Here is a 71,512-nt window from a genome sequence, read left to right as displayed (position 1 = left end):
GCAGCTCTCTTAACTGGAACAGCAAAGTCAATTGATGCGTTTCTCCTGTTAAATTTACTGGCTTTATTGAAAGGTCTTTGGGGAGTTGCTTGCTCATTAAATACACCAAATACAAAATCTCTCTTAATACATTATTATCTGGGTAATATAGAAGACTTCCCCAGCACGAGCTCAGAGAGATAGAATTGTCAAAGCTTTTCGGAGGCCACCTCGTAAAGGTTACCCTTCTCCTCCTAAGCATCCACTGTACGCTTCTGCGATTCAGGGTGTCTTACTCTGCTTGTTCTGATCCAGCCCATCAACCTCACTGCCTGACTCCCTGCCCATCATGATCCAGGCCAAAGTGTGGCAAGAGCTATGGCAGCTCCCAGAATAGTAGAAAAGGTGATGTCAGATCTCAACGGCTTCTTGAATTGAAGAGTTGGAAATGATTTAGAAACAGCAGCATCTTACTGTGCATTTATGCGCACGCGTACACACACACACACACACACACACACACACACACACGCATGCATGCACACTTTCTCTCTCTCTTCAGCCAGGTCTCTGCCTTATCTTCAGATAGTGGCAAGAGGATTAATTGGTGGTGAAAGTGGAGAAGAGGACAATGGCTGGCTGGTCCCATCTCAGATGTTCTGGAACCCGCAACCCTCATGAGAATGTTGAGTTAGACCCTGGCTGCAGCCAGCCGAATTCTGCTTCCCGTGGGACATCGTTGGGGTGTGCATAGAACCACTCCCCCCGCTGGACCACTGGCCCCGGAGAGTCCTTACTTGATGTGAGATCTTTACTAAGTCAATTCCCAAGTTCTGACTGTCAGTTTCTGAGTAAAATCAGGTTAAAAATGCCTTTCCCTCTTTACAAGTTTTGTTCAAAAAAAAAAAAGATTCTATCACTTTCCTAAAAGGATATGGGTCAGCTAACAGCACAGGAAGTCTCGGATAATTTTAACAGAATAGAAATAGAAGGGAAAGCCCAGAGTGAAGGGGAGGAAGGGGAGCTTGCACATGCTTAGTCAGGGGAGGCGTGGGGCGCCAAGGGCTTCGTGAGCAGAGGACCAGCCAGTGATGCCTGGGGGGATGTTACATTTATAACAGGGTACACACACAACCCGAACATTCTCGCCCGCCTCCCCCTTCCTTTCAGACTCCAGTTTTACATCGGGCACTGTACTCACCGATTGGAGGTGGGGCTCTTAACTTCTATTGTGCTAGGGATCCACTGGCAGTCTCAGAATGATGCTTTTAAATGCATAAAGTCTAAGATATGGCCTTGCAAAGGCAGCCAATTATATAAAAAGCCAGTTATGAAAATATTTTAAAAATTATTATCTAGTGATGGGCATTTGTTGGCCTATTATGTAATATGGCAGATCTAACAATGCTTTTTGAAGCAGTGATAAGCAAAAATGCTTTTCTGATGTATCTGCAACAACTGTGGCATGACTGGAAAACTGTCTATGCTTTCTCTTGGTGACAAAGTCACAAGGACTGGGGACACCATTGCAATTTGTTGCCTGTGTTTGAGAACTCCATGGACAGAGGAGCCTGGCAGGCTATAGTCCATGGGGTTGCAAAGAGTCAGACATGACTGAGCGACTAACACTTGCTTTTTCAGGAATGAACCCAAGTGCACATCCTCTCCTGTGACCAGACCATACTTTCCAGAAAATAGAAGGGATGCCCTTCTCATTTCAAAACCTTTCGGTCATTTCCATCTCATGCAGCAACTCACAGCAGCTGGTAAGACCCTGTCTCCTCACTTATACTTTCCCTGGCTCCACCCATAGTCCTTCCTGCCACTTGCCTGGAATTCCCTGAGCTTACTCCTGCACAGGACCGTTGCACCTGCCATGCCCCTGCCTGGCACGCTGCCCATGCGTGTGTCTCGTGTCTTGTCCCTGCTTTATTTTCCTTCCTGGTCTGTGCTGCTATATGAAGTGGCGGTGTGTATGGATTCTCTAGTGTGTGGTCTGCTTGCCCAGCCGTGCTGTGTATCCCACGAGGGTGAGGACTCTGTTTCTTATTTGCTGCCCACATGCACCTCACATGTAGTTAGTGCTCGAAAATACTTGCTGACTGTGAAAAGACATTTTGGAGAATAACTGAGTAAGAACTAGGTATTAGACAAGAAATTATTGTTAATTTGATTGAGTGTGATTGTGTTATTGAGGTTACGGTGAAATAAAAACAGAAGCCGAAGTATTTATGGGTAACATGGCATCCTGGGATTTGCTTTAAAATATTCCAGTTTAAGGAAAAATAGGAGTTGATGAAGCAAAAATGGCCAAATGTTGATAACTATTCAAATTAGGAAATGAATACAATGTGGGTTAATTACATTACTCTTCTTCTTTGGTGGGGAGGGGGTGTTGAACATCTCCATAATGAAGAGTTAAACACGCTTGTCGACCTCAGGGGTGAGGGAGCGAATAGTGTATAGAATGCACTTAGTCCACATCCTAGCACAGGACACACACTTACTAATATTAGCTTGTAAAATTATGCATAAAAGTAATGAAGAAGCAGGTAAGAAAGAGCTCTGGCGACTGGAGCAGCCTGGACTTTGAGGGGGATGACAGATACCATTGCTGCTGATGCTCTTGAAAAGCAGCCCCTGTCTGCCACACTCATACCAGAGCCTGGGCAGGCGGGGTGAGTGTATCCTGTCCCCATGGCCAGTTCACCCTCCATGGCTCCCAAAGGATGTGCCATGGCTGAGCCGGGTTGAGCAGACTCGGAGGGTGGAAGGCTCAGTGAAGCTTTCAGGACGTTTGTCCAGCAGCCACACCACACCTACTCCATGGCACGGGGGCTCTAAGAGGCATGGGGTGAGCTAAACGGGCCCTGGCCTGGGCAGGATGGGCAGGGGCGCCACGGAGCCACACACTTACGCAATGCTGAGTCATGGAGGTCCTGAACCCATGCGGTCCAGGTTCTCTCTGTCCACTTGGGGAGTCAGGTGCCCTGGGGAGGAAGGCATGTTGTTTGTGTAGTCAGATGGGCAGAGGGAGCCCCAGTGGCTTTCAGTGGGGCCAGGAACACCAGCAAGATAGGACTGAGTCTATTGCCTGGAGTTTCCTGCAGGTGAGAGCTGTAAAGGTAGAATTAGTGCTCCTGAAGGTAGGCGGAGGTGGGGGCGGCTGCACAGCCCACCTGGCTGAGGGCCTGCTCCACTCTGTGGCTCTCCTGTTTGGCCACAGAGCACCAATGGTTGGAGGGCAATAGTGCTGGGTGGGGATGTCAGCTCACCCTGTTACCTCTGCAACTTTGGGCCAGCCACTTCTCTTTCTGAGCCTGTTTTCTAGTCTGGAAAATGATAGTCACCATTGGGGAACCCTTCTACACTGCTAATGGTACAGCCTCTATGGAGAACAGAATGGAGGTTCCTTTGGAGGAGGGCATGGCAAAACACTTCAATATCCTTGCCTGGAGAATCCCATGGATGGAGGAGCCTGACAGGCTGCAGTCCATGGGGTTCCAAAGAGTCGGACATGACTGAGCGACTAAGTACATGAAGGTTCCTTTAAGAACTAAAAATATGACCCTGCAATCCTTCTCTTGAGCATATATCTAGAGGAAAACATGATCCAAAAGGATACATGCACCCCAATGTTCATTGCAGCACTGACTTAGCATAGCCAAGACTTGGAAGCAACCAAAACGTCCATCAACAAAGGAATGGGTAAAGAAGATGTGGTACATACAATGGGATATGACTCAGCCATTAAAAAGAATGGAATAATGTTATTTGCAGCAACATGGATGGATCCAGAGATTGTCATACTGAGTGAAGTAAGTCAGACAGAGAAGGAGAAATATCTTATGACATTCTTTATATGTGGAATAAAAAAAGAAATGATACAGATGAGCTTACCTACAAAACAGAGAGAGACTCACCAACTTAGATAATGAACTTATGGTTACCAGGGGGAAGGTACTGTTAGGGAGTATGGGATGGACATGTACACACTGCTATATTCAAAATGAATAAGCAACACGGTTCTACTGTATCTTGAGCACATGGAAATCTGCTCAAAGTTATGTGGCAGTCTGGACGAAAGAGGAGTTTGGGGGAGAATGAATACCTGTATATGTACGGCTGAGTCCCTTCGCTGTTCTCTTGAAACTATCACAACACTGTTAATTGGTTATACCCCAACAAAAAATAAAAAGTTTAAAAAAAATTGATGGTCTCCACTTAATCAGGCACAGTGCTTAAGGGAGGCGACGTGTGTACCATGCCACACGTAATGCCTGGCCATAGCAAACACCCTCTTCCAACAACACAAGAGAAGACTCTACACATGGACATCACCAGATGGTCAATATAGAAATCATATTGATTATATTCTTTGCAGCCAAAGATGGAGAAGCTCTATACAGTCAGCAAAAACAAGATCAGGAGTTGACTGTGGCTCAGATCAGGAACTCCTTATTGCCAAATTCAGACTTAAATTGAAGAAAGTTGGGAAAACCACTAGGCCATTCAGGTAAGACCTAAATCAAATCCCTTATGATTATACAGTGGAAGTGACAAATAGATTCAAGGGATTAGATGTGATAGACAGAGTTCCTGAAGACCTATGGATGGAGGTTCATGACATTGTACAGGAGGCAGAGATCAAGACCGTCCCCAAGAAAAAGAAATGCAAAAAGGCAAAATGGTTGTCTGAGGAGGCCTTACAAATAGCTGAGAAAAGAAGAGAAGCGAAAGGCAAAGGAGAAAAGGAAAGATATACCCATTTGAATGCAGAGCTCCAAAGAATAGCAAGGAGAGGTAAGAAAGCCTTCCTCAGTGATCAACAGACAGTAGCTATTCATTACTGTTGGCTTGGGGTGGGGGGCAGAACTTCACAAATATTTCTCAAGTGATCCAATTTGTTTCACTTATTGCCCACTATTCCCCTGGAGTGGCAGAGGGTTGGTTTTTACTGATAAAATTGGGAGCAGTTATCAGGAGAAGGGGAACGATGCCGGGGCACTGCTTCCCAGCTGCTCATCTCCCAGCCCCGTGTGGCCAACCCTCCCTTGTCATGATGACCACCATGGTCCTGCTGAGATGCACAGCAGGGACTTCCTTCTGCAGAAGGGCTACTCTTTGAGTGCTTAGTCCACATTGGCACCAGGCTAGGTGCTTCATATGTGTGATCTTATTGAACTCTATGGCAATGCTATAACTTAGATATTCGTATTATCCCCATTTTAGAAATGGGGAAACAGAGGTTGCTGGAGTGAAATACTTTTCCTGGTAGAACCAAGACTTGACTGTAGATAAATCAACTATGAAAGTGAAAGTCGCTCAATCATGTCTATCTCTTTGCAACCCCCTGGACGATACAGTTCACGGAATTCTCCAGGCCAGAATATGGGGCTGGGCAGCCATTTCCTTCTCCAGGGGATCTTCCCAACCCAGGGACTGAACCCAGGTCTCCCACATTGCAGGTGGATTCTTTACTGGCTGAGCCACCAGGGAAGCCCTATACCCCCAATATAAAATAAAAATTTAATTTAAAAAAATTTAAAAAGAGACTTGATCAAAGAATCTGAGGGATCAAACACTTGTTCTCTTTCCTCTGGGCTGGTTACAGGGGAGACTCGATGCCTGCAGGGGTGGGGTTCACCCTGGAGGGGCTTGGAAAGGTGAAAGCATAAAAGTCGCCTTGCCTTGGACCCGAACCACATTCTTGAGGGGAAGGAGGACTGATCATGACAGATAAAAGAACACCTGCCTCACTCTCTGGAAAATAACGTTTTCCTAAAGTACCATGGGGCTTCCCAGGTGGCTCAGGGGTAAAGAATCTGCCTACCAATGCAGGAGACTCGGGTTTGATCCCTGGGTTGGAAAGATCCCCTGGAGAAGGAAATGGCAACCCACGCCAGTATTCTTGCTTGGGAAATCCCATGGACAGAGGAGCCTGGTGGTCTACAGCCTATGGGATCAAAAAAGAGTCTAAACAGCAATAACAGCAAGGTGTGGCAGCCTTGGCTGAAAGCATAAACTGGTCTGTGATTGAACATCCGATGATGCATCCTCCTGGGCTCCAGCAAGAGCAGGTAGGACTGTGAGGACTGGGGGTGTCCCAGGATGAGTGCTAGCCTAGAAGTTCCAAGCTCGGCTTCCAGGTCTAACACTTAGAGCCTCCATTGCCCTGGCTAACCTGATGGGACCCAAGCCAACCCTCAGAGACAATCCAGGGTGTGCTTGAGTGACCAGGGTGCAGCGCTGGGTCTCCCTCCTCCTGGGCTCCAAGCCCAGAGGGGAACATCTGGAGCAGCTATAGCCCCCTTGCCATCTGACAGGAGAACCTGTTAGAGGACAAACCCCGCAAAAGTAGGAGAGCTGAGAGATGGGAAAAGATTGTGTGGATCCTGGGGACACCATTAAGCTCCTGGATCAAGCTGTGTCTGAAGGCAAACTGCTGTGGGCTTGTCCCTTAATAAAAGCTGGCTCCTTGCTCTTTTTGGTTTGCCACTCTGGGTTCTTGTTTTCATCACTTGCAAACCTAATGGCTCCAGCATCACTGGAAGTTTGAACACCCATTTGAGGGGACCATGGGGAGCCACTGCATGTTTTTGAGCTGAGGAAAGGCAAGCAGTGAGCCTCACTCCAGAGAGTGTCTAGGGGGGCTTCTAGGAACGGGGAGAGCGTGCTGGCCGCACCTGTCCTGGCGGTGCTTCGTGCCTGTCTCTGCCTGTTGCCTCCACCTGCTGGGGAGAGCGAGGCTCTGAGCATCCATGTGCCCTGGCGCTGGCTTCACTCACAAGCATCTTCTCTGTGAGAAAATGAGCTTCACATCAAAGTGTTCCCTCAAACACAACAGCCTTCCCCTCCCCACTGCCTTGCAGAGGCAAGAAACCTCATTTAACCACCTGCAAGTTTCCATTCATGGTCCCGTTTCATTACGGGAACGCTTTAATGGGGGCTGGGCGGGCCTGGGAGAGATGCCTGCCACCATTACAATTAACTTGTTAGGAACAATGACGCCCAGCCAGGGCCCTGCCGGCTTGGGGTGTCGGGTGGGTGTGATGAAAGCGTGGGCCCACAGAGGGGGTCTGCAGCATGGCCAGGCCCTGGCGCCGCAGGAGGAGACCGTCTAGTGGGGGCCCAGCTCCCTGCTGGCTCTGGGAACATGCCCATTGGTGTCCTAGTACAAAGGGACCATGTGTGTCACCAGACACCAAGCCATCTTTTGTGACTTAACCAGGAGGCTAAAAGCCTAGCATTTGGCGTCAGACAGCTTCACCACTGGACTGTCATCAACCCATGCCACTTTCCTGAGCCTGGTGCTTACTGGTAAACTGGAATGGAGGGTGAATGCTTGTAACGGGGATAGCAGGGTATGTGGGCTCTGTGTTGGCCACTGTATCCTTATTTAACAAGGAGTGGGCTTCCAGTCCAGGAGTCCCGGGAGAGTAATGGGTCAAATATCACCACCAAAATCACAGTGTAAAATCTCAGGGTCCTAGGACATGGGCTTGGGCTCCCTCCCTTAGCAGGGCAGTCCCCCTGGTTGGGGAGGGGCGGTGATATCCCCCACCCCCTCCCCGACCCTTTGACTCACAGACTCGGGGGCATCCTGGGACTTAAGGACTGGGAGGGTCCTCACATTCCTCAAGGTCAGTCCGCATCATCCCCAGCCAATGCTGACTCCTGGGTCACTCACTCCTGCCTTGAAACACACAGCTTCGAGCCCCATAAGAAGTCCAGTCAGTCTCTGTGGTTCCTGAAAACTCAGGGTCTGTGGGGCGGGAGGTTGGCTATCATCTTTGGGTCACTGCGGAAATGTCTTATCATTACTCTCGTTCACCATCACCTCCTCCAGGCAGGCGCCTGAGAGCTAAAGTTAAGCCTGTCCTCTCCATAGATCTGGCTCTCTGCCGGCCCTCAGGCTTGCGCCCAAGCAAGCGTGGGTTTTAGAGGAACATGGGTCCTCCATCCTTGCTTGTACGGATGGCTCTCTTGGCACCTGACAGAGAGCTGGGGGTGGGGAGAGATTGGCAGGGAAGGAGTTGAGTTGTGTGTCTCCCCTCAGCAGCACCAAAGCAGCCCCGTCACTCTCTCCCTTTCCTGGGCCCTCACCTGGGGCTACTCTCCCAAGAACTTCCTGCCTGACTCCCTGTTCCCAGCCCATCTCTCTCCACGAGCCTGGCTCGCTCTGGTGTCGCCTCCCCGTGCCTGGCATTATTGCCCCTGTAGCCCCATTTCAGGCCTTTGCACATACCGCTCCCTCCACTGGGGCACACAGCCCCTCACTCCGACTCCCGTCTGTTCCCTGAGGCCTCCTGTGGCTTCCCCATCCCCCACTTTGAGGCAGGGGCCTCTCCCACTCACCCTTAGCCCGCCCTGAACTAGTCTTTCCCTGTCGTTAGCTCTGATGGCTTCTCCCCTGCATCTTCCCAGCACCCAAGGTGCCTCACAGAGATGCGGGGCGCTGCTTTGCTCCCCTTGTATCCCCGACCTCTAGGTAAAACCTCCTCACCTGGCTTGACGCCTGGCCTGGGCTGCCAGGTAACCAGGGAGACTCCGAGTAAAGGCCCGACGTCTGGGTGAACCATCCCGGCTTCTCCCCAGCGCACAATAGCACCTAATAATTAACTCTCCAATTAGGCCCGTAATAAAGGCTTAATCTGGGGCTCGCTGGTAATGAGGCTGTTCACAGCCGGCCTTTCATCCTGGGCCCAGGCCGGGGCCCAGGCTGGGGCTCCACGGCCCCCACCCTGGCTGCGCGTCAGAGCCACCCCCTTGTTAAGCAGGGCCTCGGCCCTCTCCCTACCCTGAACCCGGAGCCCGGAGCCCAGGGCTGTGCACCTCACAGGAAAGCCTCTGTCTGTCTGCGGGGCCAGGACCAGCTGCTGGGAACGTGTGCCCGGTGGGCAGAAGGCCCTCCTCGTTATGGAGACGGGGACACACCAATTGGCACAGCCCATGAAAGACTTCAGGTCTGCGAATGTTAAGACTTAATTGCCTTATGGACGCTGAAAGAATGGAGCGGCTTCTCCAGGGAGCGGTCCTCGCCTGGCTTCTTTCCCCCTCCCTGCTGGATCATGACAGGGCCTGGGACAGACTAGAGGAGGGAGACAAGCTCCCCTGTTGCAGGCTAGTGACAGGTTCCACCTCCACTTAGAGCACATCCCATCCCCAGTGACTCGCTTCCTCCCTGACTTCTCAGAGGTGATTCTTCTTCCTTTTTTAAACTGGAGTATAATTGCTTTACAGTGTTGTGTTAGTTTCTGCCATAAGGCAAAGCAAATCATATTTACGTAGATCCCCTCCCTCTTGGACCTCCCATCCCCGACCCCATCCCACCCCTCTAGGTCATGACGGAGCACAGAGCTGAGCTCCCGGTGCTCAGCAGCTCCCTATGAGCTACCTATCTTGCACATGGTGGTGTCTATGTCCATCCCAATCTCCCAGTTCATCCCCTCACCCCCACCCCATCTCCACATACCCATTCTCTATGTCTGCGTCTCTTTTCCTGCCCTGCAAATACATTCATTTGTACCATTTTTTCTTGATTTTGCATATCTGTGTTATTATATGGTATTTGCTGTTCTCTTTCTGGCTTACTTCACTCTGTGAGACAGACTGATTTTTAATTGCATTTTCCCAGGCAGAGACAGGGCGTTGAGATGCGGGGTAGGGTGGGCCAGTCCCGGGCACTTTCCCAGCATACCCCGTTTAGTGGGGCTCACTTACCTTGCAGGGCTTGAGTTCTCAGTAAATTCGTGGATGGGGTCAGTGTGAGGAGGAAACCGTGGCACAAAGCTTCACTGGCTTGGCCTTGACCTCCAGGCCCTGTGGAAGCGCGTCTGCCTCTGCAGACCTCACCCGGGCCCACTCCCTGCGCTGCTCGCTCGCTCCCTTCTCGCTGGCCATGCTGACCTCGCTGCCCTCCCGCTCATCCACTCCAGGCCTTGAGTGCTGCGGTTCCCCTCCATGCAAAACACAACTCCTTGATCTCTGCATGGCTCACCCCTTGCTATCATGTAGATGTTGCTTCCAATGACACAGACAACCCGCTCTGTACACCGTCAAGTCCATCCTTCAGAGGCAACCCCTCACTTTACTCTCACACTCTCAACATGTCATTAACATGTATTCAGCAAGCATCTCTCTCCCTCACTGAGACGTGCCTGGGACCCATCTGTCTGTTCACTGTGGTTTGCCTGGTGCCTAGCTCTGTGTCGGTATCTAAATATTTGTGGAACAACAAGGCAGACCTTCTCCTTACCGACCCGCAAATGCTCTTTCAGCCCTGCGGGTCTGGTGGAAAACCTCTCCATCCTCGTCGGGGACACACCCCTCCGAGGACTTCGCTGTTGACAATGGTGCCTTCTTGAAGTCACCTCCATTTCCACGCTGGCCCAGTGGGGCCAGGATAACGAAGCTGCTTTAGCATAAATAATTTGCTTCCGAGGTGTAAGAAATGGGGAATATTTTTAGAAGGCCTGCCCTCCTAGGGGAAGTAAATGACTTATGAAAACGGGATTTTTCAAAGTGGCCTTCAAGAGAAAAGGGAGCCGTGTGTGATGGCCAAAATGGAATTCTATGAATTAGTGCGACTCATTATTCTGGCCGTGCGCACACAGACACACACACACACACACAGGCACACACACTCACTCGCTCACTCACTTTTCCTCCCTGCCTTCCATTTCATGGTCTTAGCTCGAATCTGAAATAAAACCACCGCAGCCCTCCTCCCCTGGCCCTCAGCGGCGGCCTGTCTGATTGGATCCCTCCCACAGCCCTGAAGACCGGAGCTTCAAGGAGGAAGCTGTCGGGGACACGCTGAGCCCTCGCCTCTTAAAGTGCGCGCCGTAAGTTACCTTGAAATGTTATTTTATTTTATTTTTTTTAAAGTATTTTAGGTTCAACAGACACTTGGGTTCCTGTTAACAACTCATTTAAGGAGAAAGTGGGGGGAAGGCATTCAGATCAAGGCTCCTTTGACAACACGAACCTCCTTACTTTGAATCCTTACACTGGGGATCGGATGAAAGATATCGCAGAAGCGCAGATGGGCAGGCGCGGGTGAGAGAGGACAGATGTTAGCCGCAACGGGGACGCGGGCATCTTGGGACGGTCTTTGTCTGGCCAATAATGGAGAATAGATTTTGGAGGGAGGGGGCGAGTTGGAGGCCCAGAAAACCAAGACACAAAAAACCCTACTTTTGTGGCCATTGTATTTCCACTGGAGTCTTGATCTACGGAAGACGTACTGTTTGGGGAACTAACAAGGCAACCAGCTCCTTTGAAGAGGCACGTCTGCAAACCAAGGTCTGGAGGAGTCATCCATTGCTGACTCCTTGGGTTCTTTCTCCCATTGTCTACAAAATCTGGCCTCCAAGCGGGCATGGATCTGTCTGCCCATCACTCCTGAAGCCCCAGACGACTGGCTCTGGACTCCTTGTCTGGAAGGTCATGGTAGCTTTCCATTGTTCACAGGCTCAACTTCCAAGTCCCAGGCTGGTCCTCCGTGAAGTGAGTTGGGTGCACTCTGCCTTACTCCCCAGTCCCCACACCTACCATGACCTCTACTCCCATTACACCCACATCCTCGCCCATCCCACTTCATTCTTCCCTCTTCCATGGAAGGCCCCCTTCTCTGAGCAGTCTCTTCTCCCCCTGGCTGTCCAAAGTCTACACATCCTGGCAGACCTGACTCCCAAGAGCCTCCTGAGACTAGCCCATCCTCATTGAACTCCTTGGTGAGTTCTCACACACTGATTCCAAATGCATTCGACCCACCTCACTGATTGTCATTCTAGTTTACTCTCCCCAGAGGACTGTCAGCTTCCTTGGGTTAAGGATTCGGCCTTGTAGGTGGCAGCACAAGGCACAGGACATACAGGGTGGGCCCAAGAAGTGCTGGCCTCTTATAAACTGGGAGAAGTGGCCAGGCTGTGGGCAGGAGAATGCAGCCTCAGCACCTTCTCCTGGGGATTTTCCATTCCTGAGGCTGGGGAACAGGACTCAAAAGGGGCTGCCACCCTCTGCCAACTGCTCTAGAGGACTGATGATCCCTGGGGCCAGACTAAAACTCTCAGCTTCTCAACGTTGTTTCAACTCTTTCTGTTCTGTGACAGTTCACTCCATCGATAAAGAATTGTTAAGTGGCCCACAATGTGCCAGGCACTGGTGGATATGCCAAACACTGTTCCCCATTCTCTTAGGACTTACCATGAGTTGAGAGCCAAAGACAAGCTTGATTACAGTTGTGATAAATGCAGGGAAGGGTAGGTGAAGGCTGCTCCAGGAGTATTCTGATGGCCCTAAAATTGCTTCTCAAGGACATTGTTTTCCACGTGGTGGGTGTGAGCCAGCTGTGCAGCTGTGGAGGATGTTGAAAGCCCTGAGTTGTCTTGATGGACCTCTTGATAGGGTGCTCAGTGTAGCGAACTGATGGAAGGTCAGTTCTCACTGAGAGTCTCTAGTGAGGCCGGTATTCTGAGAACGTATTGCCAGAAGCAGGGCTTCAATCAGACTGAGGCCAGAGAGGCTCCAGTGTTCTCTGATGCCAAGTGCTGTCTCCTGTAAAATGAGGCCCTTCTCCCAGGTGCCATGTCCTTCAAAGCCTCACTAACGTCACCCTAGTGGTAATCGATCACTCCCTCTCTGTATCTATCTCACGTCCTTGATTTTTCTGTTAATGAAACTAGTGAGCTACCTTGTATCATGGCTTCTTCTGCAAATGTTCATCCACTCTACCTCACGGAGAACTTTAGGAGAATTAGAATTACATCTAGTTCTCTGGGTAATAAGGATTCTAGGTGAGGGCATAAACCAGGTACAACAAGTGTCTGGCAAGCATGCTATCACCTCCTAATTCAGTGGCCGTGACAGACATTATTAATCAATCTTGATTAATTTCATTTAATCTCATTTATGGGCTTCTCTGGTAGCTCAGCTGGTAAAGAATCTACCTGCAATGCAGGAGATCCCAGTTAGATTCCTGGGTCGGGAAGATCCGCTGGAGAAGGGATAGGGTACCCACTCCAGTATTCTTGCCTGTATAATTCCATGGACAGAGGAGCCTGGCAGATTACAGTCCATGGGGTCACAAAGAGTCAGTCAAACCCAATTGAGCGACTTTCAGTTTCACTTTCAATCTCATTTCTGCTATACTTAAGCAGGATTTAAAAGTACCTTCTCAGAAACATCTTCTCTGATCACCCTCCAAAGGAGGTAATCCCTTCCCCAATTGTTTTCTATGAATAAACCCATTCTTTACAATGCTTGTCACACTTAGCCATTATGTATTTTTAACTTACTTAATGCCTGTTTCCCCAACTACCCTAAACTCCATGCAGTGGGATTATGTCTGGTTTTGCTCATCACAGAATCTCACAGCTAAGCAATCTTTGTAACATAGGAACAGCCGAGTAAATGTTTGCTGCAAGTTGACTGAATACTTTAGGCCACGAATGATTTATTAAAGAGAGAACCCAGGCTTCCTCATCAAAATGTGTGTGTGTGCACACATGTGCTCAGTCATGCCCAACTCCTTGTGATCCCATGGAGTGTAGCCCACCAGACACCTCTGTCCATGGATTTCCCAGGCAAGAATTCTGAAACGGGTTGTCCTTTCCTTCTTCAGGGGATTTCTTTCCAACCCAGGCATCGAACCTGCATATCTTGCATTGGCAGGTGGATTTTTTACCGACTGCGCCACTTGGGAAGCACCCCCTCCTTGTCAAAAAACTTGGGGTGAATCCCAACTCTGCAACTTCCTAACCAGGTGCACTTAGCCAGTCCTGCCTTTCTCCTGGCCAGGGCTCAGACTGGTTAAGAGTTTAAGCTGTTAAGGCCTAAACCTGCCATCTCAGGGGTTTCCTGCAGATCTGGGACAAATCCTGTCCCTTTGAGCTTGGTAACCATGGAAATCTGATCTTGAACCTGAGAGTTGGTTTACTTTGGACCGAGTGGGCTGGGGGTCAGTGTAGGCTCGGGAGACGTGTCCTGGGGGCAGGGAGCAGAGTTGCAGCTCCTACTCTCCCACTTGGGTCTGTGGTGGGACTCCCTGCAACTCCTGGGACCCTTTGGGGTGGGGTCCTCGGCTCCCAAGGACTGGGCTCTGCTGGCAGGAAGCGTGGACTTGACTCTGGCCCCTGATTATTGAGGATGCAGTAGTGCCATTCTGCCTGGATCCTAACTTCCTCTCTTCCTCTTCCTCCATCTCCCTTCTACCAAGGTGGGGGTGCTGAGAAGGGTGCTGTGAACCCCCGTTTGTGGCTTCTATGGCTGGGGCCAGATGGCCCCCTCTGCTCTGGAGATGTGAGTCCTACCCCCTCAGAGCCTATTTCTCTGCAGACTCACCGTGCTCTGACCATTGAAGCCTGCCTAATGCGTCCTGGGGGAGGCAGATGCCTTAGGCAAAGCATGTCCCCTGGCCCTGCAGCCTGTGGGAAATTGCATGTGTTTCTGGGGAGCGGAGTGGGGGATTGGGGATGGCCCTGTGGGGTGGTAGGGCCCCGACTGGCTGCTGCAACCCCACCCGCCTCAGCTGGGGTGGAGGGCAGTGGCCATCAGGAGTCCAGTCTTTCTTCTGGAATGGCAGGCCCGTGATCTCTCCCCTTGGGGGACCAGTTAGCTGGGGGAAAGTGTGTCCTTCCAGCAGAGAAACCAAGCAGAAAGCCCAGGCAGGCTGGGAGCAGGCAGCCCTTGGGTCATTTCAAAGGCTTTCTCTTCAGCAGAACTGACTCCACCCTCCTGCTTTTGCCTGGCCTGCCCTTCCTCCCATCTGCCCGGTGAGCTTCTACTTATGCTCGAGATCCAATTCACACGTCACCTCCTCAGAGAGCCTCCTGTGACTCCTCCAGCCGAGGTTACTTGCTGCCTCTTTGGGTTCCTACCCTCTTCATTCCTCTTCCATTAGGGGTGGGGGGTGCCCTCAGCTGAGTAGTTACTAATCAGCTCTGACGTCTTACCTTCTGCCTCTAGACAGCGAGCTCCAAGGGCATCATCCTTGTGTGAGCATCTGTTCTTTCTGCTTATCTTACCTCCTAGTGCGGCACTTGCAGCAACCAGTCCCGTGATGGCCTCTGTGACTCTCGACTCCCGACCACGGGTGGTCCACTCCCACAGTAAATAAGGCAGAGCTGTGTGACCAGCAGATGTTGCGTTAGTGATGGTCTGTGTGGCTTCAGAGGTGGAAGCATCAGGGGCAGGATGCTCCTGCCTTGCTCAGAGGTAGTTGGCACCATGTCATCAGGATAGGCGAGCGGCCCTAGGGAGAGAGACCAGCGTGGAGAGGAACTGGACCTCCTCCCCGCCACCAGCACTCACCAGCCACCCATGTGAGTGAGCCACCTGGGCAGCGGGTCCTCAGCCCGGGCCACACCTTCAGATGACCTCAGCTGACTGACTGCTTGATTACAACCTCAGGAGCCATGCCAGCCAAGCTGCTCCCTGATTGCTGACCCACAGAAATGGTGAGACAATCTCTGTTAATTATTGTTGGAGGAAAACCCTTCCCCAGCAATAGATGACTGATAGCGACTTCACTTTGACTTTTCACTTTCATGCATTGGAGGAGGAAATGGCAACCCACTCCAGTGTTCTTGCCTGGAGAATCCCATGGACAGAGGAGCCTGGTGGGCTGCTGTCTATGGGGTTGCACAGAGTCGGACATGACTGAATCGACTTAGCAGCAGTAGCAGCAGCAGCAAGGCCCCCAGATCCCCTGGGGGAACTACCTTCTCCCTTGTCCGCTGCATGTGGACTTGTTGGAACCGTCTGTGAGGGTGTTGCGTCTTCCCTGGACCAAGGGATGCAGACCTGATCTTGGAGAAGACAATCAGACCCTGAAATCTGTCTGTCAGGCAGAAATACCAGATCAGGAAGTGGTTAGGGTGATCCTAGTAACCACTTGTGGAGAAGGCAATGGCACCCCACTCCAGTACTCTTGCCTGGAAAATCCCATGGACAGAGGAGCCTGGTAGGCTGCATGGGGTCGCTAAGAGTCGGGAACGACTGAGCGACTTCACTTTTACTTTTCACTTTCATGCATTGGAGAAGGACATGGCAACCCACTCCAGTGTTCTTGCCTGGAGAATCCCAGGGACAGAGGAGCCTAGAGGGCTGCCGTCTATGGGGTTGCACAGAGTCGGACACGACTGAAGCGACTTAGCAGCAGCAGCAGAAACCACTTGATACCACCCACCCCCACATACACACATGCTTTTTGTGAGTGTGCCAGAGTTGGTTACTGGCAATCAAATAACGTGGACTGGCACAGCTACCTTGCAGTCATCATCCCCCGCCCACCATGCCGAGAGCACACACCATTCCGTAAGTGTTCAACCATTGTGTGTAGGATAAAAAAAACCTGGACGTATGAATGCTGTCAGGGCTATCTATGGTGAGTTTAATTTGTGTTTTGTTTGCACTCTTGGAGAAGTTAAAAGCCTGAGAATTCTGTGTGCTCGGCTCTCTGCATTTCTCCCTCCACACCTTCCTGGAGGAGAGCAGCCCTGGGTTACCTGTGGCCAGGCTGGGAGCAGCAGGTGTCTGCAATCCGCAGGCCCGCCTGCCTTGACCTGGAAGCCTGGGCTCTTTGAGGTGAGTTCTGGGGTGACAAGAAAGCACAGGCAGGAAAAAGAAGGCCAGCCCAGCCTTGACGGCCAGCACGGCCAAGATGCACAGGTACCTTTGTTGCTGTCAGCACCTTGGAGGTGCCAAGCCCCTTCTGGGAGAGCCAGCAGTGTGGCCCATCTCAGGAGGCAAGACTGTGGCTGTGGGGCCTCCCAGCAGAAATCCTGGAGCCCACTCGGTGCAGAGCCAGTGGAGCTGCCCACCTGCAGGGCACCTGTAGGCTTTGTGGGCTGTGACCCCTATAACTCAGCAATGAATAGTGTAGATTGGCACCAGTCTGCACCTGTACTGCTCTAGGTAACATCTGGGCTCCTGGGGGAAGCCCCACCCATGACTGAAATGGAATTTCCCACCAGACCAGCAAGGCAGAGGCACAAAACTTAATCCACAAAATGAATTCATAGTAATTGAGGAAAACATTCCATTTCTTTTGCACCTATGTTTGCGGAATAAGACTTAAAGCTACTAGAATGTCAGCTCCATGGTGGAGGGAACTTTTCTTTTTCTTTTATTTATTTTTGTATTACAGGGTTTTGTACGCTGCCCGACACACAGTAGGTGCTCAATAAGTATTAATGTATAAAGGCACAGGTAGAAAATAAAGTAGTGGGCCGCCCAATAAGTGCTCTGCTTCCTAGGTGGCATTAGTGATAAAGAACCTACCTGCCAGTGCAGGAGATGTAAGAGATATGGGTTTGATCCCTGGCTTGGCAAGATCCTTTGGAGGAGGGTGTGGCAACCCACTTCAGCATTCTTGCCTGGAGAATCCCATGGACAGAGAAGCCTGGAGGGTTACAGAGGAGCCTAGCAGGTCACACAGAGTTGGACATGGCTAAAGTGACTTACGAAGAAGGCAATGGCAATCCACTCCAGTACTCTTGCCTGGAAAATCCCATTGGCGGAGGAGCCTGGTGGGCTGCAGTCCATGGGGTCGCTAAGAGTCGGACACGACTGAGCAACTTCACTTTCACTTTTCACTTGCATGCATTGGAGAAGGAAATGGCAACCCACTCCAGTGTTCTTGCCTGGAGAATCCCAGGGACGGGGGAGCCTGGTGGGCTGCCGTCTATGGGGTCGCACAGAGTCGGACACGACTGAAGCGACTTAGCAGCAAAGCGACTTAGCACACAGCATGCACCACTACGTGCTAGAGACTTACGGAAACTCCCTCGAGTTTCTTTCTACGACGAGCCTAGAAACCTGGTATTCTCAGCCACATTTTCTCTTCCTTCCTTTCCTTCCCTCCCTCCTTGCTTTCTGCCTCCTCTCCCCGCTCCCTCTTTCCTTCCTAATCCCATTCCGGCTGTCCCAATGCATTTATACATGTTCTTACAGTGCACTGTTTAGACATATCTTTAGTTTATATGATGCTTAGTGTGTCGCATCTCATCCCACTTCCCATCTTTCCCCCCACCACATTTTGCCATCCACCATCCCTCGTGTGGAGGGCCTCTAGCGCCCAGCTACCCCTATCAACACTGAGTGAATATCCTCGAACGTGTCTCCAGTGACAGACCCTGGGAACGTACACGCAGGCGCAGAATTGCTGGTCACTGCAGCGTCTGTGTGTGACTTCACCAGGACGGGCGGCGATGATCTACAGTACCTACATCAAGGTTTGAGGCTTCTTTCATTTCCATATCTGGACCAATCTTGGCGTTCCGTGGCTAAGTAGTATTTTCTTGTCTCATTAGGTATAGAGTAATTCAGGGAGTTGGTGATGGACAGGGAGGCCTGGCGTGCTGCGATTCATGGGGTCGCAAAGAGTCAGACACGACTGAGCGACTGAACTGAACTGAACTAATCTCTCATTGCTGCTTTAAATTGCATTTCCTTGCCTTCACCTGGGGGGCAGGGAAGAATGGCAGCTTCAGAGAAGTGACATGCCCAGGGGCTCTCAGCTGGTGTTAGAGCAGCTGGGCTTCACCCGCCAATTCTGGGTTCAAGCTGCAGACGCGGTGCAGCGGCCCTCGTCTGGTCTGAGGGCTCTATCCGCAGCCGGTCACACTTGAGCAGATGCGCGTCTTCCGCTGTGATCGAGCCCCACCTGGTGGGGCTGAGAGGGAACTGCCTCTGTAGCGGGGACGAGAGCGGACGGGAGGGGAGGGCACCTGAACTGATCACTTTTCAGGCTCTCCTTGATTTCTGTTTTTAAATTTTTTAAATTGAGATATAATTGACACACAACATTATATTAGTTTCAGATGTACAACATAAGCTTTTCTTGTGATGAGAACTTTCAAGATCAACTCCCAAATACACAGCACCCCATCATCAACCATAGTCACCATGCTATACGCTAATCCCCGAGACTTATTTATCTCATGACTGGGAGTTTGGACCCCTGCCACTTCCACCTTGCAGGTGAAGAGAAGCTGAACTGTGTCTATTTTGAGGCTTCTATTGTTTTTAGCAAATAAAACTAAAACTCTCACCAAAACATTTAGTATACCTTTTCTTAAAGGGACTTTCAATAAAATACAATATACCAGCATAAGTTATGACCAACCTAGACAGCATAGTAAAAAGCAGAAACATTACTTTGCCAACAAAGGTCCATCTAATCAAGGCTATGGTTTTTCCAGTAGTCATCTATGGATGTGAGAGTTGGACTATAAAGCTGAGTGCTGAAGAATTGATGCTTTTGAACTGGTGTTGGAGAAGATTCTTGAGAGTCCCTTGGACTGTAAGGAGATCCAACCAGTCCATTCTGAAGGAGATCAGTCCTGGGTGTTCATTGAAAGGACTGATGTTGAAGCTGAAACTCCAATACTTTGCCACCTGATGAGAAGAGCTGACTCATTGGAAAAGACCCTGATGCTGGGAAAGATTGAGGGCCGGAGGAGAAGGGGACGACAGAGGATGAGATGGTTGGATGGCATCACTGACTCAATGGACATGAGTTTGGGAGTTGGTGATGGACAGGGAGGCCTGGCGTGTTGCAGTCACAAAGAGTCGGACACAACTGAGCGACTGAACTGAACTGAACTGAGCATAAGACACAGATACCAAAGGTACAGCTCAGTGAATTTTCACCAGTGAACACTTGTGTAACAAAGGCTCAAGGCACCCCTTCCAGCCCCTCCTGCCACCATCCTGACTCCTAATGCTGGAGATTCTAGATTCCTTTGCTGGATTGACTGCTGTATACTTGGAATTAGACATCTGTTCCTTTTTCTGTCTTGCTGTTTTTGTACAATATTGTGTGTGGATCATGCATCCATCTTCTGTACAGTATTCCATTATGTGAATATACCACAAGTTAGCTTTCTCACTGTTGATGGATATTTGGGCTGATCTGAGAATTTTGGCTCTTTTGAATAAAGCTGCTATGGACATTCTACCACAGATTTTTGTTGCAGCTAGGTATACAGTTCTATTATGTTTGTGTCTAGGAATGGAAACTAGAGAAGGAAATGGCAACCCACTCCAGTGTTCTTGCCTGGAAAAGCCCATGGACGGAGGAGCCAGGCAGTCTACAGTCCACGGGGTCCCAAAGAGTTGGACACGACTGAGCTAATTCACTATATATAGGAATGAAAACAATGGAGCGTGGGGAAGGTGTACATTCGACTTTCGTAGACACTGCCAGTTTTCCAAAGTGGTTGTGCCAAGTTACCATCCCAGTGGCTGTGTGGTGTAGGTTGCTCTGCATTCTCCCCTACGCTTGTCCTGTTTTTAGCCATTCTGGTTGGTGTTAGTGGTACTGCTTAGCATTTTTATTTTTTAAAATTATTATCATTATTATTTTTGGGCTGCCCTGGGTCTTTATTGTGGCATGCGGGCTCTTTGTTGCAACCCTTGAACTTTTTCTCGTTGTGGGGCCCGGGCTTCTCTCGTCGCAGAGCAGGGGCTCTAGAGCATGCAGGCTCAGCAGCTGTGGCACACAGACTCTAGAATGCGTGATGCCTAGTCTTTAATTTGCAGTCCTGATGACTAATGACATTTCTTATGTTTACTGGTCACTTGACTAATCTCTTCTGTAAATTGTCTTTTGGCCACTTTTCTGTTGAGTTGTGTCCTGTTTCCTTACTGAAATATAGGACTTAACACATGTCATCTGGATATGAGCACATTTTTAGAAATATTTTCTCCCACTTGGGCCACTTGCCTTTTCACTGTCAGTGATGTCTTCTAATGAGCAGAAATCCTGGCTTTTACTATAATATAATTTATTAATATCTTCTCTTACTATTAGGGCGTATTGTGTTGTATTAACATTTTTTCTTTGCCTATGCCAAGGTCATGCAGATTGTCTTCTGTTTCTTCTAAAAGCTTTCACAGTCTGCACCCATCTGGAACTGATTTTTGCATCTGGTGGGAGGCAGAGGGTCAATACTTTTTCCATATGGATATTTAACTGGCCTGATTTATGGAAAAGATCCCCACTGACGGCAGTGTCACCTTTGTCATAAACCAGGGGATGGCACCTGTGTGAGTCTGTTCCTGGTGTATGTGCCTGTTTCTTTCAGAAAATGCAGTGTCATGGTCCCATACATGAGGTCATTTCTGAGTTTAAACTATTAGAATACAGCATGCAGCAGGTGGGATTGTCTGGCTTGAGCTTGCTGACAAGCATTACTTTTTCTTTGTTATCTTGGGGTTCACTGGGGCTCATTTGACCAGAAAGTCAGGAACCTGACTCAGTGCTCCCTGTAAGGTTCCTGGACCCCCAGAGGAACACTCATGGGTCCCTAGAAGCTGGGGTGAGGCGAAGTCTCTTCCCATTTCCCCATCCATGCTGGACCCCAGGGAAGCCTACACCCAACCATGCAGGGGCACCTGGGGTCTGAGAGGTGGGGTTCCCATAAGGACTCCCCACCTGAGGGTCTAGGAGCACCAATCAGCCCCTTGAGGATGTGGCATTCCTCTCAGCAGGGGCTGGAGCTGCCCTCCTGCTAAGATTACTTTACTTTGTGCAAAGGGGTTGCATGTTGATAAGAAAATCCAGCAACCAGGGCCTGGGGGCATGGTGGTGGGGGACCATCTCCTGGAGGCCCTGGCTCTCTATCTCAGAGAGTAGCAGCTCTGGTCCTGAGGCCACCAACCTGGGGCCCAAGCTCTGGGATGTCCCCTGGCAGTAATGGGCAGTGTGGGCAGCAGGGTATGGTGGGAGGGCTGGGTCAGGGGTGCGGGTATCACAGCTCTCATGAGCTCAGGGAGCTCTAGATGAACTCCCCGCCCCTCTCTAGGCCTCTAACTCCTCATTCTGGTCTCTCTGTGTCGTGGGTTGCATTGTGTCCCTAAAAGGATATGTTGACGTCCCAACCTACTGGAACCTAGGAATGTTACCCATTCGGAAACAAGGTCCTCGCAGATATAATCAGGAAAGATGAGGTCATGGCTGGGCCCTAATTTAATCTGGTTGGTGTCCTTCCAGGAAGAACAGAGACATACAGAGAAGACAGGCATGTGAAGATGAGGACAGAGATTGGAGTGATGCTTCCATGTGCCTGGGAGCACCTGGGATCACCAGAGGCTGGAGGAGGAGGGGAAAGACCCTTCTCCAGAGGCTGCAGAAGGAAACTGGTCCTGCTGACACCTTGATCTGGGACTTTCATCCTCCAAAACTCTGAGAAAACAAAGGTCAGTTGTTCTCAGCCAGCCACTCTATGGTGTTCTTACAGCAGCCCTAGGAAACAAACACAGCCTGTGTCTGGGCTGGCTCTGCCCACCTGTCCATCATCACATCGCTCTCCTGGTGAACACCTGTCAGTTCAGTTCAGTCACTCAGTTGTGTCCCACTCTGCGACCCCATGGACTGCAGTACTCAAGGCTTCCCTGTGCATCACCACCTCCCAGAAATTGCTCAGACTTGTGCCCATCGAGTTGGTTATGCCATCCAACCATCTTATCCTCTGTCATCCCCTTCTCCTCCTGCCTTCAAATTTCAGCCTCAGGGTCTTTTCCAATGGGTCAGTTTTTCACATCAGGTGGTCAAAGTATTAGAGCTTCAGCTTCAGCATTAGTCCTTCCAATGAATATTAAGAACTGATTTCCTTTAGGATGGATTGGTTTGATCTCCTTGCAGTCCAAGGGACTCTCAAGAGTCTTCTCCAACACCACAATTCAAAAGCATCAATTCTTTGGTGCTCAGCTTTCTTTATAGTCCAACTCTCACGTCCATACATGACTACTGGAAAAAACCATAACTCTGATTAGACAGACCTTTGTCAGCAAAGTAATGTCTCTGCTTTTTAATATGCTGTCTAGATTTGTCATAGCTTATCATCCAAAGAGCAAGCATCTTTTAATTTCATGGCTGCAGTCACCATCTCCAGTGATTTTAAAGCCCAAGAAAATAAAGTCTATCACTGTTTCCATTGTTCCCCCATCTATTTGTCATGAAATGATGAGACCAGATGCCATGATCTTAGTGTTTTGAATATAGAGCTTTAAACCAGCTTTTTCACTCTCCTCTTTCACTTTCATCAAAAGGCTCTTCAGTTCCTCTTCACTTTCTGCCATAACGGTGGTGTTATCTGCATATCTGAGGTTATACATATTTCTCCTGGCAATCTTGATTCCAGCTTGTGCTTCATCCAGCCCAGCATTTCACATGATGAACTCTACATATAAGTTAAATAAGCAGGGTAACAATATACAGCCTTGACATACTCCTTACCCAATTTGGAACCAGTCCGTTGTTCATGTCCATTACTAACTGTTGCTTCTTGACCTGCATATAGATTTCTCAGGAGGCAGGTCAGATGGTCTGGTATTCCCATCTCCTGAAGAATTTTCCACAGTTTGTTGTGATCCACATGGTCAAAGGCTTCGACACAGTCAATAAAGCAGAAATAGATGTTTTTCTGGGACTCTCTTGCTTTGTTTTCTGAGCCACAGTAAGCTCCCAGTCTTGTTTTTGCTGACTGTATAGAGATTCTCCATCTTTGGCTGCAAAGAATATCATCAATCTGATTTTGGTATTGACTATTTGGTGATGTCCATGTGTAGAGTCTTCTCTCGTGTTGTTGGAAGAGGGTATTTGCTATGATGAGTGTGTTCTCTTGGCAAAACTCTGTTAGCCTTTGCCCTGCTTCATGTTGTACTCCAAGGCCAAATTTGCCTGTTACTCCAGGTATCTCTTGACTTCCTACTTTTGCATTCCAGCCCCCTTTGATGAAAAGGACATCTTTTTTTTTTTTTTTTGGTATTAGTTCTAGAAGGTCTTGTAGGTCATCATAGAACAATTGAACTTCAGCTTCTTCGGCATTAGTGGTTGGGGCATAGACTTGGATTACTGTGATATTGAAAGGTTTGCCTTGGAAACGAACAGAGATCATTCTGTCATTTTTGAGATTGCATCCAAATACTACATTTTGGATTCTTTTGTTGACTATGAGGGCTACTCCATTTCTTCTAAGGGATTCTTGCCCACAGTAGTAGATATAATGGTCATCTGTGTTAAATTCACCCATTCCAGGCCATTTGAGTTCACTGATTCCTCAAATGTCGGTGTCACTCCTGTCATCGCCTGTTTGACCACTTCCAATTTGCCCTGATTCATGGACCTGACATTCCAGGTTCCTATGCACTATTGTTCTTTACAGCATCAGACTTTACTTCCATCACCAGTCACATCCACAGCTGAGCATTGTTTTCGCTTTGGCTCTGTGTCTTCATTCTTTCTGGTTATTTCTCCACTCTTCTCCAGTAGCATATTGGGCACCTACTGACCTGGGAAGTTCATCTTTCAGAGTCATATCTTTCTGCCTTTTCCTACTGTTCATGGAGTTCTCAAGGCAAGAATGCTGAAGTGGTTTACTATTCTCTTCTCCAGTGGACCACGTTTTGTCAGAACTCTCCACCATGACCCGTCCTTCTTGGGTGGCCCTACATGGCATGACTCATAGTTTCATTGAGTTAGACAAGGCTGTGGTCCATGTGATCAGTTTGGTTAGTTTTCTGTGACCAACCACAGAACACCTGCCAGTGGTGGCCCATTGAGACCACTAGAGCCACTGAGACCACCGAGAATGCTGATGGAGACTCCCACCTGACCAGCCCAGCTGAATCCCTGGCCCCTGCCCAGCTCATTTTAGGCACACTCAACAGTTACTCCAGCCAAAGGATGGCTCAGGGGCCATCCTTGACTCCTCTCCCTCATGCCTGCATCTAACTCAGTGACAAATTCTATCGACTCTGCCTCCAAAGTGTATTCTCAGTTCTCAGTTCTTTGCTTCCACCATGATCACAGTATTTTAAGACTGCAACTGCTCTTTCTTGAACTACATGACAGCTTCCTGTGGTAGGTTGATTGCAAAAAAATGGCTATAATCCTTCATTCCCCTCTATGTGCAGACCCTTGGCAATGTGGCTTTGCAGTGCCTTCCTTGTACAGGCAGTCTCCTTCTCCACCCCGAACTCTGAGCTGACTTTGGAACTTGCTTTGGCCCCTGAGAACATGTGGTGACAGCATGGTGAGTGTGCCAGTTTTGAACCTAGATCTCAGGAGACTCTGTGCACTTTCTGGAACACTGCCACCACCATGCACACAAGCCCGGGCTAGCCTGTTAGAGGGTGACGTGCACAGAGCGGGGACTAGACATCCCAGCCAAGGCCACTGTAGACCAGCCAACCCTCAGGAAATCACTAGCTAACCCACAAACACATGAGCCCAGCCTAGACAGGCCAAGCCTGGCCCGTATAAGAATGGTTCAATGGCCAGTCAACTCACCAAGAATGAGGTTCTTTAAGTCAGCAGCCCTCAACCTTTTTGGCTCCAGGGACCAGTTTCATGGAAGACATTTTTTTGTTTTTTCCCACAGATTGAGGGAGGGTGGGAGATGGTCTGGGGATGATTCGAGCACCTCACATTTGTTGTGTGCTTTATTTCTACCACTATTATTACATCAGTTCTACCTCAAAGCATCAGGCATTAGATACTGGAGGTTGGAGACCTCTGCTCTAAACCATGTTTTGAGTAATTTGTTATGCAGCCATAGCTAACTGATACACCTCCTTAACTAGTCACCAGGCTCTCCCTTCCCCTCTCACAATGTTCTCGCCTCTCAGAAACAAGAGTGATCTCTCCTCTATTTATCACCCTCCAGTGATTTCTTGTTGCAATTGAATGAACTCCAAACTCTGGACTTCAGACTCCGCTCTTTAAGGCTTGACTGATTCCCTCCTCTCCTTCCTCATTCTCCTTCAGTCACAGTGACCATCCTCTCAGTCCCATCCATGTGCCTTTGGTCTTGCTGTCCCCTCTGCTGGAGCAGACCCTCCTATGTCTGCACATGGCTGCCTCCTCCACAGCCATGTATTAACTCAAATATTTCCTTGGAGAGGCCAGTCTAGCCAAAGACATCCTTCCTCCCCATCCTTTGCCCAGTTCTCTACTTTCATTGCACCCTTTTTATTTCCTCATCAGTTGCTGAAAGGTGTTGAGGGACATACTAACTCCTTTAACTAGAACATAAGCTTCCCTGGTGGCTCAGATGGTAAAGAATCTGCCTGCAGCACAGGAGACCCAGGTTCAATGCCTGGGTTGGGAAAATCCCTTGGAGGAGGGAATGGCTACCCGGTCCAGTAGTCTTGCCTGGAGAGTTCCTGATGGTCTACAGTCCATGGGGTCGCAAAGAGTTAGACATGACTGAGTGACTAAACGTGAGCACGAGGCAACAGGAAAGCAGGAACGGTGTCTTTTTTTGGTTTAATGCTCTATTCCCAGTAATTATAGTTCCTGGCATATAGTGAGTGCTCAATAAATATTTGCTAAATGAGCAAGCCCAAGAGGAAAAAAACGAACTTTGTGGCATAGCTAACAAATCCTTTGTAAGCATATGATTTCCTGCTGCTCTTCTCGTCAGTTCTCTGCACCACGCAGACAGACTACCTGCAGTTACTCCATCACGCTGCCCCTGACCTCAGAGCTTTCTGTATACGCTGTTCCTTTGGCCTGCCCTTCCTTCCCATACAAAAATATTGGTGACCATTTCATCATCATTGCGTTAGAAGTTTTGTCCTTCAAGGAGCTTTTCTTAAAAATTTTGGTGTTAGCAGATGTAAATTATAATATATAGTCCTACTGTATAACACAGGGAACTATAACTATATTCAACATCCTGTGGTAAAATGTAATGGAAAAATGTATATATGTAAAATAAAATGTATATATGTATATATACATACATAAATGTATGTATGTATATATGTATATATAAAAATGTATATATGGATATATAATTCTTGCTGTGCAGCAGAAATTAACACAACTTTGTAAATCAACTATTTGTTGTTGTTCAGTCCGTTAGTCATGTCTGACTCTTTGCGACCCCATGGACTGCAGCAGACCAAGCTTCCCTGTCCTTCACCATCTCCCAGAGTGATGCCATCCAACCATCTAGTCCTCTGTCATCCCCTTCTCCTTCCACCTTTGATCCTTTCCAGTATTGGGGTCTTTTCTAATGTGTCAGCTCTTTGCATCAGGTGGCCAAAGTATTGGAGCTTTAGCTTCAGCATCAGTCCTTCTAATTTCTGTTCTTCTAAATTCAGGATTGCTTTCCTTTAGGATTGACTGATTTGGTCTCCTTGCTGTCCAAGGGACTCTCAAGAGTCTTCTCCAACACCACAGTTCAAAAGCATCAATTCTTCAGCATTCAGCCTTCTTTATGGTCCAACTCTCACATCCATACCTGACTACTGGAAAAACCATAGCTTTGACTAGCCGGATCTTTGGTGGCAAAGTAATGTTTCTGCTTTTTAATACACTGCCTAGATCTGTCAACTCTACTTCAATTTAAAAAGAAAAGAAGGGGTGGATTTGCCTGGTGATCCAGTGGCTGAGACTCTGCACTCCAACGCAGAGACTCTGAGTTTGATCCCTGGTCAGGGAACTAGATCCCACATGTAACAACTAAGCTCATATATGCTGCAACTAATATCTGATACAGAAAATTGCATTTAAAAAGAAAGAAAGGAAAAGAAGAGAAGCTTTCCTCTGTGTCCCATTCCCAGCCCATAGTGGGGTCCTCTTCCTCCAGGTCTCCCTTGGCTATCCACACGCTCATTGCTCTGCGCTGATTGACTGGCTACTCCTCTGTCTTCAGGACTGTATACTCCAGGCTGGCAGGACCTGCCCTCTTAATGATTGAGTTCCTGATCCACCCATAGGACCTGGTGGGATTCTGTAAATATGTGATACGATCAGAGGCAGATGAAGCAGGTGAACTAAAGTTCTGCTCTTTCCCCGGTGGTATATCCAAACCTTTGAAGCGTCAGGGAGAATGTGGACCCTGGTGGATTTGAGGAGCTGGGTGATGCAGTGGAGATAGTTACTGGAGTGTTGGAATCACAGATGTGCTTCTATGAATCACCTGACCACTCCATCAGGTAAGAGAGCTCCAGATTAGAAGCCCTTTTGTGACACCAGAAAAGCTGGGCTTGCCTCTCCCTGAGCACCTCCCTGCATCTGGGCCTCCTAGTGAGGACAAAAGGCTGATGTACAGCCCCAGCCCTGCAGAAAAGGAGCCAGCAATCTCAGTGGACCACAGGGGGATACAGAAAGCTTGCCATATAACACAATTGGTGAGGGGAGAGAAAATGAATGAATGAACGCAATCCATAGCCATCTTAGAGTCAATCCTTCCTGAGTTCCAGAAAGGAACTCGGTCTTCGGCATCTTGTTAGAAAACAGGGCTAGACCCATCTTCATTAATGCATTTTAAGACGGCTATGGAAAGGAAACTGGAGAAATAATCAAATGGAACTGTATGCCAGAGAGCTGAAAAAAATGGTCATTGTCATATCAGAGGCTGCTCTTATTGATGCATCTGACATTTAACTTCTCCGGGCCTTTCATCTGTTCATTTGTTCCTCAGCACACATCCTCCAGAATATGAATATTTATCAGACAATGAAGACCAGCTTCTCCTGTCTTTCCACTGTGGCCCAAAGGAGAGAAAATAGGCTCACACTGCAGCAAGGGAGAGGCAGATTAGACAGGCAGAAGGACTTCCTGGAGGCCAGGACCCTTGATGCAGGAAAACAGTTGGCAGTGCTTCATGCAGGCCACTGAGTCTGCAGGACAAAGTGGATGTCTCTGAAGATGGTTGTGGGCTCTGATTTTAAATGAAACAACATGGATAAAGTGCCTGTCACTCAGTAATGCTCAGGAAATACCTTTCTTTCCCATTTTTGAAGAGCTGGTTCTCCCCAAGAACAGGTACTTACTGGAGAGAAACTATTACCTAATCATTTACAACTGGTTTCTTGACATTCTGGCTGTGGCTTCTGTCTAGGGATTGCCAGGGTGTGGTGCTCTGCGCATGTGTTTCTGACCTGCCTGCAAGCCTAAGGGTCTCTGCCTTCCCTTAGGAAGTCCCTCAGTGGGGACTTGAGTGGGTGCATGGTGGTGTGCAGGAGAATTGGAAGCCTCCAACTTTAATCTGACTCCCAAGGGCAATGACTCTCAGCGGAGAGAGCCACTCACTTCTGAGGGGTCGCTTTGGAGCTGTGAAGTGGGGCACGGAGATTTAAAAAGCATGTGGCGGAGACTTCCCTGGTGGTCCAGTGGCTAAGGCTCTGCACTCCCCCAGCAGGGGACAGGGGATGTGAGTTCGATCCCTGGTTGGGAACTAGATCCTACATGCTGCAACGGAGAGTGTGGATACTGCAACTGAAAACACCATGTACTGAAACTAAAAAAGGAAAAAAGAAAGAATCCTGCATGCTGCCATTGAAAGATTCTGCATGGTGCAACTAAGACCCAGCACAATCAAATAAATAAATAAACAAGTATTTTTAAAGTAAATCCATATTTTAAATAAATAAATAACATAGTGTAGGGGCGAGGTGGGATCCAAGCCCTTTTCGAATATGGAAGCAGAAAGTAAAGCCTGGCTAGTGAGGCCCGTCTGGAGCATGGCCACATGTCACCCTCTGGGGTGAGCACTAGCCCCTGGGGGCTGAGGGACAGTTTAATTTTTGGACATATCACAAAGGCCAGGGGTTTAGAATCAGCATCCTAGACTCAACACCAATTGGCCCCGTTTTCAGGACACCTTCTGAGGAAGCCAGGGCTGAGAGGGCTGAAGCTGCTCCTCGTCCACCTCAGGAGCTGTGGGAGCAGCACGCGTTTGCTGAGCTCCTGTGTGCCATCGTCTGTGCTTTTACTTCACACATAAACTCCCGTTTCTTCTTCTCAGGATCCTCCCTCAGCAGGTTCTATCATTAGCCCCATTTGACAGATGAGGAAACAAAGGCCCAGAAAGGGAAGGTAATTTGCCAAAGTCACACAGCTAGTCAGTGGGGCCACTGGCATTTGACCTTACTCGAAATGCTTGCAGGGGTGTCAACTGGCATTTGCTCCATGGTGGGAAGGAAGTGGCTCTGAACCGTCCTGCAGGATGTGCCAGAGACTCCATCACAGAACGGGAGACGAGGCGAGGACAGTCTTCCACCCCAGCCTGCTGCTTCTTGCCTGTGTGCCTCTGAGCCAGCTCCTTGCCCTCGGTGACTTCTTGGAGTAACCCATGTTTACCTGAACAGACTCCTCCCTCTTCCATTCTCCCAATCCACTCTCCACCCTGCACACCAGAGGACCAGCTTCCCACAGAGTCATGTTCCCCATGAGAGGTGGTGGGGATGGTTGGACAGACCTGGAGTGTGTGTGTCCCTAACAGCCCCTTACCAGGTTGTTCCCCGTGAAATCCCTCTGGAGACCCTTGCTGTTGTTCAGCCACTAAGTTGTGCCTGATTCTTTTCGACTCCATGGACTGCAGCATGCCAGGCTTCCCCGTCCTTCACTATCTCCCAGAGTTTGCTCAAACTCATGTCCATTGAATCGCTGATGCCTTCCAACAACCTGATTCTCTATCACCCCCTTCTCTTCCTGCCTTCAATATTTCCCAGCATTAGGGTCTTTTCCAATGAGTCAGCCCTTCACATCAGGTGGCCAAAGTATTGGAGCTTTAGCATCAGTCATTACAAAGAATATTCAGGATTGACTGCCTTTAGGATTGGCTCTTTTGGTCTCCTTACAGCCCAAGGGATTCTCAAGAGTCTTCTCCAGCATCACAGTTCAAAAGCATCAATTATTTGGCAGTCATCCTTCTTTATGGTCCAACTCTCACATTCATATATGAGTACTGAAAAAACTATAGCTTTGACTGTATGAACGCTTGTCAGGAAAGTAATATCTCTACTTTTCATGCTGTCTAGATTTGTCATAGCTTTTCTCCCAAGAAGCAAGTGTCTTTTCATTTCATGGCTGCAGTCACTGTCTGTAGTGATTTTGGAGCCCAAGAAAAGAAAATCTGCCACTGTTTCCATTTTTCCTCATCTATTTGCCATAAAGTCACAGGACCAGATGCCACGATCTTAGTTTTGTCAATGTTGAGTTGTAAGCCAACTTTTTCACTCTCCTCTTTTACCTTCATCAAGATGCTCTTTAGTTTCTCTTCACTTCCTGCCATCAGGGTGGTATCATCTGCATATCTGAGGTTATTGATATTTCTCCCGGCAATCTTGATTCCAGCTTGTGCTTCCTCCAGCCCGGCGTTTCTCATGATGTACTCTGCATATAAGTTAAATGGGCAGGGTGAATATATACAACCTTGATGGACTCCTTCCCAATTTGAAACAGTCCATTGTTCCAGTTTTAACTATTGCTTTTCGACCTGCATACGGGTTTCTCAGAAGGCAGGTAAGGTGGTCTGCTATTCCCACGTCTTTAAGAATTTTCCACAGTTTGTGTGATCCACACAGTCAAAGGCTTTAGCATAGTCAATGAAGCAGAAGCAGATGTTTTTCTGGAATTCTCTTGCTTTTTCTGTGATCCAGTGGATGTTGGCAATTTGATCTCTAGTTCCTCTGCCCTTTCTAAATCCAGCTTGAACATCTGGAAGTTCTCAGTTCATGTACTGTTAAAGCCTAACTTGGAGAATTTTGCACATTACTTTGCTCGTATGTAAAATGAGTGCAATTGTATGGTAGTTTGAACATTCTTTGGCATTCCCTTTCTTTGAGATTAGAATGAAAACTGACCTTTTCCAGTCTTGTAGCCACTGATGAGTTTTCCAAATTTGCTTGCGTATAGTGCAGCACTTTAACAGCATCATCTTTTAGGATTTGAAATAGCTCAGCTGGAATTCCATCACCTGCACTAGCTTTGTTCACAGTGATGCTTCCTAAGGCCCACTTGACTTCACACTCCAGGATGTCTGGCTCTAGGTGAGTGCTCACACCATCGTTTTATCTGGGTCATTAAGACTTTTTCTGTACAGAGACTGGAGACTTTGGACTCCCATTTCTCACTTCTAAGATTTCTTTTCTAGGGAGTGCTCTTTGGGAGGTGGGGAGAAAACCCATAGTTTCTCCTGCGTTGGTTCTGACTTGATGACAAAGACAAAATACTACATCAACACAATGATGCAAGCAGTCTAGCTTTGTTTCCTAATTGCTACCGTCTAAAGGGGGTGGCCCAGGTCTGAAGGGCCAGTGTGGTGTACCAGAGGGTGGCATCTGGAGGCTGAGGATCCAACAGCAGAGGGAGCTCGAGGCGGCCAGGGAGAGGGGCTCTTTAGAGGGCTACACTGATGTTTTGGTTGAACACCTTTTTAGCATCTATCTCTCCTTCGATCATGTGGGGGTGGATGTCCACATTCATTCCCGCATCCTTGCACAGCTTGAGCAAGGTTCGAATGTTGTTCTTGGATAACCTCAGGTATCTGTGCAAGACAAGGCCAAACAGGTCAGTTGAGGGTGGAGTCACCGCAGCTCCAAACTTTATTGAAAAGAGCTTAGATTTAAGCAGCGTCAGTGTGGGGACCTCTGTAAGGACTGGCTCTCCAGACATTTCTGGAGCTGACAGAGGTCTCATAAAAGACTTGGTGGGAGTTTTTACCGGCATAACTCTTTAAAATTTGTTTTTAATTGAAGAATAATTGCTTTACAATGTTGTGTTGGTTTCTGCTGTACAACATGGATCAGCCGTAAATATATACATACCCACTCCCTCTTGAGCCTCCCTCCCACCCAGCCACCCCATCCCACCCATCTAGGTCATCACAGAGCGCTGAATTGAGCCCCCTATGTTCTAGAGCAGCTTCCCACTAGCTCTCTAGTTTACATATGGTCGTGTGTATGTGCAAATGCTGCTCTCTCAAACTGTCCCAACCTCTCCTTCCCCACTGTGTCCACAAGTTCATTCTCTACATCTGTGTCTCTATTCCTGCCCTGCAAATAGGTTCATAAGTAACATTTTTTTCTAGAAGAGAAAAACAAATATCGTATATTAACACATATATATGGAATCTAGAAAAATGGCATAACTCTTTTGGAAATAAATTTGGCAACGTTTATGCCAAACAAGTTGCCTCTCCACCCAAAAAAGTTTAGTATTTTTGATTCAGTAATTCCACTCTGGTCCTCAGCTTATCCCAAGAAGAGAAGTCAATGGAAGAAAATCCATATCAATGAAAGTATTTATTTTGGGGTTATTGACAATAAGAAAATAATAAATTCCATCAGTAGAGGAATGTCAAGCAAACAATGGAATATTCATTTCAAGAAATCTTCTTAATGTTAAAATATCATTTTCGAGAAGAAGGTGCAATACGGCTGTGATGTCATGCCAAGTGGGGAGGAAAAACCTGAATGCAAATTGTGAGGTGTTTTCTCTTGTCACTGCCACGTGTGTGTAATCTGAGTGAGGCCAAGGGCTGGGGGAAATACAGGACAGTGGAAATAAAGGCTGAGAAAGTTGTAGAAATAGAGGTGAGTATTTTTTAATAGTATTCAAACAATTAAAATTAAAACATCATTTTAAAATATTAGCTAAGCCCCAGCGTTCTGACTTGTAACTGAAGGATAGGACTGATGCCGTCTCTGCCATGCGGTTTAGAGAGTATCTCTGCCATCATGTCCCTTGTCCCACCATCAACCTTGGCCTTGCTCTCAGCTTTAGCATAAGGAGGGAGGCCCCCGACTCAGGCTGCTTTTAGGCTACCTTCTGGTTGGTTACTTTGCTACACATGGTGGGGAAAGAGTAGTATATTGCAGACACTGGGTTTTCCATCCATTGGAAATGGTCTCCCATCTCTTTCCTTTTTTCTGACCGTACCCACGGCCCACAGGATCTTAGTTCCCTGACTAGGGATCGAGCCCAGGCCCTCAGCAGTGAAAGCCTGGCATCCTAAGCAGTAGGCCACCAATGAACTTCCCTTCTTTTTCAAGATCTGCCCAGAGCTTCCTTGGTCTCACTGTCAGCTCCCACCAGTCCTGCCTTTCCCTGATGGCTCCAGCCACAGTCCACCCCGTCCCTCCTTGACCAGCCCAGCCCCTGGGGGGAGGATCTCACACACAGCTACCTGTGCGCCCTCACTAAGATCACAAAAGACAATCTCATCCTTCTTTTGGATGTTTTTCTAATGGCTTGTTTTTTGCCATCTCCAAATATTCTCTCCCCACTACGCTGTCCAAGTCTCATTTCTCCCCGCAATGGAACCCAGGAAGACTATCTTTGGCCAGAGTCAATTAAAACCACGCTATCAATCTGAAAGCCATGGCCAAGTCATTCAGCCATGGAAGTGGCAGGAGGCAGAAACCCCCTCTAGTCAACAAGGCTTGCTGCCCATCTTTTAGCTGGTTAGCCATTCCACCCATCCACCCACCAGCCAGTCAGCCAGCAGACCAGGACTGTGTGGTGGGGCCTGTGGATGCCAGGTGTCTGAAACCTGCAGGTGAGTTCACTGCTGTGAACTCTACAAAGATGACTACCTTATTCTGTTGTCCTATATCCTCTACTAAAGTTTCTGAACCATGTCAGATACATCTTTACAGTAAAGAGTAACATCAGGCTGGGGAGGGACGCTCGGGTTGGGGGCAGAAGCCTTGCTGTTTGGTGTTGCTGAAAACCAGTGGGTCTTGTAACTAGGACAAAGAACAGCAAGAAGGGAGACCCCTTGGTAACATCATACACGCCAAATGGTTTCCAACTTTGTTTATGGTCACTTTAGAGTCTGAAACCCCAAACATACAGCAGGCAGCCCCTGGGAATGGTGGCTACTGTCCCAGCAATTCGACAGCATAAAGGAACTTAGGGGAGTTTCCTGTTAAAAGGAAAGGCCACAAACAACTCATTCTTTCCTTTGTGAGTAACAGTCATGGTTTCTTCTGTCAAACAGAAATTTGGGGAAAGATGTGTACGTGTCCTAAGGCAGGGCATCAAAACGCCAGCACCTCAATGTCGTGTTCGTTAGTGGACCCACCGGCTTCAGCTCTTTGGGACTCAAAGCGGAGCCCGCACATGCCGCAGCCACCCTCCCTTGCTCTGGGCTCAGCCCAGGTGTCTGAGCCACAGACCGCCGTGAGCAGAGCCTGGTCTTACAGGGAGCACCCAGCCCTACCCATGCAGGGCTGCTTACCGGCAGCTCAGCACCTCTTCCGGCTTCAGCATCTTCATCATCTCCATCTTGGGCTCTGTGCCCTTCTCCATGAGGCTTTTCAGCTTACGCTCATAAGAGGCATCAGGTATCTTGCCCCCCCACTCTCTGAAGACGGTTGACTTCCTCTGGGCAAAGGCAGTGTCCTGTAATACGGGTTCTATGACGCTTTGTCGACGGTACTGCATTGGGCGCTGAGCGGATTCTTGAGCGACTGCATCCTTGATGTCTAAGTCTGAAATTAGATGTCACCAGGGAGTTAGGTCCTGGTTGGAGTGGTGGTAAGGTGGACAGGAAGGGGATGGGGCCTGGAAGGCTGCATGGGTTTCAAACCTTACCGGATCTAACATCTTGCCAAGAACTTGGCTGCTTCTCATTCAGCATTTGTTTAATCCCTATTCATCTTATCCTCCTTACTTTCTCCTTGTCTCTCATTCTTCTCTACTCTCTCCCTTTTCCGCCTTTCATTCATTTCCTTCTCCCAATCTTCTCTCCTTCCCTAGAGAAAATTCACCTAAAGTGAACTTTAGCCTAAAGGGGGTTTAGAAGAAGGTATTAGAGGAGATCAACTTTGAACTGGGATTTTAAAGGACAAACAGTTTATCATATGATAAAAAGGAAGAAAAGTATTGCAGGCAGGAGGAAGAGCATGGCTGGGCGGGAGGAACAGTGTGCAGAAAGGCACACATATATTAAATGAAATAGTGAGGGTCTGCTGCTGCTCAAATATGGAGTTTGTACTGAGGGGAATACTGCTGGGACTAGAGCTTGGCGGCCTTAATTATTTTCTTGTTAAATATACTCTTCTGTATTTTACAGACTTTTGCTTGCACGAGTATTTTCTTCCCATTTCTAACTGGTGGGACTGGTATACAGAAAAGACTACTGGTAAAATTTTTGTTTTTCTAGTACACAAACAACCACACCATATAGTATCATTTTAGGCCTAGAATTTCTGGAGTTTTGCAGAAAGACAGTCATATCAGCAGAAAAATGAAAACATATTCCCTTTAATATTTGTAAAAATTATGTACTCTTCTTGACATGTTGCATTTGACACTCTCCAAAACAGTGTCAATAATGATGAAGGAAGTCATCCTTCATTTTGTTTTTGATTTTAATAAAGTGATTTAACATTCCATCATTTAGAATGATGTATGCCAGAATTTTTAGAATGCTTTGTAATATTCAGCAGTTTTAGTCTACATAAGGTTTTTATTAGCAATAATTGGTTGTCTGTTTATTGCTTTTCTATCATCTACTGATACGATCATATGGCTTTCCTTTAATTTACTGATAAATCGTGTTATTAGATACCTTGATATCCTAACCATTTGCAAGCTGCTATAATAAATCCTACTTGGTCATGGCTTATTATTCATTTCATAGATGGGTATATTTGCCATATTTTCAAACATTAGGTCTATTTGCTAAAATTTTAAAAATAACTTTGCATCCATATTATTGTGAGGTTGGCCTGCTTTTTGCCTAATATATTTTTTTTTAATTTTATTTTTAATTGGAGGATAATTACTCTACAATATTGTGATGGTTTCCACCATACAGCAACATGAAACAGCCATAGGTGTACATATGCTTTCTCCCATCCAAACTTCCCTCCCACCTCCCTCCTCATCCCACCCCTCTAGATTGTCACAGAGCACCAGCTTCAGGTTCCCTGCATCATCCAGCATGGTGGCTTGTCAAATTAATGCAGAAATACCTATATTTTCTTATTTTTAAATTATGAAAGTACAGTAACACATTTACAGGAGACTTGGAAAATACAGAACCAAGTTACATATGGTTCCACTCTATATTACAATTCTTTTTTTAAGTAGATAAATTAAGACTTTTAGTTGAAGTTTCACTATCAAGCTCTCAAAAATTAATAGAGTGAACAGACAGAAAAGTAGATGGATATAGTAGACCTGAAAAGCACTATGAACCAATTCAACACAATTAATATTTATACAATTTTCACACAACAACAGGATACAAATTCTATTCAAGTTCCCATAGACTATAAATCAGGAGACCATAAACTGGAACATATCCAGGAACATAAAGCAAGGTGCAAAAATTTCATGATCTGAATGACTGATGCTGAATCATAGAGTCTGTTCTCTTCTCACTGTGGAATTATGTTAGACATCAATATCAAAAGATATTAAAAAATAACCTACATATTTTCAAGTGCAATGTGACATTTACCTTAGCCATTGGAAGCCTCAATAAAGTTAAAAGACTGAAAAAACACAGAGGGTGATTGCAGAGAAGAAAGAATTTAAATGAGAAATTAATATCAAAATGATACATTATATTAAAAATACTTAAAAAACGATGTATTTGAAAATGAAATGTGTTGACCTGTATGTAGAATGTAATTTCTAATTAAATTGTTTTTAAAATACTAAAAAAAAAAAAATTAATTAACTGAATCTCCAGCAAAAAAAAAGAAAGAAAATGAAATGTGCACTTTTAAATTACAGACCTTTATCTAAAAATCATAACAAGGAAAATGAGAAAATAGAAATGTCTATGTTTATGTAGCCTGAAATAGCTGAAGTAACACTGGGATTATTTGATTTTTAATGTTAGGTAGAACGTGGTGTGAAACCATTTGTCCCTGTGCCTTTTTAGTGGGAAGATGTCTCCCATCTTCCAATTTTTACCTCAGGAATTGCTCTAGTCAACTTTTCCACTCTTTATTATGTCCATTTGATAGTTTATAGTATGAGAAGAAATTATTCATTTATGTTGGGTTTTAGTTCAGTTCAGTTCAGCCACTCAGTCATGTCTGACTCTTTGTGACCCCATGGACTGCAGCATGCCAGGCCTCCCTGTCCATCACCAACTCCCGGAGTTTACTCAAACTCATGTCCATGGCATCGGTTATGCCATCCAACCAGCTCATCCTCTGTCCACCCCTTCTCCAGCCTTCAATCTTTCCCAGCATCAGGGTCTTTTCAAATGAGTCAGTTCTTTGCATCAGGTGGTCAAAGTATTGGAGTTTCAGCTTCAGCATTAGCCCTTCCAATGAATATTCCAGACCGATTTCCTTTAGGATGGACTGGTTGGATCTCCTTGATGTCCAAGGGACTCTCAAGAGTCTTCTCCAACACTCTATTATAATTCACTTAATATATTTCTTACCTTTGCTTATGCACCCTTTCTCGTATAAAATCTTGTATATTTTTGACTCTTCTTTTGACAAGGCTTATGATATACATACTATTTGTCACTTGTTTTTTTAAAAAGCTATCTTTGGATTTATGCTTTTAGCTACTTTTAATTTTGTATTTCATTCATCTTATTTGGTATTAAATGGATGAATTCTCTTTTTCATAGTAATTATTTCTTCTATGTCATTAAATTAATAAAAGTATTACTTTTTTATTTGTTTTAATAAAGACAAGAACCATTGCTTTCAGTTTTCTCTGTATATTTTCTTCTAGGCATAGATTTTGCCTTTATCCCATAGATTTTGGTATGAAACAGTCTTATTTCCATTAGTTTTTATCTTTGAAATCATGGTATTTTGGAAGTGTGTTTCTTAATTTTTGTTGAGATTATCTTTTAATTTAAATTTTATTTCTAATTATTGAGTTGTAACTGGCCCTAAAATCTTTACTATTTTGAATGTTAAAGTTTTCTTTTGGTGAATATGCTTTGGCCATATAAAAATGTGTGTTCTCTATTCAAATATAAAGTTGTGGTTTGTTAATTGCATTGTTAAATTCTTCTAGGCACTTTCTGAAATTATCTATTTGATCTGTCTTGAAAGAGGTATATTGCAGTCTCCTACTGTAACTATTTTTGTCAGACTTACTTTGCATTTCTAAATGTTTATTTAACTACTATTTTTGGTGTATGTAGGTTTACAGTTTACTCTCTCTAGCATTTTAAAATCTCTCTCTTTCACCCTGTTGTTTGTTTTAGCGTTAAATCCACCTCATCTGTTTGCATATCTCTTTGCCTATCCTTTTTCGTTCTTTCTAAAAACACATGATTTTAAGTGCATATCAAGATTTTTATTTTTAAATCAACTATTTCCTAATTTGATGTCTCTGTTCTCTTCTAGAGCATTTTCTTTAGATAAACGAATAAGTGGCTGAGAAACTCCCTATATTTCTGACTTTGCAAATATCTTTCATTCACCCTAACAGTAACTTATATATGGACTAAGAATATGATTGTGAGATTGTAATAATCAGTAGTCTATAAGTGTCATTTCTAGATTGATGCTAATCTGACTTTTTCTTTGTAAGTAAGTTGTTCTTCCTGTAAACTTGCAAGAATTCATGAATAAAATGCAGAAATTTTATCCGAATACGTCTGGGAAAGTCTAGACTTTCTATAACATAAATGGAGGGACAACGGCCTAGAGAGAGGCTCTGACTTGCCCAAGGGCTCACAATGAGTCCGTGGCTGAACTGGGATCTTTGTGTCCAGTACAGCTCTCTAAACTGATAGCAGGCCCCTGAGAGAGTGATGGAGTCAGGAGGGATCAGCAGTCGTTTATGCATGGTGGAAATTGCTACCATGTTCCAAGAGAATCGTGAGGTACACATCTCCATTGACACAGATGGAAATCCCTTGGAGAAAGGGCCATGGACTTTCTTGAGACATTTGATCCTCTTCTGGATCAAAGTAGGTCTCATGCAGGGAAAATGAGTACTAAAATGAATGGTAATGAGAATTATACATATTGGCTAACACTTATTGAGTAACTCACATTTCAGGCAGTTTTCTAAAGGCTTTCTAGGGAGGGGGCACTACAGTCTTACAACCATATCACGCCCATTGATCAAATAATAAAGTGGAAGATCAGAGAGATTAAGTCATGTGACCAAGATGCCAGGAAAATGTGAACCCAGGTTATCAATGCCTTTTTCTGGGAGCCTGTCCTGGCTACCCTTTTGGACAAAATGTCCCATATTTCTGAGACCATGGCTGAACAAATACATTAGGTTTCTGGTGAGCTGTGTTTGGGACTCCAGGCGTTGACTCTATAATCACCCAGAGACAGAGGGGGTAACTGCATCCCAACCCTCTGCATTAGGAATACACACTTGCCTGGCATTGATAGAATGCCCTGAGCATAGGTGGGCAAGAAGAGAAAGCCAAATGAATTCCATTTTCTTAGCCTAGATGCTCAGATTTTGTCAAGATTTACTTTGCAAGTGTGTTCCCAATGCTTTCCCAGCATCTTTTAGTGGCCCTTAGCCACAGTCACCTTTTAAGAATTCAGATCCAACTTCGTAAACTTTTTCCATGTCTTGTGATTGCACTCAATTAGGGCTGTCTTTTGGAAAGGCCAGTCTGAGATTTCTGCTTTCAGCCAAGGTGTGGTAATAGGAACTAGATTTACCTGTCCGTCTCAAGCAATTAAACACTGGGGCCTGATAGGTGAAATGGCATATTTCAGACGTTGGCAATACAGGGCAGTGATCCTTTAGAAAATGAAACAGAAGGGGTGAGTCCCACGAGAGCCCCAGCTGATGGCTGGAAGATGCTTTAGGGTTGCAGCATGGGTAGAGAAAACCTAGACAGGAGTCTAGCCATTTCTCTGAGTTGAGAACAGAGAATAGACAATTCAGCTAGAATCTACAGGGCAGAGTAGCATGGAGAGCTGCAGAAATCTGCACAGGCTTCTCTAAGCTGATAATGGGATGTGCAGAGAGGAAACTACACAGACAGAACTGGTGGACAAGACCCTAAAACAGCTGGTTCTTGAAAATGACGCCAATTGTTTGGGTGCTGAGTGGGGCTGAGGGAGGTTAGTAAGAGATGTTCTGGCTAGAGTATTTCTCCTTGTTTGGGATCGATAGGTACACACTGCTATTTTTTAAATGGAAGACTAACAAGGACCTACTGTACAACACAGGGAACTCTGCTCAATGTTATGTGGTAGCCTGGGTGGGAGGGGAGTTTGGGGAAGAATGGATACATGTATCTGTATGGCTGAATCCCTGTATATGTATTCTGTATCCCCATATATGTATTTGCTGTCCACCTGAAACTATCACAACATTGTTAATCCACTATACTCCAGTATAAAATAAAAAGTTAAAAAAAATTTTTTTTAAAGAAAGCTTTTTCTTGATCCACACTTATCCTTCTTAGACTTTTGCCATAGCCCTTAACTCCCTCTACACCCTTCCTAGAGGCTGCTTTGTCTTGATCTTGACTCCCAAACCAGATCCTGCTCACTCATGTCTGGCCTCCTGACAGCTTTCACAGTATGTTCCCCTTGCTGTGCCCAGACTCAGCCCTGACTCAGTCCTGGTGCCACACGTGGATGCCCGGGTGGTTGCTGGATGCCTATGAACAACGGCCCACTTGTCTGCGTGAGCTCCTGCTGACCCCCAGTGGCTATTGGTTGTATTGCATTTAGAGAGGGATGCCTGCTCTCCTACAGGGTGGCTTTGTGGGGCACAGGGCTGGGCAGATAGATGCAGGAGGCACTGCAGAGGACCAAAGGGCTGGCGAGTCAGCCTGCCCTGCTGGCATCCTTGTGCAGTGAGACGGAAAAAATATCAACTTGTGTCAGAGTTTCTCTTAGGGAAGGAACTACCTTTGTTTAGGAAAATATCTTTTTTGAGACTACATTGAAAAAAATACTTTTTTTCACAGACTGCATTGAGTGTGGAATGAGACAGTGGAACAAAATGATCCCTTGAGGTAAGAAGGCAATGGGAATGTGTGGGGCAGGGAAGGCAGAGGATAGAGGAGAAGGGAGAGGAAAGAGAGAAAAAGAGGGAGAGCTGGGCAGAACCAGGACTAGAGTGAGACGAACAAGGAACTCAGGGGGCGAACTAACGGAGGTGTTTGCTCTCAGGCTCATGCAAGGGCAAGGTGGGCCTGAGAGAGACCACCTTCTTAAATTTTGTGTCCTGCGTGCCTAGCTTGTCTGACCCTAGTCCTAGTCTTGGAGTTGGCAAAGCATCTGGAAGCCAGCCCTGCAGGAAATGGAGCCATCAGGGAAATCTCCTGATGGCAGGGGACAAAGGACTTTGAAGAACGAGAGGGCATCATAATAGACTTCTAATACGTTTGCTGTGTACATCTATGATGTAATTATTTACCTTTGCTGCCCCAAACTTTCAGTAAAGTTTGCTGACACACAATGGCTTCATGTGAGAGGTCTGGGGAGAAGGGATGTGTTCCCTGTCTGGGTTGGCAGAGAGCAGGGAGAAGGAAATAGTCCTGGAAGTGAGATCCACAGATGCTCAGCCTCCCGGCAGGACCAGGACAGGGAGAACAACAGGACACTTGGGGAAGGGGTGGGGCTTCCCATAGGGCATAAGTTGAACTCCTTCCACTTATTTGAAAATAAACTTTTTATTTTGGAAAACTTTTAGATTTATAGAAGAGAAGAATTGCAAAGCCAACTCTTACAGACAGCTCCTATACATCCCCCCCACCCAATGTTAACATCTTACATAAGCCAGGAATGACAGATTAACATGGGCATGTTACAGAGTTTTTTTTCCTGGATTTCACCAATTCTTTCACTGAATAACTAGCCTAGGATTCAGTCCTGGATCTCGCATTGCATTTAGAGCCAATCATATTTAATTCTAACTGGCAAGTCACCACAGTTTGGTTACAATGGCTTTGGTACATTAAATGAAAAAGAAATAGGAACTTTTTGTTGGGCAGAGTGGAGGGAAACACAGGAGAACTGGCAACCCCTACTCCAAGGCTCTTGCCCCTCTTCCTTTGAGCTAATTGGAAATCCCCTCCAGAATTTTTTTTTTTTTTTTTTACCATATACCTCCATCCCAAGAGGCCAGGTACAATAAATGCATTTGTTATTCCAACACAGCCCACCTGAGAATGTTAGCAAAATGTTTACAGGGAAGTTCCATATGCTTCCCAGGTGGCTCAGTGGTAAAGAATTTGCCTGCAATGAAGGAGGTGCAGGAGACATGGGTATGATCCCTGGGTTGAGAAGATTCCTTGGAGTAGGAAATAGCAACCTACTCCAGTATTCTTGACTGGAGAATCCCATGGACAGAGGAGCCTGGAGGGCTATAGTCCACGGAGTCACAAAGAGTTGGACACGACCGAGCAACCAAGGCCGCATGCAGCCCCTTGCTAACATCTACTGAGCAGCTACTCTGCATCTGGCGGAGGGTGGTCTGTGCCTCGACTTGCTAAAATACCACACTATACTGTGAAGCTGGTTGTGTAATTGTCGCATTTTGCGGACGTGAAAACTAGACCCCATGGATGGAGTGGCTTGCTTGGGATTATGCAACTCTGAGTTTGTTACCCATCAGTGGGGCTGGGACTCAAAGATCGTCAGTCTTAGCAATAAGTATCTGGCATAGCCCAAGCCCACTTCTTCTTGGGTACTAGCATCACCTGGCAGGTTTCGGGCCAGCAGCTGTGGTACCTTCTGTAGTGCCTTGTCACAGTATCTAAGCTAGTTAGATCATTTGGACCTGAGGGTGATGTCACCAAAATGACTTCAGGAAGCCTGGGGACAGGATACTAGCTTCCTGAGAAGAAACGCCCCCACCCCCCTGGTGCCAGCTGAGGCTTGACACCCACTTGTCTCCTGTCCAGGTCACCCCCCTGATGCTGTGATCCCTAGTCATGGTGGCTCCTGCATCCACAGAGTGGGGCTGACATAGACGGTGTTGCCTTGAGGATGGTGCCGTCTCTGGGCCCCTCTGATAGGAAGGCAATGGTGAGGACAGTTCTGGCATCCCCCCACCGAGGTACTTCCCTTACCGGATCTCCTGGGTGTGTCCTTGGGGTTGGTGCTCGGGGTCAGGCTGCTGAGGCGTTTTCCCTTTGCTTCCACTCTGTAGAGCCTTCGGTAGAGGGCAGAGGTTTCGTCCTCCTTGGAGTTTTGCCCTGAGGCCTGGGAGGAGATCTGGAGAGATGTTATAGGCTAGGGAATGGGTTCTGGCTCTGCTTCCTTCATCCCCCAGTGAGTGAGTTCAAGGGTTGGCTGAAGGGCAGATGAGGGGGACCCAAGGAGAGGCTGACTCTAGGTGCTGGGTCCCTGGGATAGGAGCGCACACTGGTGTCTGCTCACCAACTTCTTTCTTCTGTCCCTAGAGCTCATGAGGGACCCTGGAGACCACAGCCATCGCTGGTTGTCCCCCCTTTCCAATGGCACTCCTGAGTGGTTTAGGGGAGGGAGGTGGTGCCCAGGAAGAACGAGCCCTACAGCAAGGGTGCAGGTCTTCCCACTGGAATTGCGCAGTGTGTTGGGTGGGAGCTGGCTGGCTGGAGGGGGTGGGTGATCTATGTGGGTGCTACTGTGAGGCAGGGATGAATTTTAGAGCCCCACACTTAGAAGAAAAAGTAGCCAATTCCGTGCAAAAGCAGAGTGGGCGCCCCCTTCTTCGTGTGGAGGGGCTGGGGTAGGCGGGGTGATGTCACCTGCTCAGAGAACGCCACCTGTTGATTCCCTTGGCTCCTGCGGCGGGCTCCCTGATGTTTCAGGGCAGTTTTGGTTTTCTTTTCTTCCTTCGCAGGTTCTGCCGAGGCTATCACCACCTTGGGTTTGCTCTTCTGAAACAACAGGGAGAAAAGCCCTGTGGCTGCCTCAGTGGGCACAGACTGGTCCTGCACGCCACAGAGGGGAAGGAGCACCCAGCCTGAGCACCTACTCTCGTCCTCCTGTTCCCCTGGTGGCCCCTCTGCCTCCAGACACACCTGGCGTCCTCATCCCACTTCCAGCGCCAGGCGTGGCTGTCCCTCTCCACTTCAGAGTCCATCACTGGCTCCCTATCACCCTCCACAGGAGGGCCCCACCCTCCAGCCTGGGAGGAATTCCTTCCAGCCCTCAAATGGCCTTGCTAGCTGCCACTTCCCTACATGACCTCCAGTCTTCGAGCCCAGCCAGGGTGCTCCCTCCTCTCTTCACCCCACCCCCATCCCATCTTGTCCTCCTGGAGCGGTCGTCACAATCCTCCCGCCTTTTTCTTTCCCCAGATGCTCCAGTCTGCCTGGTGGAAGGCCAGGCAAGTGCAACGAGTCCATTCGAGGCATGTATGCTTGGCTCTCACAGCTGCCAGGAGAACCCGGTAAGAGAGTAAGTTTCATTAGTAAGTTTCATCACGGCCCAGGAGGGGAGGGGCCCACAAAGGTGCGTCCAGGCCCATCCTTAATGAGTAGACTTGGGGTGCTGGAGCCTGGCAGGGAAACTGAACTGACTGGATCTCCTCTTGGGGTATGCTGCGGGTTCTGAGGGTTGTGCAGATGACTGACCTGGTCTCCAGGGCTGATGGCCTGGCTTCCAATCCTGCTCTATGGCTGTCTGGCCGAGTGACTTTGAGCAAGGGACGGCTCTCTGTGCAGTTCAGTTCCCTTATCTGAGGATGGGGATGGTAGCAGAAGCTACTTCATAGGGTTATGGTGGGAAATAATGAATTACTGTGGGGAGGTGCTTAGCGCTCCCTGATTGTTAGCAGCACTCTGCGAATGGAAGGAGGGTTTTGATAAGCCAGTCTGGGTGTGGAAGGAAGCGGTCCAAAGACCATCTAAGGAGTAGGTACTAGTTACCTTCAGGGTTTTGTGGGGCTTAGTGGGGGGAGGGTGCAAGCTGGGTCCAGGGCTGATACTCCTAGTTGATTAGAGAGAAACTAAGTCCAGTTACTCCGAGAGTGGCCCACCTCCCTCCTTCCCCTCTCAACCTTCAACCTCTCTTCAACAGCTGCCCGAGTAGCTGCAGTCCCCTCTTTTGAAGGAAGCTGAGTGGAACTGATTTGGTACCACAGACCCATCAGGAAACTGTCACAGAAACTGACTTGGTGGGCCCTGTGCCCGTGACCTTAAATCTCAGGGGTCTTCTTTTATGACAGATGTTCACAAGGGGCACAGCCCTCTGGGTAGACTATAACCCAGAGGTTATAGTGCTGAAGAGGGGAGAAGCCTGGACTGCCAGGAGAAGGGAGACAGGGCCACAGAGAGCCCCCCCCCAGCTGTCTTCAGTAAAGGGTCCCCTGCCACCTGCCATCCGAGACCTGCCACGGAAGCATCACCCTCTCTCTCAGGAGCTTCTTTCAAAATCCAAATGCTTCTGGAAAGGGTAGCGATGCTTGAAGATTCAATTGTATTTTGAAAGTAAATTTGTTCCCTTTCTGGGTCCAAAATTATTTACTAGAAAAGCCACATAGAAGCGACAGCTGTGAAAACATTATTAGAATATAAACTTAGCAGGAAGAGATGGGATCAAGTATATTCATCAAAGGAGTGAGTAAGATTTCTGTAACTGAGTTCTGAGAGGCCCAGCAGTCAAGCCCTAACACCTCCCCCACAAAATGAGGGGTACTTGGTAGGGTAGGTAAATCCTTAGAGTAAAATATGTTTGTCAGATGTGTTTACGTGTATCTGATGAAACTAGCACTCCAGATCGCTCTGATTGTGTGTTAGTCGCTCAGTTGCGTCTGACTCTGTGACCCCATGGACTGTAGCCTGCCAGGCTCCTCTGTCCATGGGATTCCCCAGGCAAGAATATTGGAGTGGATTGCCATTCCCTTCTCCAGGGGATCTTCCCAACCCAGGGATCAAACCTGGGTCTCCTACATTACGGGCAGATTCTTTACTATCTGAGCCACCCTCAGTAAATGACTATAATGATAAATAAACACATAACCAGAACAGAAGCTCCCATGAAAGGCAGGGGCGGATGAGCTGGGAGAAGCAGGAAAGGACAGGTGGTGGCAAAGGTGTGTGGGGGGTGGGCCTGACAGCCCGTGAGCTGGGAACTGAATACGTCTGAGTTTGTGCCCTGGCTTCGACCCTCACTAGCTCTGTGAGCTCCTCTTCATTTCAGCTTCCTTATCCTTCAGCTGGTGGGTAAGATCAGTGTCTACCCTGTAGCCTTGCTGGGAGCAGCTGACCAGACAACTCACTACAATGCCAAGCACAGGGCCTGGCACGCAGCAAATGCTTAGTAAAATATATCACTGTTGTTAGTAATGCCATTTTCATCCATTTTTTTTATCTGGGGGCCAGGGGAGTCAAGATCAGGTGGCCTCCTCTGCTGAAGAGACCATTTTCCAAGGGTGTGGCTTGACCTTCTGTAGATGAGGGGACCAAAGGGGAACTCTTGAGGGAAACTGGGGCAAAACTGGTTGTTCCTGGAGAAAGAGAGAAAACTGGTGTTGCAGACTGTTTCGTGTGCCCCCTCCCCCTAAATTCACATGTTGAAATCCTAATTCCTAATGTGATAATGTTGGGGAGGTGGGGCCTTCGGGAGGTGGTGAGGTCATGAGGGTGGAGCCCTCATAAATGGGATTAGGACCTTAGAAGAGAGGCCCTGGAGAGCACTCCTGTCTCCTCCTCTTTACGAGAACATAGCAAGAAGCAGCCATCTATGAACCACAAAGCAGGCCTTCATCAGATATCAAATCTGCTGGCACCTAGATCTGGGACTTCCCAACCTCTCAGTTGGGAAGAAGGAAATTTCTGTTGTTTCTAAGCCACCTGGTTTATGGCATGTGATTGTAGCAGCCCAAATGGACTAAGACAGGCAGTTAAACTAAGTTCTGATGAAGGATAGAAAGGAAGAGGTTCCCAGGTGGTGCTAGTGGTAAGGAACCTGCCTGCCAATGCAGGAGATGGAAGAGACACAGGTTTGATCCCTGGATAAGGAAAATCCCCTGGAGGAGAGAATGGCAACCCACTCCAGTATTCTTGCCTAGAGAATCCCATGGACAGAGGAGCCTGGCAGGCTTAAGGTCAATGGGGTCCCAAAGAGTCGGACTCAACTGGGCGTCTGAGGTTTTTTGTGTTAACAGGAGTCTCGAGGACAGTGGAGGTGGAAGATGCCCTTTGACCCTGGGGCTACAGCGAGGCTGGAAGTGCCTGGGGACAATGGGAAGGACACATCAGCAAGACCCTAAAAGCAATTGTCCCTCCGCCCTTCTGAAACACTGACAGAGACAGCTTTAATGTCTCTCATTAAGTGAAACCTCAGTGAAAGTAGACAGGATTCTTCCTGACAGTAGACCCTTGACCTCCCCTTTCCTGGAACAATTTCTTTAGAAAATTTACACTTGTAAATTCCTTTTCTGCCCCTTTGAGATATAAATCTTCTCTCAGCCTCTCGCCCAGGTTTACGATCCAGGAATGTTTTTCTCCAGATGCTGGGTCAGGAAGATCCCTTGAAGGAGGGCATGGCAACCCACCCTGGTATTCTTGCCTGGAAATTTCCACGGATAGAGGAGCCTGGTGGGTTACAGTCCAGGTTCACAGAGAGTCAGACACACTGAGCACAAGCAGGCAGAGAGCCATCCTTTGAAATGCGAACATCGGGAAAGACAGCATCCCCACCTCCCTGTCTCTGTGGCAGGGTAGGAGCTTAACTACGTGGGGATCCTTAGCAAACAAGGACGGCCTGATCCCACGGACAATCTCCCCCACGCCCTCCAGCACTCTTCTACTGGCTCACCTCTGTGCTGCAAACCCGCCCCTCACCCCCGTGCTGCAAACCTGCCCCTCACCCCCGTGCTGCAAATCCACCCCTCACCCCCGTGCTGCAAACCTGCCCTTCACCCCATTACGTCAGGCTTCAGTCGCCTTGAATGAAGCCTTGCTTGCAGGTTTTCGGTGACAGTACACACCTGGAGAGCTTGCTTCTTCTTCCCCTGCCTCCGTTCCAGCCACTCCAACACTCGAGTCAGGTCTGACATGCGCCTCTCCTCGGCTGACCTCCACACAAGCTTCCTCTCTGTAGGCAGGGAGTTCTTCAGGTCCTCTGACTGCTCTGTCATCGTGGAGCCCTGGCCCTGCCGTGGGCGGGAAGGTGGCCCACTCCCACTTTGTTGAACCCTCTGCCTCCGGTCGCTGGTCCTGGATGACTCAGATGGTACGGTGTTTTCCTCTAGACATGAACATATATGCGAACATAAAGGGCAGTGCTGGGGCAGAGCCGGGGATACTGGCCTCCAAGGGTAGGAGGTCCAGAGGCTGATTGTGAGGTCATTGTCAGGCTGTCGGTGGGGGTCAGAGTGGAGCAGGCTTCCCCATATGGATCCTGTCCCTCAGTTGCAGTCACGGGTTCTGGGAAACAAACGCACTGAGAAGGACAATGCAGATAGTGGAGTGCAGTTTATTACACCGGCAGGCCCAAGGCAGAGTCTCCTCCTAGCCAAGGACCCCAGGCAGTTTTTGTGAAAACCTTATATACCTTAAGTGTATAAAGTCCCCTGAAACTAGTCTGAACAAAGGAAAAAGAAAGATACAATCAAAGTTCACCCGTGATCATATGCCTTAAGCCTAGGTAGTTAACACTGGACAATTATCAATAGGCCTGTGGTCATACCCCAGTAAGCATAATAGAATGTATGATGCTATCTGGTTACACAGATAATTAGGGTATTCTTTTAGGCGAAGGAGAACCCTGGGGCTCTTCCTTCCGGGGGCCTGGTTTTCCAGTTGGTATGTCGTTTCCATAGATACTGGACATATAGCTCAAAGTCCACAATCCGGCCCGAGATGGAGTCCTGCTTTCAAGACAGAGCCTGTTCTGTTTCCTCCTTCACCTCTTTAGTCACTGTCCATCTCCTGGATTCTGCCACAGCCTCCAGTATGGGCTCTCCACCTCCATTTCCATAGAGATCTTCCTAAAACAATTGTCAACTCACATGTCTCCTCAAAAACCTTCAGTGGCCCCCTGCAGCTTATACAAAAATCTAAATTTTTTAGTTTGGTAGGCTTTCCACAATGTGCTCTAATTAGAATGAAGATTTGTATAGGCTTAATTACTTTTATATTCATTGACTAGATATCGGATGCCTACTATATGCCAGCATGGTACAGGGGATATAAGGCAAGATAAAAACATCATCAGGACTCCTAAAACATATGGGCTAGTGGGAAAGACAGCAGTTCAATAATTACTCTGTGAATCCATAAGGACAAGTGAAGAGGAGCACTCTGAAGGGAAGAAATATAATTCTAAGAACTAAACCAAAGAACTAGACTTGGATGGGTTAGTGGGTGGATCACACTTGGGCAGTGGCTGAAGTTAAAGGGTAAACTGCTCTTAATGGGTCTCTGGACCGGGAGGTCGAGCATGTGCAAAGGCCGTGTGGCAGGATAGAAGCAGGGAACACTCGCACAATAGCAGAAGCCTAGGTAGCTAGTGTTGTAGCCATGCGTTCTGGGAAACAAACCCACTCAGAAGGACAATGCCAATAGTGGAGGGCAGTTTATTACACCGGCAGGCCCAAGGCAGAGTCTCCTCTTAGCCAAGGACCCCGACTGACTTTTGTGAAAACCTTATATACCTTAAGTGTACTGCTCAAGCCCACATCCCCAGATTCTTCAAACCTAGCCTGGAAAGTGTTAAAGGGAGATACAATCAGGTTACAGCCATGATTCATAATCAGAAGGGTCAGCTGGTTATACATTGTAGCCTACACCAATGGGTGCCATGAAGATTACAAAGGTGATTGAATGCACAGGGGATTATCACATTGTTTTTGGCGATGGGAAATCTTGGTATGGAATCTGGTGTTTATCAGTCTGGGAGGTCAGTTCAGCCGTAGGTATGTTATCCCCATGGCTACTAGACACATAGTCCAAAGCTCACTGAAAGTGCGAGATGGAGTTTCCTTCTTTTTCAAGACGGAGGCAGCTCGGCCTGTCCCTTTCCTCCCACACTAGATTACAAGGCAGTGAGAAATGACGCTGGGGGGCGGGCAGAGGCCACACCAGGCAGCGCCTTGGAGGCCACTGTTCTGCTGAGTCTGGAAAGGAAAGGGAAGCAAAGGGAAAAGAAAAGGGATTCAAAAGAGGGGAGGGAGTGACATGGCCAAGCTTCCTTCTTTGTTTTAGTAAATTTTATTGATTTAAACTACATGCAGAAACGTGCCAGAATCATAAATAACTAGTGCTCCAGAATTTCCCCGCTATGGCCCCTGCTAGTCACTACCTCCCTCCAAGGGTAAACACCACCCTGGCTTTTAATTTCATCGATTTGTTCTGTCTGTTGGAATTTTATATAAATAAAATCATATACATGTAATCTTTTGTATCTGGATTCATTTGCTTTATATTTGCAGAATTTTAGCAACAAAATCTTTAGTCTGTGTATGTGGAAATGTCTATATTTTCCTCTTCGTTTCTGAAAAAAAGATTTGCTGGATAATAGACTTCTTGGTTAACAGTTTACTCAGCACTTTGATGCATGATTTCGTTGTCTTCTGCCTTCCGTTGTTTTCTATGGGAAGTCAGCTGTTAGTTGGGTGGTTGCTCTCCTACATATGTCATTTTTCTCTTGCTGATTTTTCTATTTTTGTCTTTCAAATGTTTACTATGATGAGTCTAAGTGTGAATCTCTTTATGTTTATTCTACGTGGGATTTGTTGAGTTTTTTGATATGTATTTAATGTTCTTTCATTAAATTCTGGAAGATGTTGGCCATTTTTTTCCATTATTTTTTTCTGTCCATTTCTCTGCTTCTAGACACCCATGCTTAATGTTGTCCTCTTGGTCTCTAAAGCTTTGCTCATTTTCTTTCAGTCATTCTTTTCTCTGTTCTTCAGAATGGATAATTTCTATCTATCTATCAATCTTTCCTCTGCCATGTATAATCTGTTGGTGAATCTTTCTAGTGTAATTTTCATTTCAGTTGTACTTTTCAAGTCCACAATTTCACTTTAAAAATGATTTCTGTCTTTTTATTTAGAATCTTTGTTGATTCATTATTATCATATTTTAAAATTTAAGACACGTTTTACGTTAATTATTTGACCATATTTTAATAACTATTTAAAGTCTTTCAACATCTGGGAACACTCAGAGACAGCTTATAATGACAGTTGCTTTTCTGAGTACAGTTCACACTTACCTGTTTTTTTGTGTAACTTGTAATTTTTTGTTGAAAATTGGACATTAAGAAATATAGTAGCAACTTTGGATTCTGATTCACCTCTACCCTCACTCCAGGTTTATTGTTGCTACTTTTTCATTTGGTTATTTTTAAAATAACTTCTCCAGGCTCTATGAATCAGGCAATTCTTGTCTGATATCCTGTTTTCTCTATGGTGTGAAGCTGCTGAAGTTCTGATTAAAATTTTTATTTTCTTGTTTTTGTATTTAAGTCTAGCTTCCAAAACATTCTCTCTGTGTCTATATTTGCATATCTGACTGGACAGAGATTGTGCTCAAAATGCCAACTTTCTGTCCTCTGTTGATTAGTCTGTCTGGGTAGGGGAGCTGTATCAGTTACCATGTTGCTACATAACAAATCAACCCAAAGTTTAATGGCTTAAAACAAAAAACATTACTATTGTACGCTTTTGTGCGTCAGCAGTCCATTGTACGCTTTTGAGGGTCAGAAGTCCGGGTACACTTTAGCTGGGTCCTCTGCTACTGCTGCTAAGTCGCTTCAGTCGTGTCCGACTCTGTGCAACCCCATAGATGGCAGCCCACCAGGCTCCCCCGTCCCTGGCATTCTCAAGGCAAGAACACTGGAGTGGGTTGCCATTTCCTTCTCCAATGCATGAAAGTGAAGAGTGAAAGTGAAGTCGCTCAGTCGTGTCCAACTCTTAGCGACCCCACGGACTGCAGCCTTGCAGGCTCCTCTGTCCATGGGATTTTCCAGGCAAAAGTACTGGAGTGGGGTGCCTCTGACTCAAGCTAAATCAAGGTGTTGACCAGGTTCCTTGGCCCAGAAGCCTTGATTAGGAATGGAGCTGCTTCAAAGCTCCTCATTTGGTTGTTGGCAGGACTGGGTTTCTTGCAGTCCACTGAACTGGGTTCTTTCTTTGCTGGCTGTTGGCAGAAGGCCACCCTCAGTTCCCTGTGACATGTGCTTCTCCATAAGGAATTTTATAATATGGCAGCCTGCTTCATCAGAACAGCAAGGGAGAAGAACTAAAGAGAGAATGAGAGCAAGAAAGAAGTCAGTCTTTTATAGCCTGGCCTTGGAAGTGACATCCATCACTTCTCCCATGTTCTATTTACTAGAAGCAAGTCACTATGTTCAGACTATGCCCAAAGAGAGGACACTAATTTTAGAGGCAAGGGTTATTGGGAAACCTTTTTAGAAGCAGCCTATCTCAGGAGCACATTCAACATTCAGGCCATTTTCACATGTTCCCTGTCTTTTACTTTCTGCTGGCCTATTTCCTGTCTCCTTTACACACATGCACAGCCTCAGGGTTGGCCAGGAGCTTGTGGCTTGATCGGTCTCTTCTAGTTTCTGCGGCACATGCATGCAGCTTTAGCCAGAAATATATATGCCCAATCACAATTGGAAACTTAGTCCGGTGGAACTGTTGGTTTTCATGTTTCTCTGACTTGGAGATTTCCCCTTAAACCGATAATGTTGCCAAGAGTGAGTGCTACTTACTGATCAAAATCCACTGAGCCCCCTTTAACCAAACCAGAGAAACTGCCCCACCCTGGTGGAAACTCCATTCTGACCGAGCTGGGGGGAAGGGAACAGGAGAAGACTCAGGCTAAAATGATATCGATCCTCACTGTGACTGCCCAGATTTCCAGTTTCCAAGCACAGATGTTGCTCCAATTGTTATGTGCCTTTGGTTGATGTCCAGAGTGCTACATGGTTGTTTTCATCAATTTTGCCCAACTTTATAATTGCTTTTTGGGGAGAGGATTTACCATCTCTTCACTCAGCCAGAGGCAGAAGTGCTCTGCCAATGCACCCTTATGTAACACATTTTGTAAGGGGTTTGCTATCTTGCAATAAAATTCATATACAACTTAACCTATTTGCAGATACATACTTCTAAAAATTACTAAAATCTTCCAAACCAAAAAAAGAGAGAAAAATTTAAAAGATATAATTTTCCTTTGGATGTATTTCAGTATTTTAATGCATTCTCACAACTAAAAGCTGGTAAAGAATCTGCCCGCAATGCGGGAGACCTGGGTTCAATCCCTGAGTTGGGAAGATCCCCTGTAGAAGGGAAAGGCTACGCACTCCATATCCTGGCCTGGAGAATTCCATGGACTATATAGTCCATGGGGTCACAAAGAGTCGGGTATGACTGAGTGATTTTCACTTTCACAACTAAAATAGAAGACACCCCCCACTCCCCATTTTCCAAATACCTCTTAAGTAATAGTACAACTCCACTGAAAACCAATGAAATAATTAATTGCAATCAATCAAGAATGGTCATGATGGGTGGAGGCAGGCAGGGGTGGGATCAGAGAAGACACCACCAAAGTAGTATTGGAGCTAAGTAGGTCTTGAAGGATGCAGAGGACTTTGACAACAAGGGTTATACACTCCAGCTGGAGGGAACTGCACACTACAGTCACACCGCCTGTCCCCTTGCAGCAGGGGGGCTATGGGCTGAGGAGGCAATGATAAATAGGCATCAATACAGTGAGCAGGTGAGTGAGCAAGTGAATGGACAATACCTGGGGACTGATCTCAAACCTCTTTATGCCAGGTTTCTCTTCCGCAAATCTCCAGTAGAGGTCGGTGGCCACATGTTTCTAGAAGCCCAATTCGGAGGTTGAAATTGGGGTCGCAGAACTCTACTCTTGTGAACATAAGTATTAGCGCTCTCAGTCATCTGACAGCCGTCACTGTCGTTTTCGGAGGCCAGGGGACAGGCCCCAGGCCCCAGCGTATCATCTTATGGGACAGAAGCGTGTTCAAATCAAGGAATATTTAAACTTGTGTCTCTGGCGCCAAGCACCATGCTGGGCTCTGAGAAAGGAGGAACCCCCAGATGAAGTAGAGTCAGCCCCTGCGCTCATGGAGATTATTGTTTCCTTGGGGAGACATTTACAAAGCCCTGTGGGCACTGTTGTATCTCCCCAAGCTTTCTCCACTGCTCCCCCTCGTGGTTTGGGTGAGTAAACATTGCTCCAACTTGAGGGAGGGAACCAGGTTGGTCTAAGCCAATCAACATGCAGTATTCCCCAGCCTACAGTGATTGGCACAAGAGAGGCCCAATCAGCATGGAATAGGGACAGCCCTGTGTGGAAGCCGACTTTCTGTGAATTGTGGGAGATTTCGACCGTGAAGCCTGAAATAGCAGTGGTCATTTTGTGCTGATGAGGGAAGGAAGCTACCATTGAAATGAACCTCATTCAAAGAGCAGGGCAGAGCCACCAGACTCACTGAAAAATTAAACCAGTATCTTAAGCTTTTCATAGTGTAACTCAGCCTGAGTTGTGTCTTTTGTTACTTGTGATCAAAATCTTTTATGTGATACAAATAGCTAAAACAGACAAGATGGGTAATACTGTTGTGGGTGCCCAAGAGAGGGCATGGTAAAGTCTGTTGGGATCAGAGAAGACACCAGCAAAGTAGTACTGGAGCCAAGTAGGCCTTGAAGGATGCAGAGGACTTTGACAACAAGGATTATACACTCCAACTGGAGGCAACTGCACCCACCAAAGCATGGAGATGTACAGGGAGGAAATAATCTGTGTGTCTGAAGAATGAAGGCCTGGGGAAGCAAGTGGAGAATTAGTTTGGAGCAACTGGGAAAGGAATATGTCAAGGCTGTATATTTTCACCCTACTTGTTTAACTTATATGCAGAGTACATCATACGAAATGCAGGGGCTGGATGAGGCTCAAGTTGGAATCAAGATTGGCGGGAGAAATATCAATAACCTCAGATATGCAGATGACGCCACTCTAATGGAAGAAAGCGAAGAGCAACTAAAGAGCCTCTTGAAGGTGAAAGAGGAGAATGAAAAAGCTGGTTTAAAACTCAACGTTCAAAAAACTAAGATCATGGCATCTGGTCCCATCACTTCATGAAAAATAGATGGGGAAAAAATGGAAACAGTGACAGACCTTTATCTTCTTGGGCTCCAAAATCACTGCGGATGGTGACTGCAGCCATGAAATTAAAAGACTCTTGCTCCTTGGAAGAAAAGCTATGACAAATCTAGACAGCATATTAAAAATCAGAGACATCATTTTGCCAACAAAGGTCTATATTGTTGAAGTGATGGTTTTTCCAGTAGTCATATGTGGATGTGAGAGTTGGACCACAAAGAAGGCTGAGTGCTGAAGAATTGATGCTTTTGAAGTGTGGTGCTGGCGAAGACTCTTGAGAGGCCCTTGGACAGAAAGGAGATCAAACTAGTCAATCCTAATCGAAATCAACCCTGAATATTCACTGAAAGGACTAATGCTGAAGCTGAAGTTCCAATACTTTGGCCATCTGATATGAAGAGCTGACTCATTGAAAAAACCCTGATGCTGGGAAAGATTGAGGGCAGGAGGAAAAGGCGCCGATAGAGGATGAGATGGTTGGATGGCATCACTGATTCAGTTGACATGAGTTTGAGCAAACTCCGGGAGATAGTGAAGGACGGGGAAGCCTGGCGTGCTGCAGTCCATGGGGTTGCAAAGAGTCAGACATGACTGAGCAACTGAACAACAAGGGAATGAAGACGCCAGAATGTGCTGCTTTTGTTTCATTCAACCAACCACTCTGGACTGCTTCCGATGGGCCAGGTGATACGAACGGAAATAGGGGCAGGTAGGGAGGAGAGTGGGCAGGCTGAGCTGGAGAAAGCCAGGACGACACCTTGCATATGTGGAGATAGCATCCAGTAGAGCACTGTTGCTGGCAAGCCCAAGTGCCAAGCCTAGACTGGACCTGGGATTGAGTTGAGGGTTGGCAGAAAGAAGTGAAACTTGGGAATTTGGGGGTGAAGTGGAGAATGATGCCCTGCCATTGCACCCCCAGCCCCAACCATTGGCATGATGTTCATCAAGACTTTAATAAAAGATGTTAGGAACAGTGGTGAAAAAAAAAAAAAAAGCAAAAGAAGAGAGAGAAAGTATAGTCAGGGGAGGACAGTGTTTTTATATGCTTTCTGTCATCAGAAGCAACATGCAGTCCTGCTTCTGGGCTGGCCAGCCCCTAAGCTCACTCTTCCTGGCTTCAGAGCCTGGCTCTCTCTTATGAACAGTAAGTGGTGGGTGGGTTAAGAGAGACAGAGACTCAGTGACTGGTACCCAGGGAGACTCGAACAGCTTCTCTCCTCTTTCCCTGTCTCCCTCCCTTTAACAAATATTATGGCAGAACCTAAGTAGTCAAGAGGCTCTTGAACTGCTATTAGAGAAAACTTTGCAAGATCAGCTCCCGGAGGCAGTCTGAGGGTCAAAGCTGGAAATGCTGCTGGAGCCCTCCAGTGCTCGCTCTCATTTCACAGATGTGGAGCCAACCAGAGCCCAGAGAGCCCAAGAGACCTGCCCAAGATCAAAGCCAAACAGTGGGATCCAGAAATTCCATTAATAATAATGAAACCCAGAATCTGTAGACTTCCCCCAAAGACTTCTCATATCTATTGCATTAAATCGGGGGTCTCAAATTCAAGTGTGAAGGAGGTAACATAAAGAAGTGAAGCTGGCTGGGTACTGGAAGTCAGGAGTGGGTGGTGTCGGGGCAACAGGCAAGCTGTCACTCAGCTATGGCCTGTTGTGACCACATGGGAAGGTCAACCCTGTGCAGCCAGATCTTCTTATTTTTCAAGAGAAGCCAGAAATCCAGATGTTTATGTGAAATTAGCTGGAGACAAACTTAAAAAGAAATGCTGATTGGGCAAAACCCATGTGGCCTTGCTCACGCCTGGGGATGGATACCCGTTTGTAGCCTCTGCTTCACTGGAGCTTCACCACAGCTGGGTGTGTGTCAGCGCAGAGGACAGAGGATGAAATTGAGGCGGGTGGGAGGGCAACTTGCTCACATCTGCTGAGCTGGGAATATGTCCATCCAGGACCGGAACCCAGTTCTTCTGACCCCCAGCACCGTGAGAGCACTGTGGAGTTCCAGGAGAAAGGAGTCTGAGAAGCGGGGCTCACGTAGCCGCCCCCCCACCCCCTTCCCTACCGCAAGAGTCAAGGAGGCCTCAAGGGCTGAGATAGGTTGGAACACAACTCCAACCTTCCCGGCTCAGACTAGGGGATGCCTGGGGGTGAAATCCACAGGGAGTTTTTAGCCTGGTGCTGAACGATTCCTGCAGAAATGAGCTGATGGTCTTTTTTTTACTGTGTCTTCCTTTCTGGCATTTTAGGACTCAGTCTCCTTGCAATACACAAGGGCCATTTAAAAAATATATAATCTTATTAGTGAGAACCGGCTTCCCTCTTGCTGGTTCAAGTTCCAGAGAACAGCCATCAGTTCCCCGTCTCGGCGGGGTGTCCGCGGCGGGTGGCTCTGACTCTCAGAGTGCCACATCTGCCCTAGTTTTTGAGGACACTCCAAGCAAATGTCTCAATTAGGCCTCAGGATGGATGTGCTATGATGTACATACTCAGAACCCTGCAGTGTCCTTTGTCCTGGGAGTGTCCTTCCTTTGCTCTGCAGGGCTCCCAGGAGTTCACTGCTTCCCAGGGGCACAGACCTCAGGCTGGATGGCTCAGAGGGTGCTGAAAACCACCACGCAGCATGGAACTGGGGAGAGCGGACTGGTTGGGGAGCCACAGGGTGGGCTGAGGCTCGCCTGGCTCTGCCTGGTTGGCTGTGCGACCTTGGGCTTGCTGTTTGGCCTCTTTGCTCTTCTAGCAACTAGGACTCCATTAGGAGTTACAAACCGGTGCAAGTGACATTTGGTCCACAGAGGTTTGTTATTCAGTCTGCAAAGTGTTTTAGAAATCAGGGCATTTCATTAAAAAAATCAGATTTCTGATTTGTTTAATAAATGGTGATCTGGTACGACTGGGCTGGCATCTTTTCCCCTTGAGATGGAGGTATGTGCCATCTATTGCCAGAGCTCTTACCTGGCCAACTTCACCCACTTACCTGATCTGTTTGTCTCCTGATGACACGTGAGTTTGTGACCCCTGACGCCCTAGGCAGTAATTCTAAATAAACATTTTACAAAGTCACAAAAAAACAAATGTATTTCCTCCTATCGGCTCAGTGGTGAAGAATCTGCCTGTAATGCAGGAGACCCTGGAGATGTGGGTTTGATCCCTGAGTCAGGAAGATCCCCTGGAGGAGGGCATGGCAACCCACTCCAGTATTCTTGCCTGGAGAATCCCGCATGGACAGAGGAGGCTGATGGGCTATGGTCTGTAGGGGTCACAAAGAGTTGGACATGACTGAAGCAACTGAGCATACACGCACACACACATCCTTGATCTGGATAAGTAAGGATTCTTATCTGATTCCATAGGTGTAGAGCCCAAGATTTGAAGACCTGAAGTGGTCTGGGCCCTAGGCTGTCCGATTTCTGTGTAGTAGGGTTGGGGTCACACCTGTCTGATCACACTCTCAAGCCCACCCTCCTTCCAGGTCTGTATTAAGTAACAGATCGATCCCCAAGGGCTTCCTGGGATGACTGAGGCTAAGGGTTCTTCCAGATCTTATTGGTAATGACACCTCCAAACTCCACTGCTCTATCTGGGAGGAGAGAGGGGAAGGGTTGAGGGGCTGGGAACAAGTAGCATGTTCTCTGAGACTCAGGTCTTGTGTTCCCCCAGGGGACTAGGAGGGCGCAGGAGACCCCTGTGATGAGGGATTCCCAGAGAGGCTGGGCTGGGTGTCAGGGGGTTGACTACGTCCCTTCTCTTTTCTGAGGCTTCCTGAGTGCATGACCACAGGGAGGCTGGTTCTCCATAGACCCTGGTTTCCTCATCTGTAAAATAGCATTAACCTCAACCTCACCTTGATCATGGGGATTTGGGAGGAGCTCATGGCACAATCAAGGGTTTTGAAAATTTGCAGAAAGTTGGGGCATAAGAGAGTGTCATATTATAGCATCATAATTAAGAGTATAGACTCTGTAGGGGAATCCACCATGTGCAAGCTGTGTGTTCTTGGGCAAATCATTTAAACTCTCTGGTCTAAGTTTTCTCTTCTATAAAATAAAGCCAATTATAATTCCTGCTCCAGTAACTGTAAGCATTTGATCAACTATCTGAGTAAAGTGCTTACTTCCAGGCATACAGTAGGTGCTTAATACATGATAGCCACGTGTATGCAGTGGACAAATACATGGGTCTATGATAGCCAAAGGTGGGAGTGGTGTAGTAACACTGATCCCAAGAATAATGGGCAAGACCCTTAAGGGCAAGACCAAGGAGCCCAATGCAAGGGAAGTAGCCAGGCCATGGTCTCCCCATCTTCCTCCTCTACAGGGGCACTGAGGCAAGAATCAGCAAGGAGGACGGGTTTGGCCTGGGCTCTGGGGGCTTGTCCTGCTGCCCAGAAGGACAGCTCAGGGCTCATTCCTCTCTACTCCCCCCCACCGCCCGCTGCCTGCAAGGAAAGCCAGCCTGGAGGCCTGGCCCAGCGGGTGGACAGGAGGTGGCTGATTGCATATGATGGGCAGCTGATTCCAGATGGGGGCGGTTTCAGCCTGGTTAGGATAAAGTTGTCCTGCTCCCTACCCCGGGCCTGTTTGTGGTGAGTTCCAGCCTCCCTCTGCTGTCCCAGCTCAGTTATTATCATTATAATACAGAAAAGAATGAATCCCCTGCTCCCAGGGGAGTGTCAGGAGCCTGTGGGGCTGCAGGAAGGGGGAGCATGCTATGAGAACTAGCTGCGTTCCCCTCCGCTGTTCAGGAAGCAATCCTGCAGCAGCTAGATTTTCAAAGAGCCCTGGATGTGGAGTGTGCATGCCCAGGGGTGGGAAGGGAGGCTAGGCTGACACCTGCTCCGAGGAACAGCTATTTGGCCACTTAACTCTCTGATACATGTGCTGGGGGTAGGAGGAGGGGGTGTTCAGGCCCACCATCCCCAGGGGAGCATCTCAGATGTGATCCTAGGGCTGACACGGGTTCCTGAACACTATTATCTCATGTGCCAGGCACTATCTCGAGGTTAACAGGTATTTTTTCATTTCATTCTCCCACTAAACCAGCCACAAAGGTATTATTAATCCCTTGTGATACTGGAGACAGGAGTAGGAACTACGATGGGCTTTATTTTACAGAAGAGAAAACTTAGACCAGAGAGGTTAAGCAAGTTCCCCAAGGATACACAGCTGGCACATGGTGGACTCCCCTGTAGGGTCTGTACTCTTAATTATGAGGCTATAACCATGACACTATCTTACACCCCAAGTTACTGCAACTTTTCAAAACCCTTGATTGTTCCATGAGGTCCTCCCACCATCCCCATGATCGAAGAGCTGAAGTCTCTTGTGAAGGTCCCACCACTGGCAGGCAGGGAAGCCTGGGTCCCTTCTGTTTTCCAGGGAAGTGGGTGTGACTCTCATTGGGTAGAAAGAGGAACCTAGGGTTAATGGAGGGACCCAGCGGTCCCACTGCTGGGCACTGGAGGGTCAAGAATTTAAACAAGCCCTCAGCCTTGGAATCCAACACCTTCTCCAGGTAGCCGAGCTGGGGGAGGTTCTCAGGGTGCAAACCCGGGTCCCTCTGTGAAGAACTTTCTGCAGGTGCTTTCTCCATGTCGCTCCCAGAGCTGTCTCCTCCACTGCAGCCCCGCAAATGCTGAGGACAGCCTGGACAGCTGTTCTGCCCTCTGGTAAGGTCAGTGGAACATTCCAGGCAGGAGAGTGGACTCAGAGGCCAGACTAGTGGGATTCGAATCCCGGCTCTGCCACTTGGCATCTTCTGCAAGTAAACAAACCACCGCCACCACCACCAAACCCTCAGTGCCTCTTTCCTCACCTGTGAAGTGGGATAAACGGCGTGATGGATCTCATAGGTTTCCCTGAGGAATTATTGGGTCAGGCCTCACAGCAGTGCCTGGCACAGGAAAGGGCTGTCTGCTGGTACTTTGCTGCACGTAGGCAGCTCCGTGGGGGCACAGGGTGAACACTGGGCTGGGCCCCACCTGGGCCCTCCTTCTAGGGGTCTGGGTTTTCTAGCCTTCTGCTCAGTTTCTTAGTGCCCACTTACTTCCAATTCCGAGTGTGGGGTTTTGGTGTGCCCCAGGGGTCCCTCAGCACCCTGCACGGACACTCGGCCCTTGCACGCCGTGGTGCCCACACCAGCACATGACTGCCCTCTCACGTGTGGAGCCCACGCCAGCTCTTCTGTGCACCATCACCTTCTTCTTCCCCCCACTCTTGCTTCTGCCCTCCAAGTATCGCAGGAATCCCACGAGGTCTCAGACCCTGCACTGGAGGCCATGACACTTCCTTTGTCTCATCTTCTGTCCCAGGGACTCTCAGAGGGGCGGCTCCTGCCCCTGCAACAGACGTTCAGCCATTTCTGGAGACGTTTTTTTGGTTGTGGCAACTGGGGGAAGGGGTGCTACTGGCATCTAGTGGCTGGAGGCCAGAAATGCTGCTGCTAAACATCCTATAAGGCACAGAAAGTGAAAGTGGAGCCGCTCAGTCGTGTCCGACTCTTTGCGGCCCCATGGACTGTAGCCCACCAGGCTCCTCCGTCCGTGGGATTTTCCAGGCAAGAATACTGGAGTGGGTTGCCATTTCCTTCTCCAGGGGATCTTCTTGACCCAGGGATCGAACCCAGGTCTCGTGCATTGCAGGCAGACGCTTTACCGTCTGAGCCACCAGGGAAGGTGCAGAATACCCCCACAACAAAAACTTTCTGTCCCAAAATCAATAGCACTGAAATTGAGAAATCTTGGTCTCTTGGACAACACAGATATGAGACCAAATAGTTAAAATCAAATGTGATAAGGCTATAATAGAAGTCTGCCCAGAGTTATCTTGAGGTCCAGAGATGGGAGAAAATAAATGAATCAGCAAGAAGCAAGGGAAGTCCTTATCTGGACAAGTTGTCTCATATGTGCTCCCTGTGCTCCCATCTAGGGTCCAAGTATTGTTCCTCTGATGGTTCAGGCCCTGTCTGCTCTGGTAATTTCATTTGTATTCCTGGATCCCCTGGGTAAGATTGAGGGCAGGAGGAGAAGGGGACGACAGAGGATGAGATGGTTGGATGGCATCACTGACTCAACGGACATGAGTTTGAGCAAACTCTGGGAGTTGGGGAAGCCTGGCATGCTGCCATCCATGGGGTCACAAAGAGTAGGACACAATTTAGCGACTGAACAACAACTCCTGGATCCAGCCATGCCTGAAGTACACCCTGGTTATGTGGCACCTACAGATTTCTTTCTTTCTTACATTTGTATGAGTTGAATTACTTCTACTCTATAGATAAATGTCACAGCCATGTCTGTACACTCACAGATCTTGTGCAGACTTCCCCTCAGCCTTACACACCCAATGGCCCCCCAGCTAATAGCTGCTTTCTTTTCTCTTCTTGTGGCTGATGCTTCCATCAGGGCTGCAGTACTGGCAGCTGCCGTGCCTGCAGCATCAAAATATCCAAGCAGCAATTGCGTGATTGAACTGTTCCATCAGCCCAGACGGGGGAGGGTGGGGGGGAGCCATGATCAGATGTGGTTTGTGGAACAGCTGCCCGTGCAGGGCTGGCAGTTAATTAAAAGCCCCATGCACTTAGTGATTAACTAATCACAGCATGGTGGCAGCTGGCGATGATGTGGCGACTTCTCTGCGGGAGTCAACTGAAGCTCCAAATGTCTGGCCTAGGGCGGCAAGGCAGCAGGGGGCTTGGGTGGCCCCAGTGTAGACATCCCAAGGAGTCTGAGGAGCAGATTCCCAGTTGTCTCTCCAGCTTAAAGCTCCCAGGAGAAAGAGGCAAAGGGAACCTGGGTGGGCGGGTGAAGATGGAGACGTCACTGCGATGGATGGGGTGGGGGTGGGGCTGGAGAGGCGGGGAGGGGGCGCTGTCAGGCTCTTGGAACCAGTGAGGTGGGATGTCGGGGAGGGGGTCGGTCACAGGGGTCGGGCAGAGTCCTGGGCTAGCTCAGGGAAGGGGGGAATGGACACCCCTGTCCATTTCAGGGCAGTGTGGCACAGTGGTTCAGGAATGACTGTGTCATTTACTGCCTGTGTGACTGGACGTGGTTTTCAACCTTTCTGCCTCAGTTTCCTTACCTGTAAAATCTGGGGTTAATAACCATACCTGCTTCCTAGAGTTGCGGCAAGGATTAATTCGTGTGAAAGATTTCTAACACAATAAGCACATGGAAAATATTAACAGGCGCTATTAGTAGCAGAGGGCCACTTCCTCACGGTGAGGAAACGAAGGCCATGAAAGTGAAGTGGCTTTGGCTCCAATGTACCAGGCAACCCCTCCCCCTCCTCCCCTAGGAGAAGCCTGGGGACTTTGAAAGCCAGGAGGCTTGGGGCTGGGAGGGCTGGGGTGGGACTTCCCTGGTAGTCCAGTGGTTAAGGTTCTGTGCTGCCAATGCAGGGGCCCCCAGTTAGATCCCTGGTCAGGGAACTAGACCCCACATGGCAGCAACTAAAGAGATCCAGCGTGCTGCAACTAAGACCTGGCACAGTCAAAAAACAGAGAAAGGCAGGCTGCGGTCTCAGGAAGTGGAACTCGGGGAGCGCCTCCAGAAGCTGCATTTCCCCGAGTGCCCTGGGCTGCTGCTCCCTAGGCTGCACCTTACCACCTCTGTCATGCTTCTGGGCCCAGTTCCCCAGCTCCCAATTCTGACCCTGCCCATCAGGGTGACCCCACAGGACTGCAAGTAGCTGTGACTTGGACATCCTGAATGTTGGCCCCCAGACTCCCTCTGACTCAACAGGAAAGAAGCTCATACTTTCCCCACCTGGCTTACAGGGCCCAGAATCTGCTCCAGCCTCTATTTCTGCTTCTGTCTCTCATTACCTCCCTGCTGCCTGCAGACCCCGAAGCTGCCACTTTCTTGGCTGACTCTCTTCCTGCTAAGGAATGCTTTGTCTACCATCTTCCCACTTCGCTTCTGGAAATCTGAATCCTCGCCTTAAATGACAGCATTGTCTGCAGAGATACACTGCTGTCTCTCTCTCTCTCTCTCTCTCTTCTCTGTCTCTGTCTCTGTCTCTCTCTTGCGTGGTGTGCTGCTTTGGAAAGAGGTCCTATGATGGGAAGGGGCTGGGGGAGCCCATGGAGCTGACCAAGGTCTAGGAGGCTGGAGCCAGGAGGAGAGTGAGGTGAGAACCAGCATAGGAGGAAGAGCAGCAATGGGCCCATGATAGCGCCATTGTCCCTCACTGGAGTGAGGTGGGAGACTCACCTGCCTTGGGGCCAGCTGTGCTGTAGCTTGGCTGGACATCACATGGCCTGTGAAAGTCCAAGCGGGGAAGCTGGGTCCTCAGAAACTGACCATGCATCCAGGCTGTGTGTGAAAGTGATAGGGAGCAATCTGATTGGTTGAGCTGGCGTCAGTGATCACCTGTCTGCTACTAGAGATGCTTGACTAAGCACTCCAAGTGTGTCCTGGGGGAGAGATGGTCTCCAAAAGTAATAGTGGGGTGCTTGTATCACAAGTGGGAAAAACCAACAGATGTGTCCCCTCCACTGCACCGGGTCTAGTGTCTAGGGGGCGGCGCTCAGCTGGAACCCCTGAACAATGCCCTCCCTCCACCCCAGCATCTGTCCTGCCCTCCCCTATGGGGCCAGGCCACCACTGGGAACCAGCAGGTAAGTGTTCCTTCTTGTTGCCCCCAGATCTGTTGCCCAAAGCCCAAGCATCTGGGATGTTCTCCAAATTCTGAGGGCTATTTAAAGTGGGTCGATGCACTGTCTCTGGCTGCTATGTGACTGTGGGAGAGATCTCTGCCTTCTCTGAACCGTTTTGTTCTCGCTGGGAGTAAGAGACATAATGGATGAGAAAGCTCTTTGGAAACTATGAAGTGTTGGCCCACATAACTCATGAGTGCTTTTATCTCTGCTCATGGCTTAGGAAGGAGCTGCCTGTTTTCGCTCTTTGAAGTCGGTCCTGCTCCCCTCCCATTCTGCATCTGTCCTTCCAGTGCCCTCTGCCCTCTCCCCATCCCCAGCCTGGGGTTGGGACCTGTGTTCCTGCTGAGAGTGCTGCCGTGGGAGCCTGTTCCATGGCCCCGTCACTGCCTAGCCCACAGGAGACACAGCTGTACAGTCAGCAGACTGGGGCAGGTGCAGGGTGTCTGGGAGGCTGAGGGCCAAGGCGGTGCCAGGGTGGGGTTGAGGGGTCTGGGGAATGACAGTGTGTGATGATGGTATGAAGGGCATGAACCCATCCCCACAGCCTTGGAATAAGGGACATTCAGGTCACATTCCCTACAGCAACGTCAGAGGGACTTAATTTCTCAGCCAGAATTCCTGGATAAAAACATCTGGGGCTTGGGGGTCATCATTGATTTGGGGGAACTCTTGGTTATTCATAGGACTGGTCATCCATCAGATAATTCAGTAAGTAAGTCTTAGCTCCAGCTGCTATAACAGAAATATCACAGACCGAGTGGCTTGAAGAACAGAGATTTATTTCTCAGGGATCTGGAAGCTGGGAATTCTGGGATCAGGGTGTCAGCATGGTGGGGCTCTGATGAGACCCTCTTCCTGGTTTGCAGATGGCTGTCTTCTTGCTATGTCTTCACGTGGCCGGGAGCAGAGGGAGGAGGAACACAAGCGTCTCTTGTGCTCTTCAGACAAGGACACGAATCCCATCATGATCTAATTCCCTCTCTAAGGGCCCTACCTCCTAATACGATCACACTGAGGGTTAGGATTTCAACCTACAAGTTGAAGGAAAGTCCATTTTCAAGTCCATTTCAGCATGGACTTGGTGGGGTGGGGGACACAGGCATTCAGTCCATATCTCTTACAAGTTTACAAAATTCATTCATGTCTATTTTCTCATTGAGCTTTATCTGCATTTCACAGAGGGGAAGCCTAAAGCCAGAGGGGCCAAGAGACTAGCCCAAGTTCCCACAGCAGTGGCTTAAGCTTGCTAGAAGTTCCTCTCACTTAAAGAAAGTATGTGGTGAATGGTCCAGAATGACTCTTGGACCCAGCTGGACTACAGCCCAACTGGACCCCACGCAGGCTGTGAAAGATCAAATGAAGAGGGAGGGAAGTCATAGGTTGGGTTTCCAGAAATAGACTCTGCACCCAAGACTCCCAAGAAAGTAATTAGGAAATGTTTCAGAAATGACCAGGAGGGGCTGGAAGTGATCTACACAGAGAGAGGCCTTGCCTCTGTGGAGGGGGAGGCTGGGTGAGCTCACATGGTCTGTGTCTTGCTGGGACCTGAACCTCACAGAAGTGCGCAGGTGGGTGGGCCAGGGCTGCTCTGGCCTTCCCTATGTCAGGGGCCTAGCTGCCTTCTATCCTGTGCGTCTCCATCCTCCAACATAGCAACACAGGCTCCAGCCATCAAGCCCATCTTTCCAGCCAACATAAAGGAGGAAAGGAGAAGAAAAGGGGTGCGTCAAGGCCTGTGGGTACCCCCAGCTAGAAAGGAAAGCTCAGAAATGAAGGTTTTATTCCAGGCAACATGTGCCAGCTACATTTGGGTTCTGTTACTGAAGAAGGAGAGGGGATGGATGTTGGAAGGAAAGTAGCACCCACTGTTGCAGCTAGAGAATGTGAAAAGGAGCCTGACCGCAGTCCTCGAGATTTCCCTACAAAGGAGCAGAGAGTTGCAGCTGTTGGGAGAAGGGTCTTCTCAAGAGGAGGGGTGGGTTGAGGCTGAGCAACAGCATCTCTGGGTCCCCTGAGGCCTTTATTTGTGGGATAAGACTCCACCCAAGGAACAACTGACTCCAGAAGGACAGTGGTGTTGACAGAGCTCCCTGGAAGCGTCTTGGGGGTGGGCAGGCACGGGAAACTGTATTGGCCTGTATCCTTAGCTGGGAGCTGGGCCCTTGGCTTTCAAGTTCCTGGCTCGCTTGGAATTTTCTCACTAACCTTCGGAAGACCTCTAACATCCCTCAGGCTCTTTCTACCATGTGTAAGATAGGGACAATGTGAGGAATTCAGGGTCGGACAAGGCAGGAAGTACTTAATTCAGGCATAACATTTAAAAGGGTGTCAAAAAAAAAAAAACACACACTCAACAATTATATTAATGCAGTATTTTTATTGTAGTAAAATATAAAAAATTTACCATTTTAACTATTTTATGTGTTCAGTTCAGTGGCATTAAGTATAGTCACACTGTTGAGCAAGCATCACCTTCATCCATCTGTAGAATGTTCTCCTCTTCCCCAGATGAAAGCCAGTATCCTCTAAACACTGACCTCCCAGTCCCCGCTCTCCCCAGCCCCAGGGATAACACTACCTTCTGTCTCTCTAAATTTGACTACTCTAAGTACTTCATGTAAGTGGAATCATGCAGCACTTCATTTTTTGTGACCGGCTCATTTCACTTAGCAAAATATCCTGACGATTCTTCCGTGCTGCAGCACATGTCAGAATCTCCTCCCCTTTTAAAGGCTGAATACAATTCCATTATGGATATGCCACACTCCATATATCCCCTCATCCATCAGTGGACGCCTGGGTTGTTTTCTATTCTTTGGCTATTGTGGATAATGCTGCTAAGAACACGGATATACAGATATCTAAGTCCCCACTTTCATTATTTAAAAAAAAAATCAAAATTCATGCAAAAAAAGTCTGCAATGAATAAACTATCAAAAAGTGAAAGACGAGATCAGGAGCAGCACAGTGCTGAGCTGCAGGAGAGCCAGAGGCAAAGGGAAGGATGGCTGACACTCACCCTGTATGATCCTGCTCGTGGCGCCCCCTGAAATCTTGTGCCCCAGGTGAGTTCCTCACTCTCTTCACCTTCATCCTGGACTGATGGGGACGAAAGGAGCCTGGCTGAGCACACTGGGCCAGGAGACTCCCTTACCTCCCACCCCTGCCTCCCACGGCTGATTTAGGAACCAGAGTGATGGAGCAGCCTTTAAGCTAGAAAGCTGAAGCTGGGGTTTCCTCTCCCCTTGGATAGATTCATCTTAATTAGCCACCTCAGATACAGTTCCTTCCCAGGCTGAGGGGGCTGAATTATGGAGACAGTTGCTTCGTCTTCCTTTCCTCTGAGTTGTTTTGCCGAGTGACAAACCAAGAGATGCATGTCCCCTGCTCCAGGTTGGCTGGTGGAGCTGGGTGGGAGGCCACTTAACGAGGCAGGAGTCGGGGCTCCCCATCCGTCACCTGCAGCCCGGGCGGGCACTGCTTGGCGCTGTGTGCAGGGAGTGAGCATGGGCACCACCCAGATACCATGTGCAGTGTGCACACGGGGGGCCCCACCAGGAGGAAGAGACGCTCCCTTCCTCAGTCAGAGCCTCCCCCGCCACCCCAAATACAAGAACTCATGAAATCCCCGTAAGTGAGTGTCTTCCCTTAGTCATTCAAGGAACATTTAGTGAGCACCTACTGTGTGCCGGGCAGTGAGTGAGTAGGTGGGCATGAGGGTTGGTAAAGAGATGGGTCAGCTGTGGCCCTGACTCAGGAGCTTAGAACAAAAAGTGTTTGCTCGTGTATCAGGGATTACGGTGTGTTGGGTTACTGGGTGTGAGGGCGGGCAAACGAAGGGGTGGTGAGATGCCAGCCGACTCTCATCCTGGGGAGTGTGTGCCCTGTGTGTGTTGGGGGGAGGGTGGGAAGACGCTGCCCTGGATGAGACAGACCCTCTCTGAGGCCCGGACCTTGCCTGCTAAGCCGAGACTGACCAGCAGAGGGCGAAAGTGCTGTGGGAAAGTCAGGGACTGCGGGGAGGGAGCGAGCAGAGAGACAGAGACAGACACAGAAAAACAGAGAGACGTCTGTAGAGGCAGAGAGAGTATGTTAGTCTCTTTCGGCTGCCATAACGAAACACTGGGTGGCTTGACAAAGAAATTTTCCACAGTGCTGGAGGCTGGCAAGTCCAAGGTCAAGGTGCCAGCAAGGTAGGTTTCCTTCTGACGCCTCTTATCTTGGTTTGCAGGCTGCTGCCATCTGACTGTGTGCTCACAAGGCCTGCCTTAGTGTATGCACGCGGTGGTGTGAGGCGGGGCAGAGAGAGAGGTGGCTTTTCTTGTAAGGCAACCAGTCCTATGAGATTAGGGCCCCACCCTTATGACCTCATTTAACCTAATTACCTCCTAGAGACCCTCTCTGCAAATAGTCACACTGGGGCTTAGGGTTTTAGCCTAGGAATTCTAGGGGGCACAATTCCATCCATTGAAGAGAGAGACAAGGAGAGAAGGAAAGAAGGGGAGGGGGAGAGAGAAAGACAGAGATGGGGGTGGGGTGGGGGTGGGGAGGAGGGAAGAGCCCACGGCACTGGGTGGGATCAGAACTCCTGGTTCTGGCCCAGCTTTACCCCTAACTTTGCTGTGACCCCAAGCAGACACTTCTGTCCTTCGGAGCAGCCACATTTTCGCTTGCAAAGGAGGTAGATGTGTGTCCCACCCCATACCTACCGAAGTAGCTACAAGCTCAGAGAAAGCAACTCTTAAGGGTTCTCCCCGCTTGCCCACTATTTTCCCAATCAGTGACAAAGCAGCCCTATGAGATGGGCATTAACATTACCTCCACCTTTCAGATGAGGTCAGGCAAGTTGGGTGACTGCCCAAGGTCACACCCAGGTCTTCTGACCCTGGGGTCTAGTCAGTTGGGTGAGCGCTCTGAGAGGGCAGGAGATACAACACAGATGTGAAGGAAACTTGGAACTCCTTGGCACGGCTAAGGTGGACTTGTCGGTCTCCCACTGGGGGTCTCTGCCGGGGTTTCCAGAAAACTCTGGAGAAAGGGCAAGTTTGGTGGAGGACGCTTGCAGGGAACACAGGCTTCCTAGTTAATGTTTGGGGAGCTGGTCCAGAGACTTATGAACCCAGAAGAACACTCCCTGGACATAAGGATACCAAATAAAGCTGTCCAGACAGAGGCCCCCGTCCTGCCTCGTTCGCTGGATGGTGAAGCCCACCCAGCTCTTGGCTTCCACTGCGTGGCATGTGGAGGGCTGTGTGCAAAGGAGAATCTTCTCCTTTTCGCTCAGAGACACACGAGGGACGCCTAAATCTAATAAGTTAATCTAGACTCCTAGAAACAAGATTAAATTTTCAAATAAAGGCCGGCTCTGACAGCTAAGGCATAAATCTTTTATTTAAAATAGAGACTAAACCCATTCAAATGCAATCAGCGATGACAGATGCAGATAGAAACAAGCTCCGATAGAACAGACACGGTGCGGATTTGTTCGCTCTCCGTGACACATCACAAAGGGTGACCTTAAGTGCAGCCTGAGTGTCAGCCAACGGCGGGGGACTCTGCATCCATTTCCATGCGGTGTGTTGGCCCAGGACTGTGCCAGTGGAGTTGCTGGGGGAGGTGGGAGGGAGCCAGTCTCAGAGGTCATGGTCCCATTGCTACCCCCTCAACTGCCACAAGAGGGCAGGGAAAAGGGACAGCAGGGTTTAGAGGTAGAACCCGCCTGCCATGGGTCAGGAAGATCCCCTGGAGGAGGGCATGGCAACCCACTCCAGTATTCGTGCCTGGAGAATCCCCTGGACAGAGGAGCCTGGTGGGCTACAGTCCATAGAGTCACAAAGAGCTGGACATGACTGAAGCAACTTAGCATGCACGCATGGGCAGCAGCCAAGGAGCCTGAACGGGAGAAAATGGGGAGCTGTCAAGAGCAAGGGGGAGAAGGTTAAGGCAAGAGAAGGTAGGTAAAGATCATTGGGACATTTCCTGCAGCTGTGGGAGGACAGTCAAAGGAAGCCCTGCAGGTTTCAAACAGACTTCCACCTCGGTTACCTATGGGTGAGCATTCCTGAGTGCCAAACACTATGCATTCCCTACACGAGCTCATC

At 48.2% G+C, this 71,512-nt stretch overlaps 1 protein-coding gene across 1 annotated transcript; it reads right to left on the bottom strand.

Annotated features, from left to right (window-relative positions):
- Positions 1-31,978: 31,978 nt before the first annotated feature.
- C18H16orf78 (chromosome 18 C16orf78 homolog) lies at positions 31,979-48,874 on the bottom strand. Its single transcript, NM_001079648.2, has 5 exons — positions 48,590-48,874; positions 44,400-44,531; positions 43,740-43,884; positions 34,974-35,226; positions 31,979-32,276 (listed from the first exon to the last, which is right to left on the bottom strand). The coding sequence occupies exons 1-5, from the start codon at positions 48,737-48,739 to the stop codon at positions 32,129-32,131; spliced, it is 828 nt and encodes a 275-aa protein (NP_001073116.2). The 5' UTR covers positions 48,740-48,874; the 3' UTR covers positions 31,979-32,128.
- Between the last annotated feature and the right edge of the window lie 22,638 nt (positions 48,875-71,512).

This window comes from Bos taurus, chromosome 18 (genome assembly GCF_002263795.3).
Source record: "Bos taurus isolate L1 Dominette 01449 registration number 42190680 breed Hereford chromosome 18, ARS-UCD2.0, whole genome shotgun sequence".
NCBI classification, from domain to species: Eukaryota; Metazoa; Chordata; class Mammalia; order Artiodactyla; family Bovidae; genus Bos; species Bos taurus.
This window is presented reverse-complemented; position numbering and strand designations above follow the sequence as displayed.

Bases quoted from the DNA above. Each gene is read 5' to 3' on its own strand.
- C18H16orf78 (NM_001079648.2), bottom strand. From the start codon at position 48,739: ATGACAGAGCAGTCAGAGGACCTGAAGAACTCCCTGCCTACAGAGAGG. The intron at 44,532-48,589 runs GTGTGTACTGTC...CTGTTGTTTCAG, and splicing joins AGAAGAAGCAAGCTCTCCAG to AAGAGCAAACCCAAGGTGGT. The intron at 43,885-44,399 runs GTGACATCACCC...ACATCTCTCCAG, and splicing joins AGGTGGCGTTCTCTGAGCAG to ATCTCCTCCCAGGCCTCAGG.